Source organism: Aquarana catesbeiana, unplaced genomic scaffold (assembly GCF_042186555.1).
Source record: "Aquarana catesbeiana isolate 2022-GZ unplaced genomic scaffold, ASM4218655v1 unanchor212, whole genome shotgun sequence".
Lineage (NCBI taxonomy): Eukaryota > Metazoa > Chordata > Amphibia > Anura > Ranidae > Aquarana > Aquarana catesbeiana.
In genome coordinates this window covers 1-72089 of record NW_027362638.1, presented here as the reverse complement: position 1 = coordinate 72089, position 72089 = coordinate 1, and the positions used below count along the sequence as shown (strand labels likewise).

General features: G+C 48.2%; 2 protein-coding genes across 2 annotated transcripts; one reads left to right on the top strand and one right to left on the bottom strand.

Annotated features, from left to right (window-relative positions):
• Window positions 1-3677: 3677 nt before the first annotated feature.
• Window positions 3678-4867, top strand: MAF1 (MAF1 homolog, negative regulator of RNA polymerase III; the record flags this gene model as incomplete). The annotated part of the gene is given in 3 exon segments (XM_073611146.1): window positions 3678-3797; window positions 3918-4013; window positions 4216-4867. Coding segments are annotated over 3 exon segments (238 nt in total), but the record flags the coding sequence as incomplete, so codon positions are not given.
• Window positions 4868-47588: 42721 nt separating this feature from the next.
• GRINA (glutamate ionotropic receptor NMDA type subunit associated protein 1) lies at window positions 47589-72085 on the bottom strand (the record flags this gene model as incomplete). The annotated part of the gene is given in 5 exon segments (XM_073611147.1): window positions 47589-49698; window positions 54311-54454; window positions 64765-64896; window positions 64981-65181; window positions 72026-72085. Coding segments are annotated over 5 exon segments (687 nt in total), but the record flags the coding sequence as incomplete, so codon positions are not given.
• Between the last annotated feature and the right edge of the window lie 4 nt (window positions 72086-72089).

The window sequence follows — 72089 nt, the reverse complement described above, 5'->3', positions numbered from 1 at the left end:
GCCACAGCGCCCTCTGCAGGTGGCCTTGCATACGAGTCTCCACCAGCACAACTACATCAGCATCTGATTTTTGAGGAAGGAAAATACAGCAATGCGTTTTAGTTTATCACCCAGACCACGAACATTCCATGTCAGGAACTTTAGCCTGGCCATAAGTATAACATGGAGTGATGGTAGGGCTGGATAGGCTCACACATTTCAAGTTTACATTGGCATTGTGGTACACCCGTATGGATACATCTACAAAGATCTACAAAGCGATAGAGCATTTAGAATATTGGGGAAGAAAGTCGCGCTAATAAAGTGTGGTGAAAAACGGCACAGTGAATGCCACAATTAAATATTGATTCAGACCAAAACAAACAAAGTAATACTGAATATACCAATGGACCGAACATGCAAACACATAAATGATGTTTAGAAAAATGTCCATACAATCAATGCACAGAAAAGTGAAAAGGAGTGCAAAATAAATATTAATAAAAATAGTCCATAAATTGAAAAACAACATATATTGAAATAAAAAAATCCCAAGGTGATAAGTGATGAAAATTCTCGTTGAGGTGAATAAAGTGCATAGATGGGACCTCCACCTTCAAAAATACTGCCGCTTACCAGAGGGCGTAGGTCCCTTATTAAAGGGGACCACGCTGTGCAGATGGCTGTAACCCCAGCCCGGGATCTCACAGGCAGGCACTAGATGACACCGCTTCCAAAAGAATCCTCTCCATGGATCACAGCAGATAGTTGTATTTACCGTAAAAAACACAAGAAGCTCCACATAGCATAAAACCTTTTACCATTTATTAAAATTAAAGAAGGCCAAATGAACACTTACAAATCAGCAGATTGATATCAGCAAAAAGACATAGGAAAGCCGGCCGGCTTCAGATCAGCCCGTAGCTTCCGGGACTAGACGTATAGCGGTGACGTCAGGACGTGGCTCCTCCTCCCTACGTCGTTTCGTCAATAGCGGACGTGGTCACGGGATCAGAGCATTTAGCCTTGGCATATCAGTGGTCATATTTGTGCAACAAACCTATACTATAAACACCAAAAACGTGAAAATTGGTAGTAGCAAAACCCTAACCCTCCCAGCTCTGCACACACCCCAACTTGTGCGAGCATATATCCCAAAGTGCCCAACTTGTAGGAGTATTGTATCAAACACCAGTTTATTGACCACCCCAATGGGGACACCAGCTGGGGTAGCTGACTTAAAGACATGGGTACTATAGTCACTTGAGGGGGTATTTCCCCTGACAATCCTGCAGGGGTGAAAATCTTCTGGAACTTGCTGTCTGCAGTGAGACCCGGGTACTCACCGGTCGTGCATGGCAGAAAAGCTGGAAAACAACCGCGGGGCATCTCTGAGCCCTCCGGCGGCAATAAGGCAAAGTAAAGTCCCGTAGTGTGTAATGGCAGTGTTCATGCCTGGGCCGTTGTAAATTCAATATTGTGAGGGGAGGGCGCACTAACATGGGAACAGAAACGAGTCTCAAACAAAAAGGAACAACCTAAATATGAGTGCGATACCCTCCTAACAAATGTCAAGGGCCCAGGCAATGATCAGCATGAGGTGACAAGTCAATGGAGAAAACTTCCACATAGTACTCACGGCTTATGTAGGTTTAAGTTAGTCTAACCAGTCACTGGCAGCCCTTGGTTCCTCAAAGAAGTGGACCCTGTCTTCTCCGACAACCCGGAGGCAAGCGGGATACAGCATAGCATACTTAAGGTGGTGGATTCGCAGGCGCCGCTTGACGTCAGTGAATTGGCTGCGTTATCGCTGTACTTCTGTGGAAAAATCGGGGAAGGCCATAATCTGATGGTTATGCAGGGGTATGTTGCCTTTCTCTCTTGACAGGCGGAGAATGGCGTCACGATCCTTATAATTAAGGAATTTGGCGATAAAGACTTGTGGGGGTGCACCCTGGGGTGGTTTCTTCGTAGGCATCCGATGCGCACGTTCCACAACGAACGATTGAGAAAAGGCCTCTCGTCCATATGTGGTAATCAGCAACTCTTCCAAAAAGGTAGCCGGATTGTTGCCCTCCGCACTTTCCGGGAGACCTATGAATCGCAAGTTGTTCCTCATGTGATTTTCCAGGTCATCTTGTTTCTGTTGTAGCTGTGCAATGAGGCGATTAGCCTGGTCAGATGATTCCTGTAGTGGAGGGATGGAATCCCCTACTCGACCCAGGCGCTGCTCCGATTCTCCCACTCTGTCTCTCAACTGCTGCATGTCTTGCCGGAGTAAAGAAATATCAATTTTTACCTCTCTCCTGGTGGAGAGGGATATTTGATGTGCAGCAATAGCCTCCAGAATCTTCCTCTTGTCGGCTGTGCGCGTCGCAGACGAGGAGGAGGGGGAGCCGCCATCTTGGGCTGGTGTTTGTCCATCCTGATGGTGGAATTGCGCTAGATTGCTTGCTGCCTCAGCCATTCTGTGGGGTGGCGACATGATGCCGTTGTGTACCGGGACTCTGGTAATGAAATCCCGGTCAGACGGCTCGGTTTGCTGGGGTCAGGATGAAATGTTAGAGATACCGTCGGCGGAGCTCAGCTCAAGCACGTTATACCGCATGCAGCTCCAGGCCACACCCCGGCTTTGTTAGAATTTAACTGGAATTCTTATTTAAGGCCTTTGTATAGAATGCAGTTCCCATTTCCCCCCCACCCCCCGCCACCCGTATCCCGATCTGGTTCTCTTCAGAGGCCACCATTTGAAACTATTTGGGACATTTTATGAATAAATAAGTTTGCACTTGAGTACAATAACACTCTACTGTGATTTATAAAAAATATATACAATGTTTGTTATTCTACTATGTGTATCATTTGTGCCCCATACCTATTGGTTCTATTGGTAGAACATTGTATGGAATTATTTTTATTATGGAGATGGAGTGATGCAATGTCATTTTTAGTGGATAGGAATCATGATATGTATTGGGTGGGGAAGAAGGAGGGGTACAGTAGGCCACACAGGGTGGGGGGGGGGGCACTGTAGCATACATGGTATAGGGGGGGGCACTGTAGCATACATGGTATAGGGGGGGGCACTGTAGCATACATGGTATAGGGGGGGGGCACTGTAGCATACATGGTATAGGGAGGGTACAGTAGGCCACAGAGGGTATGGGGCTGGTACAGTAGGCCACAGAGGGTATGGGGGTACAGTAGCATACACGTTATGCAGGGGGTACAGTAGGCCACAGAGGGTATGGGGGTACAGTAGCATACACGTTATGCAGGGGGTACAGTAGGCCACAGAGGGTATGGGGGGTACAGTAGGCCACACAGGGTATGGGGGGGGTACAGTAGCATACACGGTATGCAGGGGGTACAGTAGGCCACAGAGGTTATTGGGGGGTACAGTAGCATACACTGTATTCAGGGGGTACAGTAGGCCACACAGGGTATGGGGGGGTATAGTAGGCCACACGGTATGGCAGGGGGGACAGGCCATACAGGGTATGGGGGGGGTACGGTAGACCACACAGGGTATGGGGGGGGGTACGGTAGACCACACAGGGTATGGGGGGGTACAGTAGATCACACAGGGTATGGGGGGGAGGGTACAGTAGATCACACAGGGTATGGGGGGGAGGGTACAGTAGACCAGACAGGTTATGGGAAGTGTCTTTCACATGGTTGGGTCTTTGTCATTGCAGTTATAATCCGGATCTGGACTCTGATCCATTCGGTGAGGATGGAAGTTTGTGGTCCTTTAACTATTTCTTCTATAACAAGAAGCTGAAAAGAATTGTTTTCTTTACCTGCCGCTCCATCAGGTGAAATTGCTGGATTTCCTCTTTTATACTCCTAGACATATCTGGGTGGTCTCAGGCTGATCGATAATAATTTTACTTCTCTTCTCTTTCCCACCGGATTTCCTTGGCTCGCCCTTCCAGTGGATACTCCTATAAGCGGGCTGACTTTGGTTCGGAGTTGGATATGGATCTGGAGGAGGACCTGGAGGATGAGTGCAGCCACCTTAGAGGAGACAGGTAAGGCGTCATCTTTATTTTTTTATGAGAATTCTAAAGTCTCCTGCTAGGCTTGGCCGTTCCTCCCCTGCACCCTTCCAGACTCCCCCTTTCTGAGGCGATGTGCCCCATTGTATGGAGAATAGAGGACAGATGTTTTATATCTGAGAACTGAATACAATTCTCTATTAATATGTAGATTTTGTTCTTTTCTTTGTTTCAGGCAGTCCATGATGTGCACCTAACATGATTGCAAGCTCTGCTCCGCCATGATGCTCAGGCCCTTCTTGTCATGTGATTTGTTTCCCATTCCCGCTGCTCTGTCCCTGTATACTTCCTTTGCTGTTCTGTGTGCTCCTCCCATGTGCCTTTCTGCCCCCCCCCACCCCCCGCACGGTCTCCTCCAATGATTTTGGAGATTGGTGTGTGTGTAGGCACTGCGGAGACACCAGCCGCTTGTATATAGATAGTGTGATAGGAGCGCAGTACCGGGCCATATAGATCTGTGTGTGTTGTCTGGCCTCCAAACACGTCCAATACCGGCTTGTGCGCTGATGTACAATTTGTGTGTTTTCTGTATATATTGGATGAGTGTGTGAGCTGTGTACTTATCACAGCACATTTCATGTGGGTAAAGCCCGGGAGGGTTACTATGTGTTCAGAGAGATGGATAAACCTTATAGAGGGCAGAACGCTGAGCTCCGATGGAAGCTGGCTGGAAACACAAGGGCTCCATCCCTTCTCCGCCCTGGATACATCCTATGTAAAGTTTCTTTTGCAACTTTATACTATGTTGGTTGCAGAATGTTTGTTTTTAGAATTTTTTTATGCAGATTGTAATTTTCTTCAGAAATATTAAAGAATCTTTAAAGAGAGTTTTGTCTTTTTATTCCTCACTATCCCGTTCCTGGCACTGGAGGCCAATGGAGAGAGGGCTTCCCTTGAGGCTAAGCTCCAGACTCCCCTGAAGGTGGGACTCAAAGAAGCACGGGTTGCCTGCTGGAATGGCTTGAAGGGATGTTCTGACTGGAGATGTCAGGTATTCAGGTGAGACACCAGGAGTGTCTGCAGACAGTTGGTGCCTGTGGGAGAACTAGGAAGAGAAGCCTGTTCAAAGCCAGGGTCAGGTACTGGGTGTGGACAGAAGGAAGCGTGGTCAGGAGGGTAGCCGAGGTCATACACATAGGAGCGGGATCAGACAGTCCGTTTAACAAGCCAAGGTCACATCCGGAGGCAGGCAGAAGTCCCTAACCCTAAAGTCCAAGGGCAAGCCGAGTCATTAATAGGTATTCACAGATGCAAGGTATCGCGGGATCAAACACACTGGAGAGTCAAAGATCAACCAGTCAGTCACAGAGAAACTGGTTCCCTTTTTATAAAGGCCATTTGGCACCAGTCTGGAGGCCCTGGAGAGGTTCTTTAAGGAAGAATTTCATTAAATGGGTCCAACTGTTATACACGAACCCCACCACCGGGTTGCGTATCAATGGTGATCTCTCTGACCCTTTCAGTCTTTACAGAGGCACGAGGCAGGGGTGCCCTTCGTCACCCCCTGTTTGCCCTAGCCCTGGAACCCCTGGTGGAGACGGTAAGAGCGTCACCATTGATAACCGGCTTCGTGAGAGGCCCTGCAGTTGATAAAATATCATTGTATGCAGATGACACTCTCCTATATCTGGGAGATACCTCCACTTCACTACTAAACCTAATGTCTCTAATCACACAATTTGGCACCTTTTCTGGCTTCTTCATAAACTGGAGCAAGTCGGCCCTCCTACCCTTGGATGAACTTACAGCTCCGCTGCCATAGTGTGCCCGATCCCTTCAAGTTGTCTCCTCATTCAAGTATTTGGGAGTGCAGGTTACTCCTGATACTTCCAAATATCTAACCCTGAATTTAATTCCTATGGCCACTAAGATACAAACCAAATGCAGTGCCTGGTGCAAGCTACCCATTTCTGTCACCGGTAGGGCAAATCTTATAGAAATGGTATGGGCTCCTCAGCTACTACACATACTACATAATTCCACGCAATGGATCCCACGTAGGTGGTTCACACGTGTTGACACTATATTTAGAAGCCTCCTTTGGAAGAAAGGTTGCTAGAATCAAATTATCCACATTGCAGTACAGTAAAGACCAAGGGGGGTTGGCAGTCCCTAACATGCAACTCTATTTCCTGGCCTCACAACTGCAGCATCTGGGTGGCAGGGGAGAAGTTGATACTACAGACCCTATCCGTAACATACTACTCCATGTCACATCGGGCCTTCCCGCAGCTTCACATCTTGAGGCAGATCTCCCCCAATACCCCAAATCGATGCCTACCATAAACTTACTGACCAAACTATGGGGTCTCATTAAACATAGCCTGGGTATGAGGGGCTTCACAATGTACACCCCGCTGTGGCATAATCCTTGTTACCTGGAACTGCAGAAACTGGAGGGGTTCCAATCCTGGGAGGCTAAGGTCACATGCTTGTTGGGTGCGGTGAACTAGGAATTTTTTATCCCCCCAGCTAATATAGTAGTCTCAAGTTTACTAGCAGATAGCTTGTCTATGGTTATCACCACATAGCCCAACAAGGAAACCGTGATTCGAACAAGTTAATAATACTCTAATTAAAGAAAAACTGATGTATCAACACAGAAATGTGATTAATAAGTTCTATAAAATCTGTCAGCCCTGGCTGGACACTCCGGGTTTGGCACCCTCTCAGCTAGTTCTCGATAGACTACTCCAAATGTTTACTTCTAGCTCCCTAAAAGTATTAGCCAACTGTCTGTACCATGTTACAATAATACAAAGCCTTGAGCCAGCTCAAGCAATTAGGGTTCATTCCTAATACCTCCTTTCCTAGGGGTTAACCAGCGCTTTGGACCGCTGTGACCCAACCAGGTCCTGGTTGTGAGGAGAGGCATCAGCTAGTTTCACCTTCCCGATAGAAGGTCGTTCAATCAGTGTGTCATGTACATTGTTACCAACCTACTAAATAAATATACGGAACTAAAAGCATTGAGGGCACATACCTGATATAAGTATATTGTTAGAAATGTCATGACTAAGTTCCATGCTTTAGAACAACAACTGAATATAATACTGTTGCTAATGTATACCCTGAAGTTACTATGATGTATCTGTTTACACTCTACATCTGTTTTTGTGACACAATAAAAACTTTTCTGAAAAAAAAAAAAAACATGGTCACTGAAGACCAATTGGTGGATAGGAATGTATACAAATCTGTAAAGGAAACACGAAGATAGCAGCACACAATCAAATGTGGTCTTTTAACTGACGCGTTTCAATTACATTCTTTCCTCAGGGTTGTTCTTCAAGAACTCACAACTCTGCATCTATAGTATTCTTTGAAAGTATACAGTATGAGTACATGGAATACATATGAAGCCATAAACATATATAATTTTTTTTTAAATCTATAATGGGTGCACTTACATGTGCTGAAATGGTGTCACAGATAAAACATTCCAAGGTGAAAACAAAAGGAAGGATTGTGCTTTTATAAAACGATCCTGATCGCCCCACTGAGGTAACTACCTCTAGATGGAACCTATGTCGGGAAGTCAAAGATGGCGGTCTCTCCTCCCCCCACACAGAGAAGACCACCCAGGACCAGGCTGACAGGAGCACTGAGGCCAGCAAAATGGAGGGTCAGCCTAGATATGAGAAAGATAACGATAGATGATATCTATGTAATGTTGCATATATATGTCCCATTATTGGGGTATACAGAGATCTATACAAAAATATGTGCCATGAATGTACCTGATTGAAGTATTAGGTCAGAATAGAAACTTTAGCAATCACAAAAGCCATATGGATGAGCAATATCTATGTAATGAATACAAATTAATTGGAGTTAACTCAACCTTGATAAATCAATTGGTCAAAATATATAGAGCGTTAAAGTGGATACATCAACATGGAGCAACAAATAGAAGTTATAAAGATGAATTATTTACCTTCAAAGGCAATGAGAGAGGCACAAAGCGCCCTGACATGCAGCTACAATGGAGTGGATGTCGTACTGGGACTGCTGTGTGCTTATAAGTGTTCACTAATTGCTAAACCAACACAGTCGACCAGTGTCAGCTGTACTGACCAGCAAGTCTGCCCTCCTAACGGCCTCCTGAGCCGCGAGTGCACCGCCACGCCCCATCTGCGCATGCACGATGTTAGCGCAGTGGAGAGGAGAGCTGTGCGCGCCGCCCACCGACACACAAGGCTTCACCAGTGGATTGCGCATGTCCGCCGGAGTAGCAAGATGGAGGGCAAACGACCAGAAGGTTAATGTGCTCCAAATAGGCGCTACGGGCGGATTACCCAAGCGGCTTTGCATGCCGGGTGACTGTAAGCCCATCCTAAACGTCAACTCAAAAGTGGGGAAGAGAGGAATGGTGGAAGGCCCCACATGAAATGACAGCCCAGAGTGATGTGGGGATGTGTAAAACCAAATACCTTCACTCTGTGTAGTATGTCTGGTGAACCGAACAAGCTTGTTGCCCCCTAGGGGACATATTGTAGAACTACAACAGAGAATAAAGAATGTTAACAGCTAATGCATAGAGATCAATGAAATAGAGCATTATTTAAACAAAGGTATACACTGCCTGTTAACAGGTAACAGAGCAAAAATGAAGATACTAATGATGTCAGATAAATGAGCAATAGCATTACTTTAGAAGAAAAGGGGACATGCATCGAAGGCTAAACACAAAATGACACTTGTAGACTCTATAACTTTCACACAAACCAAATAATATACACTGATTTGGGTTATTTTTACCAAAGGTATATAGCAGTATCAATTGTGGCCAAAATGTATCAAGAAAAACTAATTTTATAACAAAGGAAGAAAAATGCATTTGTTTACAAAATTTCTGGTCTTTTTTCATTTATAGCGCAAAAAATAAAAACCCAGAGGTAATTAAATACCAATAAAAGAAAGCTCAATTTTTGTGAAAAAAGGACAATTTCATATGGGTACATAGTTACATAGTAGGTGAGGTTGAAAAAGACACAAGTCCATCAAGTCCAACCCATGTGTGTGATTATGTGTCATATTACATTATATATCTCTGTATGTTGTGTGATTATATGTCATATTACATTATATATCTCTGTATGTTGTGTGATTATATGTCATATTACATTATATATCTCTGTATGTTGTGTGATTATATGTCATATTACATTATATATCCTGTATGTTGTGTGATTATATGTCATATTACATTATATATCTCTGTATGTTGTGTGATTATATGTCATATTACATTATATATCTCTGTATGTTGTGTGATTATATGTCATATTACATTATATATCTCTGTATGTTGTGTGATTATATGTCATATTACATTATATATCTCTGTATGTTGTGTGATTATATGTCATATTACATTATATATCTCTGTATGTTGTGTGATTATATGTCATATTACATTATATATCCTGTATGTTGTGTGATTATATGTCATATTACATTATATATCTCTGTATGTTGTGTGATTATATGTCATATTACATTATATATCTCTGTATGTTGTGTGATTATATGTCATATTACATTATATATCTCTGTATGTTGTGTGATTATATGTCATATTACATTATATATCCCTGTATGTTGTGTGATTATATGTCATATTACATTATATATCCCTGTATGTTGTGTGATTATATGTCATATTACATTATATATCTCTGTATGTTGTGTGATTATATGTCATATTACATTATATATCTCTGTATGTTGTGTGATTATATGTCATATTACATTATATATCTCTGTATGTTGTGTGATTATATGTCATATTACATTATATATCTCTGTATGTTGTGTGATTATATGTCATATTACATTATATATCCCTGTATGTTGTGTGATTATATGTCATATTACATTATATATCTCTGTATGTTGTGTGATTATATGTCATATTACATTATATATCTCTGTATGTTGTGTGATTATATGTCATATTACATTATATATCTCTGTATGTTGTGTGATTATATGTCATATTACATTATATATCCTGTATGTTGTGTGATTATATGTCATATTACATTATATATCCTGTATGTTGTGTGATTATATGTCATATTACATTATATATCTCTGTATGTTGTGTGATTATATGTCATATTACATTATATATCCCTGTATGTTGTGTGATTATATGTCATATTACATTATATATCTCTGTACGTTGTGTGATTATATGTCATATTACATTATATATCTCTGTACGTTGTGTGATTATATGTCATATTACATTATATATCTCTGTATGTTGTGTGATTATATGTCATATTACATTATATATCTCTGTATGTTGTGTGATTATATGTCAGTATTACATTATATATCTGTGTATGTTGTGTGATTATATGTCATATTACATTATATATCTGTGTATGTTGTGTGATTATATGTCATATTACATTATATATCTCTGTATGTTGTGTGATTATATGTCATATTACATTATATATCCCTGTATATTGTGTGATTATATGTCATATTACATTATATATCCTGTATGTTGTGTGATTATATGTCATATTACATTATATATCTCTGTATGTTGTGTGATTATATGTCAGTATTACATTATATATCTGTGTATGTTGTGTGATTATATGTCATATTACATTATATATCTGTGTATGTTGTGTGATTATATGTCATATTACATTATATATCCCTGTATGTTGTGTGATTATATGTCATATTACATTATATATCCTGTATGTTGTGTGATTATATGTCATATTACATTATATATCTCTGTATGTTGTGTGATTATATGTCATATTACATTATATATCTCTGTACGTTGTGTGATTATATGTCATATTACATTATATATCTCTGTACGTTGTGTGATTATATGTCATATTACATTATATATCTCTGTACGTTGTGTGATTATATGTCATATTACATTATATATCTCTGTATGTTGTGTGATTATATGTCATATTACATTATATATCTCTGTATGTTGTGTGATTATATGTCATATTACATTATATATCTCTGTATGTTGTGTGATTATATGTCATATTACATTATATATCTCTGTATGTTGTGTGATTATATGTCATATTACATTATATATCCTGTATGTTGTGTGATTATATGTCATATTACATTATATATCTCTGTATGTTGTGTGATTATATGTCATATTACATTATATATCTCTGTATGTTGTGTGATTATATGTCATATTACATTATATATCCCTGTATGTTGTGTGATTATATGTCATATTACATTATATATCCTGTATGTTGTGTGATTATATGTCATATTACATTGTATATCCTGTATGTTGTGTGATTATATGTCATATTACATTATATATCTCTGTATGTTGTGTGATTATATGTCATATTACATTATATATCTCTGTATGTTGTGTGATTATATGTCATATTACATTATATATCTCTGTATGTTGTGTGATTATATGTCATATTACATTATATATCTCTGTATGTTGTGTGATTATATGTCATATTACATTATATATCTCTGTATGTTGTGTGATTATATGTCATATTACATTATATATCCCTGTATGTTGTGTGATTATATGTCATATTACATTATATATCTCTGTATGTTGTGTGATTATATGTCATATTACATTGTATATCCTGTATGTTGTGTGATTATATGTCATATTACATTATATATCTCTGTATGTTGTGTGATTATATGTCATATTACATTGTATATCCTGTATGTTGTGTGATTATATGTCATATTACATTATATATCTCTGTATGTTGTGTGATTATATGTCATATTACATTATATATCTCTGTATGTTGTGTGATTATATGTCATATTACATTATATATCTCTGTATGTTGTGTGATTATATGTCATATTACATTATATATCTCTGTATGTTGTGTGATTATATGTCATATTACATTATATATCCCTGTATGTTGTGTGATTATATGTCATATTACATTATATATCTCTGTATGTTGTGTGATTATATGTCATATTACATTGTATATCCTGTATGTTGTGTGATTATATGTCATATTACATTATATATCTCTGTATGTTGTGTGATTATATGTCATATTACATTATATATCTCTGTATGTTGTGTGATTATATGTCATATTACATTATATATCTCTGTATGTTGTGTGATTATATGTCATATTACATTATATATCTCTGTATGTTGTGTGATTATATGTCATATTACATTATATATCCCTGTATGTTGTGTGATTATATGTCATATTACATTATATATCTCTGTATGTTGTGTGATTATATGTCATATTACATTGTATATCCTGTATGTTGTGTGATTATATGTCATATTACATTATATATCTCTGTATGTTGTGTGATTATATGTCATATTACATTATATATCTCTGTATGTTGTGTGATTATATGTCATATTACATTATATATCTCTGTATGTTGTGTGATTATATGTCATATTACATTATATATCTCTGTATGTTGTGTGATTATATGTCATATTACATTATATATCCCTGTATGTTGTGTGATTATATGTCATATTACATTATATATCTCTGTATGTTGTGTGATTATATGTCATATTACATTATATATCTCTGTATGTTGTGTGATTATATGTCATATTACATTATATATCTCTGTATGTTGTGTGATTATATGTCATATTACATTATATATCTCTGTATGTTGTGTGATTATATGTCATATTACATTATATATCTCTGTATGTTGTGTGATTATATGTCATATTACATTATATATCTCTGTATGTTGTGTGATTATATGTCATATTACATTATATATCTCTGTATGTTGTGTGATTATATGTCATATTACATTATATATCCCTGTATGTTGTGTGATTATATGTCATATTACATTATATATCTCTGTATGTTGTGTGATTATATGTCATATTACATTGTATATCCTGTATGTTGTGTGATTATATGTCATATTACATTATATATCTCTGTATGTTGTGTGATTATATGTCATATTACATTATATATCTCTGTATGTTGTGTGATTATATGTCATATTACATTATATATCTCTGTATGTTGTGTGATTATATGTCATATTACATTATATATCTCTGTATGTTGTGTGATTATATGTCATATTACATTATATATCTCTGTATGTTGTGTGATTATATGTCATATTACATTATATATCTCTGTATGTTGTGTGATTATATGTCATATTACATTATATATCTCTGTATGTTGTGTGATTATATGTCATATTACATTATATATCCCTGTATGTTGTGTGATTATATGTCATATTACATTATATATCTCTGTATGTTGTGTGATTATATGTCATATTACATTGTATATCCTGTATGTTGTGTGATTATATGTCATATTACATTATATATCTCTGTATGTTGTGTGATTATATGTCATATTACATTGTATATCCTGTATGTTGTGTGATTATATGTCATATTACATTATATATCTCTGTATGTTGTGTGATTATATGTCATATTACATTATATATCTCTGTATGTTGTGTGATTATATGTCATATTACATTATATATCCCTGTATGTTGTGTGATTATATGTCATATTACATTATATATCCTGTATGTTGTGTGATTATATGTCATATTACATTGTATATCCTGTATGTTGTGTGATTATATGTCATATTACATTATATATCTCTGTATGTTGTGTGATTATATGTCATATTACATTATATATCTCTGTATGTTGTGTGATTATATGTCATATTACATTATATATCTCTGTATGTTGTGTGATTATATGTCATATTACATTATATATCTCTGTATGTTGTGTGATTATATGTCATATTACATTATATATCTCTGTATGTTGTGTGATTATATGTCATATTACATTATATATCCCTGTATGTTGTGTGATTATATGTCATATTACATTATATATCTCTGTATGTTGTGTGATTATATGTCATATTACATTGTATATCCTGTATGTTGTGTGATTATATGTCATATTACATTATATATCTCTGTATGTTGTGTGATTATATGTCATATTACATTGTATATCCTGTATGTTGTGTGATTATATGTCATATTACATTATATATCTCTGTATGTTGTGTGATTATATGTCATATTACATTATATATCTCTGTATGTTGTGTGATTATATGTCATATTACATTATATATCTCTGTATGTTGTGTGATTATATGTCATATTACATTATATATCTCTGTATGTTGTGTGATTATATGTCATATTACATTATATATCCCTGTATGTTGTGTGATTATATGTCATATTACATTATATATCTCTGTATGTTGTGTGATTATATGTCATATTACATTGTATATCCTGTATGTTGTGTGATTATATGTCATATTACATTATATATCTCTGTATGTTGTGTGATTATATGTCATATTACATTATATATCTCTGTATGTTGTGTGATTATATGTCATATTACATTATATATCTCTGTATGTTGTGTGATTATATGTCATATTACATTATATATCTCTGTATGTTGTGTGATTATATGTCATATTACATTATATATCCCTGTATGTTGTGTGATTATATGTCATATTACATTATATATCTCTGTATGTTGTGTGATTATATGTCATATTACATTGTATATCCTGTATGTTGTGTGATTATATGTCATATTACATTATATATCTCTGTATGTTGTGTGATTATATGTCATATTACATTATATATCTCTGTATGTTGTGTGATTATATGTCATATTACATTATATATCTCTGTATGTTGTGTGATTATATGTCATATTACATTATATATCTCTGTATGTTGTGTGATTATATGTCATATTACATTATATATCCCTGTATGTTGTGTGATTATATGTCATATTACATTATATATCTCTGTATGTTGTGTGATTATATGTCATATTACATTATATATCTCTGTATGTTGTGTGATTATATGTCATATTACATTATATATCTCTGTATGTTGTGTGATTATATGTCATATTACATTATATATCTCTGTATGTTGTGTGATTATATGTCATATTACATTATATATCTCTGTATGTTGTGTGATTATATGTCATATTACATTATATATCTCTGTATGTTGTGTGATTATATGTCATATTACATTATATATCTCTGTATGTTGTGTGATTATATGTCATATTACATTATATATCCCTGTATGTTGTGTGATTATATGTCATATTACATTATATATCTCTGTATGTTGTGTGATTATATGTCATATTACATTGTATATCCTGTATGTTGTGTGATTATATGTCATATTACATTATATATCTCTGTATGTTGTGTGATTATATGTCATATTACATTATATATCTCTGTATGTTGTGTGATTATATGTCATATTACATTATATATCTCTGTATGTTGTGTGATTATATGTCATATTACATTATATATCTCTGTATGTTGTGTGATTATATGTCATATTACATTATATATCTCTGTATGTTGTGTGATTATATGTCATATTACATTATATATCTCTGTATGTTGTGTGATTATATGTCATATTACATTATATATCTCTGTATGTTGTGTGATTATATGTCATATTACATTATATATCCCTGTATGTTGTGTGATTATATGTCATATTACATTATATATCTCTGTATGTTGTGTGATTATATGTCATATTACATTATATATCTCTGTATGTTGTGTGATTATATGTCATATTACATTATATATCTCTGTATGTTGTGTGATTATATGTCATATTACATTATATATCCTGTATGTTGTGTGATTATATGTCATATTACATTATATATCTCTGTATGTTGTGTGATTATATGTCAGTATTACATTATATATCCCTGTATGTTGTGTGATTATATGTCATATTACATTATATATCCTGTATGTTGTGTGATTATATGTCATATTACATTATATATCTCTGTATGTTGTGTGATTATGTGTCAGTATTACATTGTATATCTCTGTACGTTGCGGTCATTCAGGTGATTATCTAATAGTTTCTTGAAGCTATCAATGCTCCCCGCTGAGACCACCGCCTGTGGAAGGGAATTCCACATCCTTGCCGCTCTTACAGTAAAGAACCCTCTACGTAGTTTAAGGTTAAACCTCTTTTCTTCTAATTGTAATGAGTGGCCACGAGTCTTATTAAACTCTCTTCTGCGAAAGTTTTATCCCTATTGTGGGGTCACCAGTCCGGTATTTATATATTGTGGGGTCACCAGTCCAGTATTTATATATTGTGGGGTCACCAGTCCGGTATTTCTATATTGTGGGGTCACCAGTCTGGTATTTATATATTGTGGGGTCACCAGTCCGTATTTATATATTGTGGGGTCACCAGTCCGTATTTATATATTGTGGGGTCACCAGTCCGGTATTTCTCTATTGTGGGGTCACCAGTCCGGTATTTCTCTATTGTGGGGTCACCAGTCTGGTATTTATATATTGTGGGGTCACCAGTCCGTATTTATATATTGTGGGGTCACCAGTCTGGTATTTGTATATTGTGGGGTCACCAGTCCGGTATTTATATATTGTGGGGTCACCAGTCCGGTATTTGTATATTGTGGGGTCACCAGTCTGATATTTATATATTGTGGGGTCACCAGTCTGGTATTTATATATTGTGGGACACCAGTCCGGTATTTATATATTGTGGGGTCACCAGTCCGGTATTTGTATATTGTGGGGTCACCAGTCTGGTATTTATATATTGTGGGGTCACCAGTCTGGTATTTATATATTGTGGGACACCAGTCCGGTATTTATATATTGTGGGGTCACCAGTCCGGTATTTGTATATTGTGGGGTCACCAGTCTGGTATTTATATATTGTGGGGTCACCAGTCTGGTATTTCTCTATTGTGGGGTCACCAGTCTGGTATTTATATATTGTGGGGTCACCAGTCCGTATTTATATATTGTGGGGTCACCAGTCTGGTATTTGTATATTGTGGGGTCACCAGTCCGGTATTTATATATTGTGGGGTCACCAGTCCGGTATTTGTATATTGTGGGGTCACCAGTCTGGTATTTATATATTGTGGGACAGCAGTCCGGTATTTATATATTGTGGGGTCACCAGTCCGGTATTTATATATTGTGGGGTCACCAGTCCGGTATTTGTATATTGTGGGGTCACCAGTCTGGTATTTATATATTGTGGGGTCACCAGTCTGGTATTTATATATTGTGGGACACAAGTCTGGTATTTCTCTATTGTGGGGACACCAGTCCGGTATTTCTCTATTGTGGGGTCACCAGTCCGGTATTTCTCTATTGTGGGGTCACCAGTCCGGTATTTCTCTATTGTGGGGTCACCAGTCTGGTATTTATATATTGTGGGGTCACCAGTCCGTATTTATATATTGTGGGGTCACCAGTCTGGTATTTGTATATTGTGGGGTCACCAGTCCGGTATTTATATATTGTGGGGTCACCAGTCCGGTATTTGTATATTGTGTGGTCACCAGTCCGGTATTTGTATATTGTGTGGTCACCAGTCTGGTATTTATATATTGTGGGGTCACCAGTCTGGTATTTATATATTGTGGGACACAAGTCTGGTATTTCTCTATTGTGGGGTCACCAGTCCGGTATTTATATATTGTGGGGTCACCAGTCCGGTATTTGTATATTGTGGGGTCACCAGTCCGGTATTTATATATTGTGGGGTCACCAGTCCGGTATTTGTATATTGTGGGGTCACCAGTCTGGTATTTATATATTGTGGGGTCACCAGTCTGGTATTTATATATTGTGGGACACCAGTCTGGTATTTATATATTGTGGGGTCACCAGTCCGGTATTTATATATTGTGGGGTCACCAGTCCGGTATTTATATATTGTGGGGTCACCAGTCCGGTATTTATACAATGAAATCATATCCCCTCTCAAGCGTCTCTTCTCCAGAGAGAATAAGTTCAGAGCTCACAACCTTTCCTCATAACTAAGATCCTCCAGACCCTTTATTAGCTTTGTTGCCCTTCTTTGTACTCGCTCCATTTCCAGTACGTCCCTCCTGAGGACTGGTGCCCAGAACTGGACAGCATACTCCAGGTGCGGCCGGACCAGAGTCTTGTAGAGCGGGAGAATTATCGTTTTATCTCTGGAGTTGATCCCCCTTTTTAATGCCAATATTCTGTTTGCTTTATTAGCAGCAGCTTGGCATTGTATGTCATTGCTGAGCCTATCATCTACTAGGACCCCCAGGTCCTTCTCCATCCTAGATTCCCTCAGAAGTTCTCCCCCCAGTCTATAGATTGCATTCATATTTTTGCCACCCAAATACATCATTTTACATTTTTCTACATTGAACCTCATTTGCCATGTAGTCGCCCCTCCCCCATTAATTTGTTCAGGTCTTTTTGCAAGGTTTCCACATCCTGCGGAGAAGTTATTGCCCTGCTTAGCTTAGTATCGTCCACAAATACAGAGATTGAACTGTTTATCCCATCCTCCAGATCGTTTATGAACAAATTACATAGGATTGGTCCCAGCACAGAACCCTGGAGGACCCCACTACCCACCCCTGACCATTCCGAGTACTCCCCATTTATCACCACCCTCTGAACACGCCCTTGTAGCCAGTTTTCAATCCATGTACTCACCCTATGGTCCATGCCAACGCACCTTATTTTGTACAGTAAACGTTTATGGGGAACTGTGTCAAATGCTTTTGTAGAATCCAGATACACCACGTCTACGGGCCTTCCTTTATCTAGATGGCAGCTCACCTCCTCATAGAAGGTTAATAGATTGGTTTGGCAAGAACTATTCTTCATGAATCCATGCTGATTACTGCTAATGATACCGTTCTCATTACTAAAATCTTGTATATAGTCCCTTATCATCCCCTCCAAGAGTTTACATACTATTGATGTTAGGCTAACTGGTCTGTAATTCCCAGGGATGTATTTTGGGCCCTTTTTAAATATTGGTGCTACATTGGCTTTTCTCCAATCAGCTGGTACCATTCCAGTCAGTAGACTGTCAGTAAAAATTAGGAACAATGGTCTGGCAATCACCTGACTGAGTTCCCTAAGTACCCTCGGGTGCAAGCCATCTGGTCTCGGTGATTTATTAATGTTACGTTTCCTAATTCTAATTCTGTCCTCTGTTAACCATGGAGGTGCTTCCTGTGTTGTGTCATGAGGATAAACACTGCAGTTTTGGTTACTGAAGCCCCCCGATTCACTCGTGAAGACTGAGGAGAAGAATAAATTCAATACCTTCGCCATCTCCCCATCCTTTGTAACCAGATGTCCTTCCTCATTCTTTATGGGGCCAATATGGTCTGTCCTCCCTTTTTTACTGTTTACATACTTAAAGAATTTCTTGGGATTTTTTTTGCTCTCCTCCGCTATGTGTCTTTCATGTTCTATCTTAGCCGTCCTAATTGCACCCTTTTTTTTTAACAGAAAAGTTTTTATTTATAACAAAAACAAAAATAATACAAAAGGAAACAAAACACGGTACATCATAAGTACATCATAACAATGTATCCTATCCAAAAATAATAGATCACAATTGAATAAGTCGAATGAAAGTTGATGATACTACACAATTCTAATCCGGAGTATGAGACGGAGCATGGTATTCCTGCCTTGCATTTGTGATGATATAAGAAGCTAACAATGTAATTGGTAGGGGGGAATGGGAAGAGGAAAGGGGACTACATTGGACCCAGTTATACTATTGTGTCATCTTAGGCATATACTTGACCATGACAGATCAGTTAAGCTCGTTAGTTGGGAGCACATTAGAAGAAAAGCTCAGCAATCACATGGGGCTTTAAGAGGAAAAGAGGACTTCACATATAGGTCCCGGTGGTACCTAACGCATCTATACGGGCATAACATTGCAATCCAGGGAATTTAGGCAAGCAAGGACTATCCCCATTACTTAGTTCTTATCTACATTTCAAGGACTGGATAGTCAACCCATGTACCTAGTAGTACCATTAGTTATTGAGCTATCTTCATTGGCCACCTCAAACCGAAAGTGATCTAGTAGTCACCCATGGTTTCCACACCTTGTCAAACTTTTGGGGGCACTTGCGGCCCATGTATGTTAGTTCTAATTGCACCCTTACATTTCTTGTTGCATTCTTTATAAAGTCTGAATGCCGAGGATGATCCCTCAACCTTGTATTTTTTGAAGGCCTTCTCCTTTGCTTTTATATACATTTTTACATTGGAGTTAAGCCATCCAGGACTTTTGTCCGCTCTTTTAAATTTATTACCCAATGGGATGCATGGGCTAATGCCCTTATTTAATATGCTCTTAAAGCAAACCCATCTCTCCTCCGTATTCTTTGTTCCTAATATTTTATCCCAATTTATGCCTTTTAGCAAGGTTTGTAGTTTAGGGAAGTTGGCTCTTTTGAAATTCAGTGTCTTTTTATTTCCTTTATGTTTCCTATTTGTGTGATTTATACTGAAACTAATTGACCTGCGATGGCTGTTACCTAAATTGCTCCGTATTTCCACATCTGTTATCAGGTCTGTATTGTTGGTAATCAGTAGATCCAGTAATGTTTTATTTCTAGTTGGTGCGTCTACCATCTGATCCATAAAATTGTCCTGCAAGACATTAAGGAACTGGCGAGCCTTAAATGAATGCGCGGTTCCCTCCACCCAGTCTATGTCTGGATAATTAAAATCCCCCATTATGATAACACTTCCCATCCTTGCTGCTAATCCAATTTGTGATAGGAGATCCGTCTCCACTTCCTCCCTCAGGTTAGGGGGCCTATAGCATACTCCCAGTATTATTTTCCCCTTAGCTTCATCCCTTTGGAGCTCTACCCATAAGGATTCCACCTCCTCTCTAGCTCCCTCAGTGATGTCATCTTTCACATTCGCTTGTACATTATTCTTGATATATAGGCATACCCCTCCCCCTTTTCTACCCTCTCTATCCTTGCGGTATACCCTTGAATGTTTGCCAGCCAATCATGAGAGCTGTTGAACCAGGTCTCTGAAATTCCCACAAAATGCAAATCCTCCTTGTACAACAGTATCTCTAGTTCACCCATCTTGTCCGCCAGGCTCCTGGCATTGGTGAACATGCCACATAGTTTAGACCGGTCGCATATTGTCCTCATATTGGGTGTTCCGAGATTGCAACTAGGACTTGCTACTATACTCACCTTGTGTTTATGTGCTTTGGTTAACCTACCACTAATGCCCCCAATACTACCCTCTGGAATATCTTCCGCGCTGGCTATCACTGTCTCTGGACCCTCCCCCCCATCGCCTAGTTTAAAAACCCCTCTAACTTTCTGGCCATCTTCATTCCCAGCAGATCTGCACCCTCCTCATTTAGGTGCAGTCCGTCCCTTCTATAGTACCGGTTACCGACTGAGAAGTCGGCCCAGTCCTCCAGGAAGATGCGGATTGTCACTTGCCAGTGATTGTGTCCCTGGTGTCCCAGTGTGAGGGCGGGCAGTGAGAGATGATGCCCGCGGCTGCACAGTGAGCGCAGAACTGCAGTAATGCAGGGTGGGCGGTGACAGATGATGTCATCTCTCTGCTCGCCCGCCCACTTGCACACTGGATTGTCCTGCCTATCCGCAAAATAAATAAAAGCTGATCATTGTTAGCACCCCGTCAGTAGTAAATGGTTTGTCTCATCCCTGTAACTGATACATTTTGCAAAGAGCTTGTTCTTTTTTAAAAACAAAAGACTTACTGGCTGGATAACCAGATGAAAATAGAAGAAAGTGTAAAAAAGTAAAATGAATGCACCCGTCACATCAAATAATTGGTATGGTGTAATACAATAAATGTTTTATTTTGGGCTTATTACCGCTTTAAGGTAGGCTGTGTGCTGAGATTCTTGTACTGAGGTTTCTGCATGTCTGTTATGCCACGTACACACGACCAGACTTTACGGCATACTTTACCCGCCGGACTTTTTGACGGACTTTCCGAATGAACGGACTTGCCTACACATAATCAACCAAAGTCCGACGGATTTGTGCGTGATGACGTACGACCGGACTAAAACAAGGAAGTTCATAGCCAGTAGCCAATAGCTGCCCTAGCATTGGTTTTTGTCCGTCGGACTAGCATACAGACGAGCGGACTTTTCGATCAGACTCGAGTCCGTCGGATAGATTTGAAACATGTTTTAAATCTAAGTCTGTCAAACTTTTGACAAAACAAAGTCCGCTGGAGCCCACACACGATCGAATTGTCTGACGGACTCCGGTACGCCGGACCAAGTCTGCCGGAAAGTCCGCTCGTGTGTACGCGGCATTAGACTCACTTGTGACTTGTGGGTACAAGGACTGCCAAATATTACCATGTACACAGTCTTAAGCCCCTCCCACTGTCCCACTGTTAGCATGATTTAGCCACGCCCACATTTTGCTGTTCATGGTGCCCACGGCTGACCCTGCCAAAATGTTGTAACTAAATAATAATTGATATAACTGTTACCATGGAAACAGGAGTACACCAATATAGCACACACCTCCGCCAATCCAACCGAATTTCCCCCAGCACTTCATTCATCCAGAGAGAAGCAGTTATTGGATTCCAGAACAGATGAGAAAATCCAGCAGAGTATTTGTTAAATGAATTGAGCGATTAAAAGTCCACCGAGTCCCATTCATTACTCCGTCCTTCTCTGTCATAAGAAGCATAGAGAGACTCTATACAGTGCTGTGCAAAAGTTTTAGGCAGGTGTGATGCTGTGAATGAAGTATTAATAGTTTATTTTTATTGAAAAAGAATTAGAATTAAAAAGGAAAAATAAATGAAGAGAAATCCAATCAATATTTGGGGTCCCCCCTTCGCCTTCGTCTAGGTAGACTTGTACACAATTGGTGAAGGAACTCGGCAGGTAGGTGGTTCTAAGGCAGGTAGGTGGTTCTATGGCAGGTAGGTGGTTCTAGCTACATCTTGGAGAACTAGGCACAGATCTTCTGTGGATGTCAGCTGCCCCCAATCCTTCATCCCAGACAGACTCCATGATGGTGAGATCAGAGATCAGGGCTCTGTGAGGGCCAAACCATCACCTCCAGGATGCTTTGTTCTTCTTTACATTGAAGATAGCTCTTAATGATATTGGCTGTATGTTTGGTTATCCTGAGTAAATTTGGAGCCAATCACACACCTCCCTGATGATATGACATGATGGAGAAGTATCTATTTCTCAGCATTGAGGACACCCTCGATCCTGACCAAATCTCCAACTACAATTGCACAAATGCAGTCCCAGTGTTGCCAACCCCCCGAAGTGACATTTACTGGCGAGACACCAAAATTTACAAACGGCACCAATTTTTTTTACTGTCAAAAATCATGACATTTACTGACAGAGCCACTTTTTTTTACTGGCGCTGCAAAAAGTACTTAAAATGGCCATTTTCAGTGCAAATATCAATATTTAAAATATAAACATATCGTTAGTTCTATCAGCAATGTGTTTAACCACCTCAATACTGGGCACTTTCACCCCCTTCCTTCCCAGACCAATTTTCAGTGCTCTCTCACTTTGAATGACAATTACTCAGTCATGCTACACTGTACCCAAATGAAATTTTTTATCATTTTGTTCACACAAATAGAGCTTTCTTTTGGTGGTATTTATTCACCACTTCATTTTTTATTTTTTGTGATATAAGCGAAAAAATTGCGAATATTTTGAAAAAACCCAACATTTTCTACTTTCTCTTTTAAAAGAAACCAAAAAAATTAAATTTTGTCAAAAATTTAGGCAAAAATGTATTCTACCACATGTCTTTGGTAAACAAAATCCTGATAATTGTATGATCATTGGTTTGTGTGAAAGTTATAGAGTCTGCAAGCCATGCTACGCATTATTGAAAATGTATCAATCCTAATGCACTGATCTCATTTCTTGAGGCCCTAAAATGTCAGGACAGTACAATAACCCCCCAAAAGACCCCTTTTTGGAAAGAAGACAGTCTGAGGTATTTAGTAAGAGGCATAGTGAATTTTTTGAAGTTGAAATTTTTTCCCCACAATGCTTTGGAAAATTAAGAAATATAGATTTTTTTTTTTCTTCACTAAATTGTCATATTCACAAGTTATTTCTCACACACAGTGCAGGCATAATTGCAATGACACCCCAAAATACATTCTGCTATTCGTCCTGAGTATGGCGATACCCCATGTGTGAGACTTTTCCACAGCCTGGCCACATACAGAGGCCCAACATCCAAATAGCACCATCAGGCGTTCTAAAGGCATAAATTACACATTTCATTTCCTGAGTACCTATCACATTTTTGAAGGCCCTGGAGCATCAGGATAATGGAATTACCCACAAAATGACCCCATTTTGGAAAGAAAACAACCCAATGTATATTCTATGAGGCATACTGAGTCTTTTGAACATGTCATTTCTTTCCACAAGTTTTTGCAAAATGTGGAAAGAAAATGAAAACCTATTTTTTTCTCACAAAGTTGTCAATTTAGAAGATCTTTCTTACACATAGTATGTACATAGCCAAAATGACACCCCAAAATACATTCTGCTATTCGTCCTGAGTATGGCGATACCCCATGTGTGAGACTTTTCCACAGCCTGGCCACATACAGAGGCCCAACATGCAAGTAGCACCTCCAGGCTTCTAACACATAGCATGTACACACTAAGAATTACACCCCAAAATACATTCTGCTGAGCAAAAGGTAAAAAAAAAAGCTCACCTGTGGTTTTAGCAGGCAGGAATACTGTTCCAGAGCAGCCAAAGCATTTGTCCAGACAGCCAAAGGAAATGTCCAGGAATTGTCCAGGCAGCAGACAGATATGGAAAAGTATGAACATAGTTCAGTACAGTCCAAGGTTTAGCAGACAGTTCAGGTTAACAGGCATAGGCATGGCCAGTCCAGGTGGCAGGCAAAGGCATGGCAAGGTCATGTGACAGGCAAAGGCATGGCAAGGTCATGTGGCAGGCAAAGGCATGGCAAGGTCATGTGGCAGGCAGAGGCATGGCAAGGTCATGTGGCAGGCAGAGGCATGGCAAGGTCATGTGGCAGGCAAAGGCATGGCAAGGTCATGTGGCAGGCAAAGGCATGACCAGTTCAGGTGGCAGGCAGAGGCATGGCAAGGTCATGTGGCAGGCAGAGGCATGGCAAGGTCATGTGGCAGGCAGAGGCATGGCAAGGTCATGTGGCAGGCAGAGGCATGACAAAGTCATGTGGCAGGCAAAGGCATGGCAAGGTCATGTGGCAGGCAAAGGCATGGCAAGGTCATGTGGCAGGCAAAGGCATGACCAGTTCAGGTGGCAGCAGGCAGCACTTTGTACATTGGGCCTTGGTCAGGTAAGACCTGAGGACAGGGGTAGAGGCTTTTTCCCACCCAAATCTCTACGAACCCTCCGAGTCTCCAGACCCTAATCCGAGAAAACTAAAAACCCGGAGAAAAATGTTTTCTCCACTCAGAAAACCTTTTCTGGAGCCCCTCACATATGTGAGCCCCTGTGCTGTACAGTGGCAGGGCAAATGATCAGTTCAGGAGGCAGGCAAAAAGCATGGTCATTTAACAGTCCGGGTCAATTCACGTTGAAGGCAGAAAGATGTTTGGCAGAGGCATAGTCGTTAACAGTCCGGGTCATTCACAGAAATGGCAGATAGTGGAAAAAAATCATCTTCACTGTACTAATAGTGTAGTGAAGTATGATAGCTCCGATAGCACGTTCCAATACAGAGGCCTGGCTGGGAGGGACATTGGGGACAGTAGTATCGGGTGTCACGGCGAATTCCTCTACTTGCACATACACGACATTTTTTGGGGGGTTTGCGACCTGTTTGGGTAAGAGGGAGGATTTCGGGAAAGTGCCTTTCATGGAGTCTGGCTAATGAATCGGAGTGAATTAGTTGAGGGGCTTGGCCTTGGGGATAGAGAAGGGCTGTGACAACGTCTTCTTGGAATTTTAGATAGGATAGGGAACTTTGGGTGCACTTAGAAAAAATGATATATGAATTAAATAGGGCAAGTTGCATCAAATAAATGGTGACTTTCTTGTACCAAAATAGTGATCTCCTGGTGGCCAAGTAGGGCTGCATCATCTGGTCGTTCATATCCACCCCCCCCATGTATAGGTTGTACTCATGCACACATTTTGGCGTCTGTATGGGGCCTCCTCTTCTCTGAAGTTCCACCAAGGTGTCGTCATGTATTGTTGAAAGGATGTAGACATCTCTTTTTTTATCTCTCCACTTCACCGCTAGTACTTCTTCAGTCCGCATACTGGCCATTTCACCCTGCTTCAATTTCTTGGCGACCAATCTTTGTGGGAAGCCTTTGCGGTTGGTCCGTGCCATCCCACAGGCCACAGTGTTCTTTAGGTACAAATGGTGGAAAAGTGGGAGACTAGTGTAGAAATTGTCTACATAAAGGTGGTTTATAAAATCATATGTGTAACCCGTGGCCCTGTCACACACCTTATAAAATTTTACCCCACGTGTGGCTCTTTTACTGGGGAGGTATTGTTTTATTCCCAGTCTTCCGGTGAAGTGCACCAGGGATTCATCTACACATATATTTCTATCAGGGGTAAACATCTCCTTGAAGCTGGCGCAAAAAAAATTGATTAGGGGCCGAATTTTGAATAACTTATCGTAACTGGGATGATTTCGAGGGAGGCATTGGGCATTGTTATTGAAGTGTAAAAACCTCATGATCATCTCATAACGGGTTCTGGGCATCAATGACGAATAGACCGGCATGTGGTGGATAGGTTGGGTAGACCAGTAGGAATGGAGTTCATTTTTTTTTTTTTGTCAGCCCCATGTTGAGGGTTATGCCAAGGAAAATTTTAAATTCTTCTACAGTGAGGGGTTTCCAAACAAAAGGACGGGCATATGAGGAACTTGGATTGTTGGCTATATGTTGGCTGGCGTATAGATTACATTGCTCCACAATGTAGGTTAGGAGATCATTGGTAAAAAATAAATGAAAATAATAAAGTGGGGTTACATTTTCCGTCTGCATCTGAGGGCCTGGCTGGGCTGTAAAAAGGGGTATTACAGGTTCTACTGATGTATCGGGTAGCCATGTTGGATACAGTAGAACATCTGGGAGGCTAGTATGGGCACTGCCTCGTTGATGGGATCCGTTGCTAGCATCTGGCCTATCTTCTAGGAAGGTTGCAGAACTGCTGGTGGATGCCTGCTGGTGGATGCCCTGGAGTGCTGGGCTGCTGGTGGATGCCTGCCTATCCCGGAGTGCTGCGCTGCTGGTGGATGCCCTGGAGTGCTGCGCTACTGGTGGATGCCTGCATATCATCCTGAAGTGCTGGGCTGCTGGTGGATGCCTGCTGGTGGATGCCCTGGAGTGCTGCGCTGCTGGTGAATGCCTCCTCCTGCTCATTTCTCCTGATTCTCCTTGTTAGGATTCTATCTTCCTCTGTTTCCAACTCGGAGCCACTGCTTTCCACTGGCTCATAGTCGCTATCCGAGTCTGACGGAGAGAATTCCCCGCTACTCTCGTCCGACATACTCTGGAGTATTTGGAGAGCCTCCTCTGCGCTGTAAGACCTTTTTGTCATGTTGGCAGGCAGATGTGTCAGATGGCAGGCGGTAGATGTGCCTGATCGTGGGCAGATGGCGGGTGGCAGATGTGCCTGATGATGGTGGGCGGCTGATGTGTCAGCTGTTGACGGGCTGATGTGTTAGCTGTTGACGGTGTCAGATGGCAGGCAGCAGATGTGGCTGATGACTGGCGGGCAGATGTGGCTGATGACTGGCGGACAGATGTGGCTGATGACTGGCGGACAGATGTGGCTGATGACTGGCGGACAGATGTGGCTGATGACTGGCGGACAGATGTGGCTGATGACTGGCGGACAGATGTGCCCACTGTTGGCGGACAGATGTGCCAGTTGTTGACGGGCAGATGTTCACTGACAGGTGTTTTCACTGTTTTGGGGACACTAGCTGGGTGATCAGTGGGTAAACAGTAGACAAACAGCTATATAACTCACTGATCTCCCGGCTGCAGCACAGATCTCTCTTCCTCTCCTCACTGACAGGCTCTGTGTGAGGAGAGGAAGAGATGAGAGCAGTTACAACGCTCTCTATTTACATTACATGACGACTGTGATTGGACACAGTCGTCATGTGATCAGGAGGGCCAATCACAGGGCCCTCCTGTGTTGTGCTGTCTCTGGGGGGCACAGGCAGATCGGGATCGCGCCGCTGCGCGGGCACGTGGCGGCGCGATCTCCTGTCAACTGCCACCCCCTCCCCCTTGTTTACTATACGATGGCTGTGATTACACACAGCCATCGTGTGGATCAGGAGGGCAAATCACATTGCCCTCCTGCCGCTCCGAGATGCGGCGTGTCCGAGTGACACGCGCGCATCGGGATCGCGTGGCTGCGCGGGAGCGCGCCCGCGTGATCCCTCTCCTTCTGAAGGACATTGGGGAACGTCCAGTCAGAAGGAGGGAGCTCCCACCCGGCCGTATATGTGCAGTGGCCGGGTGGGAAGTGGTTAACCACTTCATTACTGGTCCATAGTAATATGACGCCCGCAGGAGGGATCTTCCATCCTGGGCTTCCCGGCCATCTAGGGGGCGCGCTCGCCCGCCGCGTTGCTCGGAACCCGGTGTGTGCCCAGCGGCCGCGATGTCCGTCGGCACCCGCGATTGCCCAGTAACACAGTAGGACCGTGGATCTGTGTTTGTAAGCCAGTACAGAGGAACACCAATCGGTCTCCTCCCCTTGTGAGTCCCCTCCCCCTACAGTTAGAATCACTCCCTAGGAAACATAATTAACCCCTTGATCACCCCCTAGTGTTAACCCCTTCCCTGCCTGTCACATTTACACAGTAATCAGTGCAATTTTATAGCACTGATCTCTGAATAAATGTGAATGGTCCCAAAAATGTGTCAAAAGTGTCCGTTGTGTCCGCCATATCACAGTCACGAAAAAAAACGCAGATCGCCGCCATAACTAGTAAAAAACAAAATAAATAAAAATGCCATAAATCCCCTTTTTTGTAGACGCTATAACTTTTGTGCAAACCAATCAATATACGCTTATTGCAATTTTTTTTTTACCAAAAATATGTAGAAGAATACGTATCGGCCTAAACTGAGGACATTTTTTTTTTTAAATTGGGATATTTATTATAGCAAAAAGTAAAAAATATTGTGTTTTTTTCAAAATTGTCGCTCTTCTTTTGTTTATAGCGCAAAAAATAAAAACCGCAGAGAGGATCAAATACCACCAAAAGAAAGCTCTATTTGTGGGAAAAAAAAGGACATCAATTTTGTTTGGGTGCAACGTCGCACGACCGCGCAATTGTCATTCAAATTGCGACAGCGCTGAAAACGAAAAATTGGTCTGGGCCGGAAGAGGGTGAAAATGACAGGTATTGAAGCGGTTACCTTAAACAAAAGTCAAAAAACATATTTCTCTATTTACATGAAGGTCAGATTACTATAACCCGGCCAGCACAGAGTTCCCCTTTACATCCGAGTGTGCAGTGCAAGGGAGAACTCTGCAGACCCTGATGTAAAGGACAATGCCACAGATCATGATCTAAGGGGGAACTCTGATGTAAGGGGGGGGGGGGGCTCTGCGTTCCCCTTTACATCAGAGTTCCCACTTAGATCAGGGTCCGCAGAGTTCTTCCTTGCTCTGTAAGGGGAAATCCTGCAGACTCTGATGTAAAGGGGAACGTCGGGAACTCTAATGGGGAGGGGGGAGACTCTGGTGACCAGAGACCACCTCCCGTAGAGTGAATACACTAAGGTAAGGGAGGGGGGTTACTGATATAAGGGGGAAACTTTATATCAGTGCCCCCTGACATTATTGTATTCACTCCCCCCTCAGACTGGCCTGACTTCGCTGTCACTGACCTCCTCTCCGGTGCACCGTGCAGGGCTCAGTCAGATGGCTCTAGGTTGGTGGCTCTGGTTTTATCCTCGAGTCACTTCTCTACAGTCTGACTCCTCTCATGATCCCCAATCTGGCAGCGCTCCCACTCTTGACTCCTCTCCAGGCCCCCCTCAGGAAGTGCGCCACGATGATGACATTGTCATAACGGGCGGGGCTCGCCTCGTGGTAGCAAACATCAGGCGCACCGTCCGCACGCACAGCCTTTGTCAGACCCACACCCCTGGCGGCCGAGCACCGCCCGCCTGCACCGGCCAAATGCAGGGTCAGCTCAGGATTGGATCGTCTCAGGGATCTTTGTGCGCAAGCACAGTTCTGACCCAAGCCGATCGCAGCCATTTTTACTGACACTATTTTCCTGCTACTGGCATTTACGGGCAGGAGAAAAGTGCCCTGTTTTTATGGGCTGCCCATAAAAATACAGGCGGTTGGCAACACTGGTCCCAGACCTGCAAGGAACCTCCACCATGCTTCACAGTTGGCTGCAGACACTCATTATTAAAGGAGAAGTCCATCCTGAGCTAATTTGGCTGGGCTTCTCCTAAGGGTCACAGGAGCGCTATTCGTTTTGCACTCCTGTAACCCATTTTCAGCAGAGAGTGGTCTGAAGTCCGCTCTCTGTTTATGTCACGGATATCAGTCCAGACACCGCGTCACCCTGACAATGGAAGTCTGGATCCACCAGGTGCCTGTCTCAGCCTCTCCCCCCCCCCACAGCTCAGCGCTCCAATGAGTGTTGAGGAGCAGAGAGGCAAGCTGCTGATTGACGGGCAGCAGCTCTCCGCTCTGGGAGCTGAGAGAACCGAGCCATAGGCGGTGTTCGATCGCTCGGTTCTCAGTGCAGAGACACCGGGGGACAGATACAGCATCCACCTAAGTATGATGGGTAAATTAAAAAAAACAAAACTTAATTCTCTTTTAAGGGCTCCCCAGCCCTTCCCCCAACAAACTTCCTCCTGCTACAGCCAAATATTTCACATTTTGACTCCTCAGGCCAGAGCACCTGCTGCCATTTTCCTGCACCCCAGTTCCTATGCTTTCCTGCATAGGACGTGGAAACAAGGCTAAACTACTCACATATGCAGGAAAACATTGGAACTGGGGTACAGAAAAATGGCAGCAGGTGCTCTGGACTGATCTATATTATTCACCTTGGCAGCTTCCATGTATGCAATAATGTATATTCTAGACCGGTCTCTTCATACTAACATCTCATCAATCAAAATCTTAACTTGATATCCAGATTCTTCCCATTGACATAAATGTAGCACAATCTGATAGTTTTGGTTTACCAGCACCTTTGCACCGTCTCCCAAGCTAGCCCTATAACTGCTGCATCCCACTTACAGTACATAGTCCAGCCCCCCCCCCCCCGTCTCCCACTTCTGTTCTCACCCACTTTACCAGTCTGTCCCACCTCTGTCCTCATCCCATCACTTGTGTCCCACCTCTGTCCTCATCCCATCACTTGTGTCCCACCTCTGTCCTCATCCCATCACTTGTGTCCCACCTCTGTCCTCATCCCATCACTTGTGTCCCACCTCTGTCCTCATCCCATCACTTGTGTCCCACCTCTGTCCTCATCCCATCACTTGTGTCCCACTTCTGTCCTCATCCCATCACTTGAGTCCCACTTCTGTCCTCATCCCATCACTTGTGTCCCACCTCTGTCCTCATCCCATCACTTTTGTCCCACCTCTGTCCTCATCCCATCACTTGTGTCCCACCTCTGTCCTCATCCCATCACTTGTGTCCCACCTCTGTCCTCATCCCATCACTTGTGTCCCACCTCTGTCCTCATCCCATCAGTTGTGTCCCACCTGTCCTTATCCCATCACTTGTGTCCCACCTGTCCTCATCCCATCACTTGTGTCCCACTTCTGTCCTCATCCCATCACTTGTGTCCCACCTCTGTCCTCATCCCATCACTTGTGTCCCACCTCTGTCCTCATCCCATCACTTGTGTCCCACCTCTGTCCTCATCCCATCACTTGTGTCCCACCTCTGTCCTCATCCCATCACTTGTGTCCCACCTCTGTCCTCATCCCATCACTTGAGTCCCACTTCTGTCCTCATCCCATCACTTGTGTCCCACCTCTGTCCTCATCCCATCACTTTTGTCCCACCTCTGTCCTCATCCCATCACTTGTGTCCCACCTCTGTCCTCATCCCATCACTTGTGTCCCACCTCTGTCCTCATCCCATCACTTGTGTCCCACCTCTGTCCTCATCCCATCACTTGTGTCCCACCTCTGTCCTCATCCCATCACTTGTGTCCCACTTCTGTCCTCATCCCATCACTTGTGTCCCACTTCTGTCCTCATCCCATCACTTGTGTCCCACCTCTGTCCTCATCCCATCACTTTTGTCCCACCTCTGTCCTCATCCCATCACTTGTGTCCCACCTCTGTCCTCATCCCATCACTTGTGTCCCACCTCTGTCCTCATCCCATCACTTGTGTCCCACCTCTGTCCTCATCCCATCACTTGCGTCCCACGTCTGTCCTCATCCCATCACTTGTGTCCCACTTCTGTCCTCATCCCATCACTTGTGTCCCACCTCTGTCCTCATCCCATCACTTGTGTCCCACCTCTGTCCTCATCCCATCACTTGTGTCCCACTTCTGTCCTCATCCCATCACTTGTGTCCCACCTCTGTCCTCATCCCATCACTTGTGTCCCACCTCTGTCCTCATCCCATCACTTGTGTCCCACCTCTGTCCTCATACCATCACTTGTGTCCCACCTGTCCTCGTCCCATCATTTGTGTCCCACCTGTCCTCTTCCCATCACTTGTGTCCCACCTCTGTCCTCATCCCATCACTTGTGTCCCACTTCTGTCCTCATCCCATCACTTGTGTCCCACCTGTCCTCATCCCATCATTGTGTCCCACCTCTGTCCTCATCCCATCACTTGTATCCTACCTCTGTCCTCATCCCATCACTTGTGTCCCACCTCTGTCCTCATCCCATCACTTGTGTCCCACCTCTGTCCTCATACCATCACTTGTGTCCCACCTGTCCTCGTCCCATCATTTGTGTCCCACCTGTCCTCTTCCCATCACTTGTGTCCCACCTCTGTCCTCATCCCATCACTTGTGTCCCACTTCTGTCCTCATCCCATCACTTGTGTCCCACCTGTCCTCATCCCATCATTGTGTCCCACCTCTGTCCTCATCCCATCACTTGTATCCTACCTCTGTCCTCATCCCATCACTTGTGTCCCACCTCTGTCCTCATCCCATCACTCGTGTCCCATCTCTGTCCTCAACCCATCACTTGTGTCCCACCTCTGTCCTCATCCCATCACTTGTGTCCCACCTCTGTCCTCATCCCATCACTTGTGTCCCACCTCTGTCCTCATCCCATCACTTGTGTCCCACTTCTGTCCTCATCCCATCACTTGTGTCCCACCTGTCCTCATCCCATCACTTGTGTCCCACCTCTGTCCTCATCCCATCACTTGTGTCCCACCTCTGTCCTCATCCCATCAGTTGTGTCCCACCTGTCCTTATCCCATCACTTGTGTCCCACCTGTCCTCATCCCATCACTTGTGTCCCACCTCTGTCCTCATCCCATCACTTGTGCCCCACTTCTGTCCTCATCCCATCACTTGTGTCCCATCTCTGTCCTCACCCCATCACTTGTGTCCCACCTCTGTCCTCATCCCATCACTTGTGTCCCACCTCTGTCCTCATCCCATCACTTGTGTCCCACCTCTGTCCTCATCCTATCACTTGTGTCCCACCTCTGTCTTCATCCCATCACTTGTGTCCCATCTGTCCTCATCCCATCATTTGTGTCCCACCTCTGTCCTCATCCCATCACTTGTGTCCCACCTCTGTCCTCATCCCATCACTTGTGTCCCACCTCTGTCCTCATCCCATCACTCGTGTCCCACCTCTGTCCTCATACCATCACTTGTGTCCCACCTGTCCTCGTCCCATCATTTGTGTCCCACCTCTGTCCTCATAACATCACTTGTGTCCCACCTCTGTCCTCATCCCTTCATTTGTGTCCCACTTCTGTCCTCATCCCATCACTTGTGTCCCACCTCTGTCCTCATCCCATCACTCGTGTCCCACTTCTGTCCTCATCCCATCACTTGTGTCCCACCTGTCCTCTTCCCATCACTTGTGTCCCACCTCTGTCCTCATCCCATCACTTGTGTCCCACTTCTGTCCTCATCCCATCACTTGTGTCCCACCTGTCCTCATCCCATCATTGTGTCCCACCTCTGTCCTCATCCCATCACTTGTGTCCCACTTCTGTCCTCATCCCATCACTTGTGTCCCATCTCTGTCCTCATCCCATCACTCGTGTCCCACCTCTGTCCTCATCCCATCACTTGTGTCCCACTTCTGTCCTCATTCCATCACTTGTGTCCCACCTGTCCTCATCCCATCATTGTGTCCCACCTCTGTCCTCATCCCATCACTTGTGTCCCACTTCTGTCCTCATCCCATCACTTGTGCCCCATCTCTGTCCTCATCCCATCACTTGTGTCCCACCTCTGTCCTCATCCCATCACTTGTGTCCCACCTCTGTCCTCATCTCATCACTTGTGTCCCACCTCTGTCCTCATCCCATCACTCGTGTCCCACTTCTGTCCTCATCCCATCACTCGTGTCCCACCTCTGTCCTCATCTCATCACTTGTGTCCCACCTCTGTCCTCATCCCATCACTTGTGTCCCACTTCTGTCCTCATCCCATCATTTGTGTCCCACCTCTGTCCTCATTCCATCACTTGTGTCCCACTTCTGTCCTCATCCCATCACTTGTGTCCCACCTCTGTCCTCATCCCATCACTCGTGTCCCTCTTCTGTCCTCACCCTATCACTTGTGTCCCACCTCTGTCCTCATCCCATCACTTGTGTCCCACCTCTGTCCTCATCTCATCACTTGTGTTCCACCTCTGTCCTCATCCCATCTTTTGTGTCCCACTTCTGTCCTCATCTCATCACTCGTGTCCCACTTCTATCCTCATCCCATCACTCGTGTCCCACTTCTGTCCTCATCTCATCACTTGTGTCCCACTTCTCTAATCCTATCACTTGAGTCCCTCCTCTGTCCTCCCCCTATCACACGTGTCCCACCTCTGTCCTCATCCCATCACTTATGTCCCACTTCTGTCCTCATCCCATCACTTGTGTCCCACCTCTGTCCTCATCCCATCACTCGTGTCCCACTTCTGTCCTCATCCCATCACTTGTGTCCCACCTGTCCTCATCCCATCATTGTGTCCCACCTCTGTCCTCATCCCATCACTTGTGTCCCACTTCTGTCCTCATCCCATCACTTGTGCCCCATCTCTGTCCTCATCCCATCACTTGTGTCCCACCTCTGTCCTCATCCCATCACTTGTGTCCCACCTCTGTCCTCATCTCATCACTTGTGTCCCACCTCTGTCCTCATCTCATCACTCGTGTCCCACTTCTGTCCTCATCCCATCACTCGTGTCCCACCTCTGTCCTCATCTCATCACTTGTGTCCCACCTCTGTCCTCATCCCATCACTTGTGTCCCACTTCTGTCCTCATCCCATCATTTGTGTCCCACCTCTGTCCTCATTCCTTCACTTGTGTCCCACTTCTGTCCTCATCCCATCACTTGTGTCCCACTTCTGTCCTCATCCCATCACTTGTGTCCCACCTCTGTCCTCATCCCATCACTTTTGTCCCACCTCTGTCCTCATCCCATCACTTGTGTCCCACCTCTGTCCTCATCCCATCACTTGTGTCCCACCTCTGTCCTCATCCCATCACTTGCGTCCCACGTCTGTCCTCATCCCATCACTTGTGTCCCACTTCTGTCCTCATCCCATCACTTGTGTCCCACCTCTGTCCTCATCCCATCACTTGTGTCCCACCTCTGTCCTCATCCCATCACTTGTGTCCCACTTCTGTCCTCATCCCATCACTTGTGTCCCACCTCTGTCCTCATCCCATCACTTGTGTCCCACCTCTGTCCTCATCCCATCACTTGTGTCCCACCTCTGTCCTCATACCATCACTTGTGTCCCACCTGTCCTCGTCCCATCATTTGTGTCCCACCTGTCCTCTTCCCATCACTTGTGTCCCACCTCTGTCCTCATCCCATCACTTGTGTCCCACTTCTGTCCTCATCCCATCACTTGTGTCCCACCTGTCCTCATCCCATCATTGTGTCCCACCTCTGTCCTCATCCCATCACTTGTATCCTACCTCTGTCCTCATCCCATCACTTGTGTCCCACCTCTGTCCTCATCCCATCACTCGTGTCCCATCTCTGTCCTCAACCCATCACTTGTGTCCCACCTCTGTCCTCATCCCATCACTTGTGTCCCACCTCTGTCCTCATCCCATCACTTGTGTCCCACCTCTGTCCTCATCCCATCACTTGTGTCCCACTTCTGTCCTCATCCCATCACTTGTGTCCCACCTGTCCTCATCCCATCACTTGTGTCCCACCTCTGTCCTCATCCCATCACTTGTGTCCCACCTCTGTCCTCATCCCATCACTTGTGTCCCACCTCTGTCCTCATACCATCACTTGTGTCCCACCTGTCCTCATCCCATCACTTGTGTCCCACCTCTGTCCTCATCCCATCACTTGTGCCCCACTTCTGTCCTCATCCCATCACTTGTGTCCCATCTCTGTCCTCACCCCATCACTTGTGTCCCACCTCTGTCCTCATCCCATCACTTGTGTCCCACCTCTGTCCTCATCCCATCACTTGTGTCCCACCTCTGTCCTCATCCTATCACTTGTGTCCCACCTCTGTCTTCATCCCATCACTTGTGTCCCATCTGTCCTCATCCCATCATTTGTGTCCCACCTCTGTCCTCATCCCATCACTTGTGTCCCACCTCTGTCCTCATCCCATCACTTGTGTCCCACCTCTGTCCTCATCCCATCACTCGTGTCCCACCTCTGTCCTCATACCATCACTTGTATCCCACCTGTCCTCGTCCCATCATTTGTGTCCCACCTCTGTCCTCATAACATCACTTGTGTCCCACCTCTGTCCTCATCCCTTCATTTGTGTCCCACTTCTGTCCTCATCCCATCACTTGTGTCCCACCTCTGTCCTCATCCCATCACTCGTGTCCCACTTCTGTCCTCATCCCATCACTTGTGTCCCACCTGTCCTCTTCCCATCACTTGTGTCCCACCTCTGTCCTCATCCCATCACTTGTGTCCCACTTCTGTCCTCATCCCATCACTTGTGTCCCACCTGTCCTCATCCCATCATTGTGTCCCACCTCTGTCCTCATCCCATCACTTGTGTCCCACTTCTGTCCTCATCCCATCACTTGTGTCCCATCTCTGTCCTCATCCCATCACTCGTGTCCCACCTCTGTCCTCATCCCATCACTTGTGTCCCACTTCTGTCCTCATTCCATCACTTGTGTCCCACCTGTCCTCATCCCATCATTGTGTCCCACCTCTGTCCTCATCCCATCACTTGTGTCCCACTTCTGTCCTCATCCCATCACTTGTGCCCCATCTCTGTCCTCATCCCATCACTTGTGTCCCACCTCTGTCCTCATCCCATCACTTGTGTCCCACCTCTGTCCTCATCTCATCACTTGTGTCCCACCTCTGTCCTCATCCCATCACTCGTGTCCCACTTCTGTCCTCATCCCATCACTCGTGTCCCACCTCTGTCCTCATCTCATCACTTGTGTCCCACCTCTGTCCTCATCCCATCACTTGTGTCCCACTTCTGTCCTCATCCCATCATTTGTGTCCCACCTCTGTCCTCATTCCATCACTTGTGTCCCACTTCTGTCCTCATCCCATCACTTGTGTCCCACCTCTGTCCTCATCCCATCACTCGTGTCCCTCTTCTGTCCTCACCCTATCACTTGTGTCCCACCTCTGTCCTCATCCCATCACTTGTGTCCCACCTCTGTCCTCATCTCATCACTTGTGTTCCACCTCTGTCCTCATCCCATCTTTTGTGTCCCACTTCTGTCCTCATCTCATCACTCGTGTCCCACTTCTATCCTCATCCCATCACTCGTGTCCCACTTCTGTCCTCATCTCATCACTTGTGTCCCACTTCTCTAATCCTATCACTTGAGTCCCTCCTCTGTCCTCCCCCTATCACACGTGTCCCACCTCTGTCCTCATCCCATCACTTATGTCCCACTTCTGTCCTCATCCCATCACTTGTGTCCCACCTCTGTCCTCATCCCATCACTCGTGTCCCACTTCTGTCCTCATCCCATCACTTGTGTCCCACCTGTCCTCATCCCATCATTGTGTCCCACCTCTGTCCTCATCCCATCACTTGTGTCCCACTTCTGTCCTCATCCCATCATTTGTGCCCCATCTCTGTCCTCATCCCATCACTTGTGTCCCACCTCTGTCCTCATCCCATCACTTGTGTCCCACCTCTGTCCTCATCTCATCACTTGTGTCCCACCTCTGTCCTCATCTCATCACTCGTGTCCCACTTCTGTCCTCATCCCATCACTCGTGTCCCACCTCTGTCCTCATCTCATCACTTGTGTCCCACCTCTGTCCTCATCCCATCACTTGTGTCCCACTTCTGTCCTCATCCCATCATTTGTGTCCCACCTCTGTCCTCATTCCATCACTTGTGTCCCACTTCTGTCCTCATCCCATCACTTGTGTCCCACCTCTGTCCTCATCCCATCACTCGTGTCCCTCTTCTGTCCTCACCCTATCACTTGTGTCCCACCTCTGTCCTCATCCCATCACTTGTGTCCCACCTCTGTCCTCATCTCATCACTTGTGTTCCACCTCTGTCCTCATCCCATCTTTTGTGTCCCACTTCTGTCCTCATCTCATCACTCGTGTCCCACTTCTATCCTCATCCCATCACTCGTGTCCCACTTCTGTCCTCATCTCATCACTTGTGTCCCACTTCTCTAATCCTATCACTTGAGTCCCTCCTCTGTCCTCCCCCTATCACACGTGTCCCACCTCTGTCCTCATCCCATCACTTATGTCCCACTTCTGTCCTCATCCCATCACTTGTGTCCCACCTCTGTCCTCATCCCATCACTCGTGTCCCACTTCTGTCCTCATCCCATCACTCATGTCCCACCTCTGTCCTACTCCCATCACTTGTGTCCCACTTCTGTAATCCCATCATTTATGTCTCACTTCTGTCCTCATCCCATCATTTGTGTCCCACCTCTGTCCTCATTCCATCACTTGTGTCCCACTTCTGTCCTCATCCCATCACTTGTGTCCCACCTCTGTCCTCATCCCATCACTCGTGTCCCTCTTCTGTCCTCACCCTATCACTTGTGTCCCACCTCTGTCCTCATCCCATCACTTGTGTCCCACCTCTGTCCTCATCTCATCACTTGTGTCCCACCTCTGTCCTCATCCCATCACTTGTGTCCCACCTCTGTCCTCATCCCATCACTTGTGTCCCACCTGTCCTCATCCCATCACTTGTGTCCCACCTCTGTCCTCATCCCATCACTTGTGTCCCACCTCTGTCCTCATCCCATCAGTTGTGTCCCACCTGTCCTTATCCCATCACTTGTGTCCCACCTGTCCTCATCCCATCACTTGTGTCCCACCTCTGTCCTCATCCCATCACTTGTGCCCCACTTCTGTCTTCATCCCATCACTTGTGTCCCATCTCTGTCCTCACCCCATCACTTGTGTCCCACCTCTGTCCTCATCCCATCACTTGTGTCCCATCTGTCCTCACCCCATCACTTGTGTCCCACCTCTGTCCTCATCCCATCACTTGTGTCCCATCTGTCCTCATCCCATCACTTGTGTCCCACCTCTGTCTTCATCCCATCACTTGTGTCCCATCTGTCCTCATCCCATCATTTGTGTCCCACCTCTGTCCTCATCCCATCACTTGTGTCCCACCTCTGTCCTCATCCCATCACTCGTGTCCCACCTCTGTCCTCATACCATCACTTGTGTCCCACCTGTCCTCGTCCCATCATTTGTGTCCCACCTCTGTCCTCATAACATCACTTGTGTCCCACCTCTGTCCTCATCCCATCATTTGTGTCCCACTTCTGTCCTCATCCCATCACTTGTGTCCCACCTCTGTCCTCATCCCATCACTCGTGTCCCACTTCTGTCCTCATCCCATCACTTGTGTCCCACCTGTCCTCTTCCCATCACTTGTGTCCCACCTCTGTCCTCATCCCATCACTTGTGTCCCACTTCTGTCCTCATCCCATCACTTGTGTCCCACCTGTCCTCATCCCATCATTGTGTCCCACCTCTGTCCTCATCCCATCACTTGTGTCCCACTTCTGTCCTCATCCCATCACTTGTGTCCCATCTCTGTCCTCATCCCATCACTCGTGTCCCACCTCTGTCCTCATCCCATCACTTGTGTCCCACTTCTGTCCCCATCCCATCACTTGTGTCCCACCTGTCCTCATCCCATCATTGTGTCCCACCTCTGTCCTCATCCCATCACTTGTGTCCCACTTCTGTCCTCATCCCATCACTTGTGTCCCATCTCTGTCCTCATCCCATCACTTGTGTCCCACCTCTGTCCTCATCCCATCACTTGTGTCCCACCTCTGTCCTCATCTCATCACTTGTGTCCCACCTCTGTCCTCATCCCATCACTCGTGTCCCACTTCTGTCCTCATCCCATCACTCGTGTCCCACCTCTGTCCTCATCTCATCACTTGTGTCCCACCTCTGTCCTCATCCCATCACTTGTGTCCCACTTCTGTCCTCATCCCATCATTTGTGTCCCACCTCGGTCCTCATTCCATCACTTGTGTCCCACTTCTGTCCTCATCCCATCACTTGTGTCCCACCTCTGTCCTCATCCCATCACTCGTGTCCCTCTTCTGTCCTCACCCTATCACTTGTGTCCCACCTCTGTCCTCATCCCATCACTTGTGTCCCACCTCTGTCCTCATCTCATCACTTGTGTTCCACCTCTGTCCTCATCCCATCTTTTGTGTCCCACTTCTGTCCTCATCTCATCACTCGTGTCCCACTTCTATCCTCATCCCATCACTCGTGTCCCACTTCTGTCCTCATCTCATCACTTGTGTCCCACTTCTCTAATCCTATCACTTGAGTCCCTCCTCTGTCCTCCCCCTATCACACGTGTCCCACCTCTGTCCTCATCCCATCACTTATGTCCCACTTCTGTCCTCATCCCATCACTTGTGTCCCACCTCTGTCCTCATCCCATCACTCGTGTCCTACTTCTGTCCTCATCCCATCACTCATGTCCCACCTCTGTCCTACTCCCATCACTTGTGTCCCACTTCTGTAATCCCATCATTTGTGTCCCACTTCTGTCCTCATCCCATCACTTGTGTCCCACCTCTGTCCTCATCCCATCACTCGTGTCCCTCTTCTGTCCTCACCCTATCACTTGTGTCCCACCTCTGTCCTCATCTCATCACTTGTGTCCCACCTCTGTCCTCATCTCATCACTTGTGTCCCACCTCTGTCCTCATCCCATCATTTGTGTCCCACTTCTGTCCTCATCTCATCACTCGTGTCCCACTTCTATCCTCATCCCATCACTCGTGTCCCACTTCTGTCCTCATCTCATCACTTGTGTCCCACTTCTCTAATCCCATCACTTGAGTCCCACCTCTGTCCTCACCCTATCACACGTGTCCCACCTCTGTCCTCATCCCATCACTTATGTCCCACTTCTGTCCTCATCCCATCACTTGTGTCCCACCTCTGTCCTCATCCCATCACTCGTGTCCCTCTTCTGTCCTCACCCTATCACTTGTGTCCCACCTCTGTCCTCATCCCATCACTTGTGTCCCACCTCTGTCCTCATCTCATCACTTGTGTCCCACCTCTGTCCTCATCCCATCACTTGTGTCCCACCTCTGTCCTCATCCCATCACTTGTGTCCCACCTGTCCTCATCCCATCACTTGTGTCCCACCTCTGTCCTCATCCCATCACTTGTGTCCCACCTCTGTCCTCATCCCATCAGTTGTGTCCCACCTGTCCTTATCCCATCACTTGTGTCCCACCTGTCCTCATCCCATCACTTGTGTCCCACCTCTGTCCTCATCCCATCACTTGTGCCCCACTTCTGTCTTCATCCCATCACTTGTGTCCCATCTCTGTCCTCACCCCATCACTTGTGTCCCACCTCTGTCCTCATCCCATCACTTGTGTCCCATCTGTCCTCACCCCATCACTTGTGTCCCACCTCTGTCCTCATCCCATCACTTGTGTCCCATCTGTCCTCATCCCATCACTTGTGTCCCACCTCTGTCTTCATCCCATCACTTGTGTCCCATCTGTCCTCATCCCATCATTTGTGTCCCACCTCTGTCCTCATCCCATCACTTGTGTCCCACCTCTGTCCTCATCCCATCACTCGTGTCCCACCTCTGTCCTCATACCATCACTTGTGTCCCACCTGTCCTCGTCCCATCATTTGTGTCCCACCTCTGTCCTCATAACATCACTTGTGTCCCACCTCTGTCCTCATCCCATCATTTGTGTCCCACTTCTGTCCTCATCCCATCACTTGTGTCCCACCTCTGTCCTCATCCCATCACTCGTGTCCCACTTCTGTCCTCATCCCATCACTTGTGTCCCACCTGTCCTCTTCCCATCACTTGTGTCCCACCTCTGTCCTCATCCCATCACTTGTGTCCCACTTCTGTCCTCATCCCATCACTTGTGTCCCACCTGTCCTCATCCCATCATTGTGTCCCACCTCTGTCCTCATCCCATCACTTGTGTCCCACTTCTGTCCTCATCCCATCACTTGTGTCCCATCTCTGTCCTCATCCCATCACTCGTGTCCCACCTCTGTCCTCATCCCATCACTTGTGTCCCACTTCTGTCCCCATCCCATCACTTGTGTCCCACCTGTCCTCATCCCATCATTGTGTCCCACCTCTGTCCTCATCCCATCACTTGTGTCCCACCTCTGTCCTCATCTCATCACTTGTGTCCCACCTCTGTCCTCATCCCATCACTCGTGTCCCACTTCTGTCCTCATCCCATCACTCGTGTCCCACCTCTGTCCTCATCTCATCACTTGTGTCCCACCTCTGTCCTCATCCCATCACTTGTGTCCCACTTCTGTCCTCATCCCATCATTTGTGTCCCACCTCTGTCCTCATTCCATCACTTGTGTCCCACTTCTGTCCTCATCCCATCACTTGTGTCCCACCTCTGTCCTCATCCCATCACTCGTGTCCCTCTTCTGTCCTCACCCTATCACTTGTGTCCCACCTCTGTCCTCATCCCATCACTTGTGTCCCACCTCTGTCCTCATCTCATCACTTGTGTTCCACCTCTGTCCTCATCCCATCTTTTGTGTCCCACTTCTGTCCTCATCTCATCACTCGTGTCCCACTTCTATCCTCATCCCATCACTCGTGTCCCACTTCTGTCCTCATCTCATCACTTGTGTCCCACTTCTCTAATCCTATCACTTGAGTCCCTCCTCTGTCCTCCCCCTATCACACGTGTCCCACCTCTGTCCTCATCCCATCACTTATGTCCCACTTCTGTCCTCATCCCATCACTTGTGTCCCACCTCTGTCCTCATCCCATCACTCGTGTCCTACTTCTGTCCTCATCCCATCACTCATGTCCCACCTCTGTCCTACTCCCATCACTTGTGTCCCACTTCTGTAATCCCATCATTTGTGTCCCACTTCTGTCCTCATCCCATCACTTGTGTCCCACCTCTGTCCTCATCCCATCACTCGTGTCCCTCTTCTGTCCTCACCCTATCACTTGTGTCCCACCTCTGTCCTCATCTCATCACTTGTGTCCCACCTCTGTCCTCATCTCATCACTTGTGTCCCACCTCTGTCCTCATCCCATCATTTGTGTCCCACTTCTGTCCTCATCTCATCACTCGTGTCCCACTTCTATCCTCATCCCATCACTCGTGTCCCACTTCTGTCCTCATCTCATCACTTGTGTCCCACTTCTCTAATCCCATCACTTGAGTCCCACCTCTGTCCTCACCCTATCACACGTGTCCCACCTCTGTCCTCATCCCATCACTTATGTCCCACTTCTGTCCTCATCCCATCACTTGTGTCCCACCTCTGTCCTCATCCCATCACTTGTGTCCCACCTCTGTCCTCATCCCATCACTTGTGTCCCACCTCTGTCCTCATCCCATCACTTGTGTCCCACCTCTGTCCTCATCCCATCACTTGTGTCCCACCTCTGTCCTCATCCCATCACTTGTGTCCCACCTCTGTCCTCATCCCATCACTCGTGTCCCACTTCTGTCCTCATCCCATCACTCATGTCCCACCTCTGTCCTACTCCCATCACTTGTGTCCCACTTCTGTAATCCCATCATTTGTGTCTCACTTCTGTCCTCAACCCATCATTTGTGTCTCACCTTTGTCCTCATCCCATCACTTGTGTCCCACCTCTGTCCTCATCCCATCACTTGTGTCCCACCTCTGTCCTCATCCCATCACTCGTGTCCCACTTCTGTCCTCATCCCATCACTCATGTCCCACCTCTGTCCTACTCCCTTCACTTGTGTCCCACTTCTGTAATCCCATCATTTGTGTCTCACTTCTGTCCTCAACCCATCATTTGTGTCTCACCTTTGTCCTCATCCCATCACTTGTGTCCCACCTCTGCCCTCATCCCATCACTCGTGTCCCACCTCTGTCCTCATCCCATCACTTGTGTCCCGCATCTGTCCTCATCTCATCACCTGTGTCCCATCTCTGCTTTCACCCCATCATCCAGATGTTCCATCTCCATTCTATCTGCACCTAGATCCTTGTCCTGTGATTTCCACCCCCATTCTTGCCCTGCCGCTGGTGAGTCCCACTTCCATTTTCACAGTCACTCGTATCCCATCTCTAGCCTAGTCCCAGCATCCATCTCTTCCTTCTAAAACGTCAATTCATACAGTGATACATATACAAATATGTTATTAAAGTTTTAGTGCTGAATAAAATGTATCAAATGAATTCACTGAAGTTTGAGATTTATTGATATGAATATGGGACTCTATGAATGAATGGATTTTCTTTGGAGCATTTTAATCTGTTTGAGCACTATATCATATATTTTATATTAATTAATACATTTTATTCAGCACTAACACTTGAATAACTTTTAATATTTATCACCTTATGAAGTGATGTATTTGTATATTTTTATTTATTGTTTGAGCACTTGCACTTTATTTTTATTTGGGCTTTTTCATAAGGTTGGTGTCGCCTTTTTGTGGAAGCTGCTTTTTTCTCTGAAAGTGCTCGCTTGTATATTACTACATGTCCTACTTCTGTTCTTTCCCCATCATCAATCTGTCTCACCACCACCACCTTGCCATCACCATCCTCCCACCACCACCACCACCCTGCCACCTGTGTCTTCCATGTCTGCTTTTACTGTCACCCATGCTTCCATCTCTATCCTAGCCACATCTCTGTTCTCAGCCTGTCACATCTGTGCCCCATCCCCGTCCTAGTCCCATAGCCCATGTCTTACTTCTGTCCCCCCCCCCCCCCCCCCAATCATCATCAATCTGTCTCACCACCACCCTGCAACCTGTCTCCCATCTCTGCTCTCTCCATCGCCAATCCTAACCCCCCCCCCCATGTCCCCTCTCCATCCTTGCTCCACCACCTGTCTCTCACAGCCCCCCTCCCCCCATCACTCATGTTCCACCCCTATATTTGCCATCTTCTACTTGTCCAATTTCCATCCTCACTAGGTCTCCAATTTTCACCCCTTACACATAAGTGTCACACCCCTGCCCTAACTCCTGTGTTCCACCCCTGCCCTCGCCCATCTCCTCTGTCCCACCCCGGCCCTCGCTACATCTCCTGTGTTCCACCCCGGCCCTCACTTCATCTCCTGTGACCCACCCTTGCCCCATCTCCTGTGACGCACCCCTGCCCCTTCTCCTGTGTTCCACCTCTGCCCTCGCCCCATCTACTGTGTCCCAACCCGGTCCTCACCCCATCTCCTGTGTTCCAACCCTGCCTTCGCCCCATCTCCTGTGTTCCACCCTGGCCCTTGCCCCATCTCCTGTCTGCCACTCCGGCCCTCGCCCCATCTCCTGTCTGCCACTCCGGCCCTCGCCCCATCTCCTGTCTGCCGCCCCATCCCGTGTCTCACCCTGGCCCTATCTCCCGTGTCCCACCCTGGCCCTTGCCCCATCCCGGCCCTCGACCCATCCCCTGTGTCCCACCCTGGCCCTCGTCCCATCTCCTGTGACACACCCGGCCCTCGTCCCATCTCCTGTAACCCACCCGGCCCTCGTCCCATCTCCTGTGACCCACCCCTGCCCATCCATGCCCTCGCCCCATCCCTGCCCATCCATGCCCTCGCCCCATCTCCTGTGTTCCACCCCTGCCCTCGCCCCATCTCCTGTGTCCCACCCCGTGCCTCACTCCTGCCCTCGCCCCATCTCCTGTCTCACTCCTGCCCTCACCCCTTTTCCTGTGACCCACCCCTGCCCTCGCCCAATCTTCTGTGTTCCACCCCTGCCCATCTCCTATGTCCCACCCCATCCTGTGTCTCACTCCTGCCCTGGCCCCATCTCCTGTGTTCCACCCTGGCCCTCGCCCCATCTCCTGTGTCCCACCCCAGCCTATCTCCTGTGACCCACCCCTGCCCTCGCCCATCCATGCCCTTGCCCCATCTCCTGTGTTCCACCCCTGCCCTCGCCCCATCTCCTGTGTCCCACCGCGGCCCTCGCCCCATCTCCTGTGTCCCACCGCGGCCCTCGCACCATCTCCTGTGTCCCACCTCGGCCCTCGCCCCATCTCCTGTGCTCCACCCCGGCTCAATCTCCTGTGCTCCACCCCTTCCCCTGTGTTTCACTCCTGCCCTTGCCCAATCTCCTGTGTCCCACCCCTGTCCTTGGCTGATGACAATGGCTGAGCGTTGATTTTGTTGCAGGTGTGAGATGGGAAGGTGTGGAACACAAGGCTGTATACTGTAGCTGATGCTTTGTATGGCACGCCCACCAGGAACACCTTCTAGTGTAGGAAATGGCTCATTTGTGCCAGCTTGGTCCAAAGGAACATTTTAAAGTGACAATAAAGCCAGACATCAGAAAGATTCCACTACAAAGTTTGTGAAAATGTTTGCAATGTACAATTGCAAAATCTCTCTACAAAAGGGGAGGCACTCTTTAGGTCAGAGGTAAGGAAAAGCATTAACCGCATGCAGGAAGTGATGTCATCCAGCAACTTCCTGGAGCCGAGAACTCTGCGGCTTTTCTTCCAGGACTGCTGAGCTCTGGCTGGAGAACAAAGATTTTATTGTTGTCTACATCTGCAATCAGAATGTCAATGACCTGCCCCCCCCCCCCCCCCCCCACTATGCCATGTGATCCAGAAATGGGCATCCCAGTAGGACATGACAAAAGAAAGTCATTTGCCACACCAGGAGAACCTCAAATATCATCTGTGGGACCCCAATCATTCCCTGCAAGACTTACCAGAGGTTCTGGGGACCCCAAACTTCCCCCGTGGGACCATTGAGGGTCCCTACAAGACTCGCTGGAGGTTCCAATAACACTTCAAACCGGGACTAGCCCCCTGGGCCGGCGTCCCCCCCCCCCCGGTGCCCTCTCACCTTTACACACTTTGATTGGAGAACACATTCATTCAATTATTGTACACAAGTTTTCCCCACCAGGAATTACACAGCAGTCATTAAAGGGGAAAAGATTTTATTCAAAGTCATCATAACCATCATGCAGTGAGCAGTAGAGCCACAAGGGGCAGCAGATCACATTTTATGGCAGAAATCCATCTCATTGGGTCTGGAGGCTCTGGAAGCAAGTATTTAAATACCAGCACACTGAAGAGTCCATCGGATTGTAGTATTTGTGGCCCTTCCCAGCACTGTTCTTCTAGGAATGGCGGCTGGTTTTCAATGACTGGTTCATGCTGGGAGTGCAGTATTGTAGTGCCAGTCCTGAAATGTCCGCCATATGCAGGCGACGTAGAACCATGAAGTCCAACACATTGTGAGATACTGTACATGGCGGTCCAGGGGGGGTGGACCTGCGACTTTTCCATGCAATATGGATGTAACAGAAGTGGAGGAGGCGCCCCCTACTGCTGAGTATATGGGGGTCCCCCAATTCTAAGAAGGTCAGAAAGCAATGCTCCGCCCATTCCTACACAAAACGTGGAATTCACATTACGGGAAAATTAACCTACTACAGGTATACAGAGCAATATATACACACAGGAGGTACTACTATGGAGGATCAATATACACAAAAGTCCTAAAAGAACAACAAAACAGGGAATGTGATCGTCCAATCAGGACAATGAAGTGTTGTGATGTCTGAAGGATATCCAGTAAAGTGCAGCTAGTGACTGAGGACCATAAGAAGGGGGGCGGGGGGAGTATTCAGAGACAGGAATTGTATTATGGGTAATATTTGGGGACTGACGTGTTTGGGGACTGGCGTGTCACGGTGGTATTATGGGTAATATTTGGGGACTGGCGTGTCACGGTGGCATTATGGGTAATATTTGGGGACTGACGTGTCACGGTGGTATTATGGGTAATATTTGGGGACTGACGTGTCACGGTGGCATTATGGGTAATATTTGGGGACTGACGCGTTATGGTATTATGGGTAATATTTGGGGACTGACGTGTCACGGTGGTATTATGGGTAATATTTGGGGACTGACGTGTCACGGTGGTATTATGGGTAATATTTGGGGACTGATGTGTCACGGTGGCATTATGGGTAATATTTGGGGACTGACGCGTTATGGTATTATGGGTAATATTTGGGGACTGACGCGTCACGGTGGTATTATGGGTAATATTTGGGGACTGATCTGTCACGGTGGCATTATGGGTAATATTTGGGGACTGACGCGTTATGGTATTATGGGTAATATTTGGGGACTGACGCGTCACGGTGGCATTATGGGTAATATTTGGGGACTGGCGTGTCACGGTGGCATTATGGGTAATATTTGGGGACTGGCGTGTCACGGTGGCATTATGGGTAATATTTGGGGACTGGCGTGTCACGGTGGCATTATGGGTAATATTTGGGGACTGGCGTGTCACGGTGGCATTATGGGTAATATTTGGGGACTGGCGTGTCACGGTGGCATTATGGGTAATATTTGGGGACTGACGCGTCACGGTGGCATTATGGGTAATATTTGGGGACTGGCGTGTCACGGTGGCATTATGGGTAATATTTGGGGACTGACGTGTCACGGTGGCATTATGGGTAATATTTGGGGACTGACGCGTCACGGTGGCATTATGGGTAATATTTGGGGACTGGCGTGTCACGGTGGCATTATGGGTAATATTTGGGGACTGGCGTGTCACGGTGGCATTATGGGTAATATTTGAGTAATTATCTGTCACATTCCATGGTATTATGTAGAGTACACGGGTACGGATTTGTGGCAATCCATGCTGGTGTTTCAGGTCGGCAGCGGTTCTACATTTCAGTGAACGGATGTCCACATTGGGTCAGGCTGCGAGAGAAGCTGTCATCGGCGAAGAAGCAGTAACATTCACAAACAAAGCAAGGAAGCATCATATACATTTCCTGGTAATAGGGGAACCTCGGGGCCGGACAGAGGGGCCCAACACTGGATGTGAAGAGTGAAGTCTCAACACTCACTCCTTGGCTTTTCCGATGATGGCCAGAATGTAGAGGAAGATATTAATGATATCTGTGTAGAGATTGAGGGCAGCAAAGACATATTCCTCTGGGCTAAGTGCTAACTGCTTATTGCCCAGAATCATCTGTGTGTCCACCGCCAGGAACTAGAGGGAGAGAAGAGAGAAAGACATTAATCAAGAGAACCCCCAATTGTAGAGCCACCAAACCACCCGCCAGGCACAACTTAAGACGTCACTCTCACAAGTCCCCACACTTGTCCCCTCTGTACCTGTTTGGTTCATGGATGATAACACAAGATCGGTCTTGTTTCCAGGACACAATGGTGAAGGCTGGAGGTGGTACAGAAGGGAGGAGGACACAATGGTGTGGGCTGGAGGTGGTACAGAAGGGAGGAGGACACAATGGTGAAGGCTGGAGGTGGTACAGAAGGGAGGAGGACACAATGGTGAAGGCTGGAGGTGGTACAGAAGGGTAGGAGGACACAATGGTGTGGGCTGGAGGTGGTACAGAAGGGTAGGAGGACACAATGGTGTGGGCTGGAGGTGGTACAGAAGGGAGGAGGACACAATGGTGTGGGCTGGAGGTGGTACAGAAGGGTAGGAGGAAACAATGGTGTGGGCTGGAGGTGGTACAGAAGGGAGGAGGACACAATGGTGAGGGCTGGAGGTGGTACAGAAGGGAGGAGGACACAATGGTGTGGGCTGGAGGTGGTACAGAAGGGTAGGAGGACACAATGGTGTGGGCTGGAGGTGGTACAGAAGGGAGGAGGACACAATGGTGAGGGCTGGAGGTGGTACAGAAGGGAGGAGGACACAATGGTGAGGGCTGGAGGTGGTACAGAAGGGAGGAGGACACAATGGTGAGGGCTGGAGGTGGTACAGAAAGTAGGAGGACACAATGGTGAGGGCTGGAGGTGGTACAGAAGGGAGGAGGACACAATGGTGTGGGCTGGAGGTGGTACAGAGGGTAGGAGGGCACAATGGTGTTGGCTGGGGGTGGTACAGGAAGGGAGGAGGACACAATGGTGTGGGCTGGAGGTGGTACAGAGGGTAGGAGGACACAATGGTGTGGGCTGGAGGTTGTACAGAGGGTAGGAGGACACAATGGCGTGGGCTGGAGGTGGTACAAAAGGGAGGAGGACACAATGGCGTGGGCTGGAGGTGGTACAGAAGGGAGGAGGACACAATGGTGTGGGCTGGAGGTGGCAGAGAGGGTAGGAGGACACAATGGTGTGGGCTGGAGGTGGCACAGAGGGTAGGTGGACACAATTGTGTGGGCTGGAGGTGGCACAGAGGGTAGGAGGACACAATGGTGTGGGCTGGAGGTGGTACAGAGGGTAGGAGGACACAATGGTGTGGGCTGGAGGTGGTACAGAGGGTAGGAGGACACAATGGTGTGGGCTGGAGGTGGTACAGAGGGTAGGAGGACACAATGGTGTGGGCTGGAGGTGGTACAGAGGGTAGGAGGACACAATGGTGTGGGCTGGAGGTGGTACAGAGGGTAAGACACAATGGTGAGGGCTGGAGGTGGCACAGAAGGTAGGAGGACACAATGGTGAGGGCTGGAGGTGGTACAGAAGGGAGGAGGACACAATGGTGAGGGCTGGAGGTGGTACAGAAAGTAGGAGGACACAATGGTGTGGGCTGGAGGTGGTACAGAGGGTAAGACACAATGGTGAGGGCTGGAGGTGGCACAGAAGGTAGGAGGACACAATGGTGTTGGCTGGGGGTGGTACAGGAAGGGAGGAGGACACAATGGTGTGGGCTGGAGGTGGTACAGAGGGTAGGAGGACACAATGGTGTGGGCTGGAGGTGGTACAGAGGGTAGGAGGACACAATGGTGTGGGCTGGAGGTGGTACAGAGGGTAGGAGGACACAATGGTGTGGGCTGGAGGTGGTACAGAGGGTAGGAGGACACAATGGTGTGGGCTGGAGGTGGTACAGAGGGTAAGACACAATGGTGAGGGCTGGAGGTGGCACAGAAGGTAGGAGGACACAATGGTGAGGGCTGGAGGTGGTACAGAAGGGAGGAGGACACAATGGTGAGGGCTTGTTTTGCCACCTCTAGAGTTTGTGAGAAGTAGAAGAGGGTGGGGCTCCAATGGAGACAGTAGAATTACACATGCTGCATGTAAAGTTTCTAGACAACTTTGAAGCTGTGGGCGACATCACCAGTATTCTGCTAGTGGGAGGAGTTTTGGCAGATCTGCCCTGTTTTCCATTCCTATAGAGGTCTGGGTCTTCTCAGGACCCCCGTATGCTGGGCTAGGACTCACTGAGATCTACTGATGTGTATGTCATGTCCGGCACCCGAGGAGTTACATGGATCAGAAAAGATTAGACCTAATCCCAGACAGACGGACGGTGAGGCTTCTTATCATTGTGACCTCCAAGTGTCATTTCAATCCTACAGAAGAACGCCGTCCCCCATAGTAATGCAGCTTCTCACCAACACAAAGAGCTCCATTCACAAACCCGGATCGAGCGGTAAAGTCGCTCGTAGCGTTTTTCTAAAAACCAATCGCCATTCACTAAAGAAAAATACTAAAAGAACGTTTGTGCTATTTTTTGAATTGATGCGATATCTAGTAGTGACAACTTGCAGTATTTTAACGCCGACACCCGCAGCGTCCTCAACTACAAACTCATCCGCGGTCAGGGGGATTCCCCGCCGACACCCGCCGCGTCCTCAACTACAAACTCATCCGCGGTCAGGGGGATTCCCCGCCGACACCCGCCGTGTCCTCAACTACAAACTCATCCGCGGTCAGGGGGATTCCCCGCCGACACCCGCCGCGTCCTCAACTACAAACTCATCCGTGGTCAGGGGGATTCCCTGCCGACACCCGCCACGTCCTCAACTACAAACTCATCCGCGGTCAGGGGGATTCCCCGCCGACACCCGCAGCGTCCTCAACTACAAACTCATCCGTGGTCAGGGGGATTCCCCGCCGACACCCGCCACGTCCTCAACTACAAACTCATCCGCGGTCAGGGGGATTCCCCGCCGAGTCCTCAACTACAAACTCATCCGCGGTCAGGGGGATTCCCCGCCGACACCCGCCGCGTCCTCAACTACAAACTCATCCGCGGTCTGGGGGATTCCCCGCCGACACCCGCCGCGTCCTCAACTACAAACTCATCCGCGGTCAGGGGGATTCCCCGCCGACACCCGCCGCGTCCTCAACTACAAACTCATCCGCGGTCAGGGGGATTCCCCGCCGACACCCGCCGCGTCCTCAACTACAAACTCATCCGCGGTCAGGGGGATTCCCCGCCGACACCCGCCGCGTCCTCAACTACAAACTCATCCGCGGTCAGGGGGATTCCCCGCCGACACCCGCCACGTCCTCAACTACAAACTCATCCGTGGTCTGGGGGGGGGGGGGGGTTTAGGGGGGAAGGGGTGGGATTTTTTTTTATTATTGACTTTTTTCACTAATATGAACGTTCCTTGTGATCCTCTTTATGGAGGTTCTAGAAGAGCCCAAATCCTCCTCTGCATTGAAAAGCGTTCAGAACACCAAGATCTGCGATTCTCAACACTTAGCGGATGTGACTGTACACTATCCCCCCCCCCTATGGGTAGAAGCGGATGTGACTGTACACTATCCCCCCCCCTATGGGTAGAAGCGGATGTGACTGTACACTATCCCCCCCCCTATGGGTAGAAGCGGATGTGACTGTACACTATCCCCCCCTATGGGTAGAAGCGGATGTGACTGTACACTATCCCCCCCCCTATGGGTAGAAGCGGATGTGACTGTACACTATCCCCCCTATGGGTAGAAGCGGATGTGACTGTACACTATCCCCCCCCTATGGGTAGAAGCGGATGTGACTGTACACTATCCCCCCCCCTATGGGTAGAAGCGGATGTGACTGTACACTATCCCCCCCTATGGGTAGAAGCGGATGTGACTGTACACTATCCCCCCCCCTATGGGTAGAAGCGGATGTGACTGTACACTATCCCCCCCTATGGGTAGAAGCGGATGTGACTGTACATTATCCCCCCCCCCATGGTAGAAGCGGATGTGACTGTACACTATCCCCCCCCCTATGGGTAGAAGCGGATGTGACTGTACACTATCCCCCCCCTATGGGTAGAAGCGGAATGTGACTGTACACTATCCCCCCCATGGGTAGAAGCGGATGTGACTGTACACTATCCCCCCCTCCTATGGGTAGAAGCGGATGTGACTGTACACTATCCCCCCCCCCCTATGGGTAGAAGCGGATGTGACTGTACACTATCCCCCCTCCTATGGGTAGAAGCGGATGTGACTGTACACTATCCCCCCCCCTATGGGTAGAAGCGGATGTGACTGTACACTATCCCCCCCCCCCCCCATGGGTAGAAGCGGATGTGACTGTACACTATCCCCCCCCCTATGGGTAGAAGCGGATGTGACTGTACACTATCCCCCCCTCCTATGGGTAGAAGCGGATGTGACTGTACACTATCCCCCCCCTATGGGTAGAAGCGGATGTGACTGTACACTATCCCCCCCCCTATGGGTAGAAGCGGATGTGACTGTACACTATCCCCCCCCCTATGGGTAGAAGCGGATGTGACTGTACACTATCCCCCCTCCTATGGGTAGAAGCGGATGTGACTGTACACTATCCCCCCCTCCTATGGGTAGAAGCGGATGTGACTGTACACTATCCCCCCCCTATGGGTAGAAGCGGATGTGATGCCCATTACGGGTGGGATGTACATCGCCATAGTCTATGTCGGAGATATACTTACACATGTGAAGAGGAGGGCTCCCAGCGCGGCGTAGACGATCTGCAGGATCTTGTTACGGATGAAGATGCAGAGGATGGAGAAGATGATGAGGACCACCAGGCTGACCATCAGGACCCCCATACAGGATGTGAAATCGTACTTCGTCTGAGGAAAGAAAAGAGACAATGAGTGACCCCCAGGAAATCACTAATGGAGGCCGACCGCCACAGCGGGGGGCAGAATGGGAGGCCGACCGCCACAGCGGGGGGCAGAATGGAGAGGCCGACCGCCACAGCGGGGGGGCAGAATGGGAGGCCGACCGCCACAGCGGGGGGCAGAATGGGAGGCCGACCGCCACAGCGGAGGGGCAGAATGGGAGGCCGACCGCCACAGCGGGGGAGCAGAATGGGAGGCCGACCGCCACAGCGGGGAGCAGAATGGAGGCCGACCGCCACAGCGGGGGGGGGGGCAGAATGGGAGGCCGACCGCCACAGCGGGGGGGGGGGGGGGCAGAATGGGAGGCCGACCGCCACAGCGTGGGGGGGGGGGGGGGGGAGGGTGGCAGAATGGGAGGACCGACCGACACAGCGGGGGGGGGCAGAATGGGAGGCCGACCGCCACAGCGGGGGGGGCAGAATGGGAGGCCGACCGCCACAGCGGGGGGGGCAGAATGGGAGGCCGACCGCCACAGCGGGGGGGGGCAGAATGGGAGGCCGACCGCCACAGCGGGGGGGGCAGAATGGGAGGCCGACCGCCACAGCGGGGGGCAGAATGGGAGGCCGACCGCTCACAGCGGGGGGGCAGAATGGGAGGCCGACCGCCACAGCGGGGGGGCAGAATGGGAGGCCGACCGCCACAGCGGGGGGGCAGAATGGGAGGCCGACCGCCACAGCGGGGGGGCAGAATGGGAGGCCGACCGCCACAGCGGGGGGGGGGGGGGGGCAGAATGGGAGGCCGACCGCCACAGCGGGGGGGCAGAATGGGAGGCCGAACGGGAGGGCCGACCGCCACAGCGGGGGGGCAGAATGGGAGGCCGACCGCCACACCGGGGGGGCAGAATGGGAGGCCGACCGCCACACCGGGGGGGCAGAATAAGAAGGCCGACCGCCACACCCGGGGGGGCAGAATAAGAAGGCCGACCGCCACACCGGGGGGGCAGAATGGGAGGCCGACCGCCACACCGGGGGGGGGGGCAGAATGGGAGGCCGACCGCCACACCGGGGGGGGGGCGGGGGGGGCAGAATGGGAGGCCGACCGCCACACCGGGGGGGGGGCAGAATGGGAGGCCGACCGCCACACCGGAGGGGGTGGGGGGCAGAATGGGAGGCCGACCGCCACACCGGGGGGAGGCCAGAATGGGAGGCCGACCGCCACACCGGGGGGGGGGGGGGGCAGAATGGGAGGCTAAACTTCGGGTATACTTCATACCCCCCGGGGCTAAGGACACACCAAAGGCTGGGGGGGAGGGGGGAACCGGTTCTGAATATTGGGTACACCTCAGACCCCGATCCTCTACTCCCCACTAATGCCAAGGACAGAGGAGGCTGGATCCTGGGACTACCCTTTACCTATGGGGGTTGGGGGGGAGAAATGTGGGTGTACCTCTTATCGTCGATCCTCCACCCCAAGGTTAAGGACACAGTGAAGACTGGATATTAGGTGTACCCCGTACCCCTGATCCTCTATCCCTTTCCCCTACCCCCACCAGTGTTATCAGCTTTGGGCTCTCATTAATACACGTCCCTTACAGGTGATTTCTAAGGGCCCCTCTCACCACAATCTGCCCGTTTTCTGCCCACTTTTGCATTCACAGCGACGTGCATTTGATGCACATTTTTTACATGCATTTCCTTTGAGGTCACTTCTGTTCTCTTTGGGCTTTTATGTGCGTTGTGTGTTTTTGTGCATTTGCAGAAGGGAAAAAAAAAAAATTCAGCTTGCGGCACTGCAATAGTGCGGACTATGCCCATTGGATAACCTGCAGTCGGAAATGCATCCGGTGTGAATGAAATGTGCTTTTATTTAACCCCTTCCTAGCCCCAAGTGCCATTTCCTTCTTTGGTTTATTCATTGGCTTGTCCTGATGGTTCTGTGGGACTGGTAAGTGCCGATCTATGCCATCCCTTCATTGCAACTGTTGCCCTGGTTGCTGCAGAGGATCTAGGTCACCCGGTCATTGGCATAGTGCCGGATTGGCCATGGAGAGAGTGTGGCATGCAGCCTCTTTCCATCACTGAGCCGATGCCCCCTGTCGTCTTAGATCTCGTCTCAAAGGTCTTGTTCTCCAGCTTTAATTATCTGCTTGTTAAATTCCAACTTCTGAAAGACGGGCGTTTCCGATTCAGTAATTCTGACCACCCAAAAGCATGTAAAGCGACTTGTGAGGGTTCATCACCAGATATGGAAGGCGTGAGGTTATAGCAGTCTTCACATGTGTTCTTTGCTGGGCCATGTGCTTTCCTTCCTACAAATTGGGGTAGAAGAACGCTGGCCATGAAAAGTCAGGAGTCTGTCCCTTTTCAGCTCATTCATGGAGTTGTCCCTGTAGGTGGCGGGGTACTCATGTCGCCAACTAGTCCTTCTCTTCGGAGGTTTGATTCTGTTCATTTTGGTGCTGCAAAGACTTTGAACGGATTTGGGACATTTCCCTGGCACTGGCCAGTAAGGCGGCTTCTTCTGTGGCCATCATGTTAGCCAGGTGGGTTTTGGAGGTAGCAGTCTTGTCCTGTAAGAATCCCCCATACATTTTACATAGGATCAGCATTTGAGGCCTTGGACTTTTTTTTTTTTTACTCAAGGTGGCATCTGACTTTCATCTTCATTAGAAAATCAGGATTTTTGGTTTCTCTGTAAAATCCTTTTCTTGGGGTACATCAAAGGCCATAGAGGGCTTCAGCTGAATAGAATCCACTTATTTAGTACCCTTAGATGACAAATTCATTGTTGGGCTTCACTAATTTCTAGTCTGTTTCCTAACAGTCATGTGACAGTGTTGGGCTTTATTCAGATCGTTTTACGGCCGTGAGAAACGTGAAGAAGATTTACTCTACTATAGACTGTGTGTACAGCCCAACCAATGACGCCATGAAAAGGTCAAAGCTCGTCTTATGCAGGTAGGAAGGTTTATGATGCCTTTAATGGAACCTGCATCCCTTAATACACAATAGAATAGGAAATTGTGTACTCAGTGGAAAAGTCCAGTGAGGAGAACTTTGGTTTTATTTTGTTGTGGTTCCATCTATCCTAATGCTGCGTACACACGACCGGACTTTTCGGCATCAAAGGTCCGAAGGAACGAATCCGGACAATTCGATCGTGTGTGGGCTTCATCGGACCTCTTCTGTCGAAAAATCTGACGGACCTTAGAAATAGAACATGTTTCAAATCTTTCCGACGGACTCAATACCTATCAAAAAAAACGTTTGTCTGTATGCTAGTCCGACGAACCGAAAACAACGCAAGGGTAGCTATTGGCTATTGAACCTCCTTTTCTAGTCCGGTCGTACGTCATCACGTTAGAAAGGATCGGACTTTGCTGTGGTCGTGTGTAGGCAAATCCGTTTAGTCGAAAAGTCCGTCGGAGTTCAGTCTGACGAAAAGTCCGGTCGTGTGTGCGCGGCATAGTACTAAAACTGAGCAGGATTGGTGTAGGAGGGCCAGAATGTGAGGCACAGAGTAATCTCTGGCACTGAATTGATTGAGTTCACACCAGGCAAAATAAAAGTTCTCAGGTCCTCCTGGAAGTGGCTTTTCTTGCTTTCAGCAAGGTAGAAATCACAAAAATCCTTCAATCCCCCAAAACGTGCTTTTTAAAAGCCAGAAACTGCTTAAAAGGGGTGGAGTGGAGGGCCTGGAGTTAAAAGATCTGACCTGTTGTGAAGGGGCCAGAGATAATCTGCTAAAAGTCTGATTATATACAGTATGTGACAAAAGTAAGTACACCCCTCAGTCACATTTGTGTAAATCTTTTCTTCTATCTTTTCATGTGACAACACTGAAGAAATGACACTTGTCTACAATGTAAAGTAGTGAGTGTACAGCTTGTATAACAGTGTAAATTTGCTGTCCCCTCAAAATAACTCAACACACAGCCATTAATGTCTAAACCACTGGCAACAAAACTCAGTACACCCCTAAGTGAAAATCTCCAAATTGGGCCCAAAGTGTCAATATTTTGTGTGGCCGCCATTATTTTCCAGCACTGCCTTAACCCTCTTGGGCATGGAGGTCACCAGAGCTTCACAGGTTGTCACTGGAGTCCTCTTCCCCTCCTCCATGATGACATCACAGAGCTGGTGGATGTTAGAGACCTTGCGCTCCTCCACCTTCCGTTTGAGGATGTCCCACAGATGATCAATAGGGTTTAGGTCTGGAGACATGCTTGGCCAGTCCATCACCTTTACCCTCAGCTTCTTTAGCAAGGCAGTGGTGGTCTTGGAGGTGTGTTTGGGGTGGTTATCATGTTGGAATACTGCCCTGCGGTCCAGTCTCTGAAGGGAGGGGATCATGCTCTGCTTCAGTATGTCACAGTACATGTTGGCATTCATGGTTCCCTCAATGATCTGTAGCCCCCCAGTGCCGGCAGCACTCATGCAGCCCCAGACCATGACACTCCCACCACCATGCTTGACTGTAGACAAGACACACTTGTCTTTGTCCTCCTCACCTGGTTGCCCCCACACACGCTTGTCACCATCTGAACCAAATAAGTTTATCTTGGTCTCATCAGACCACAGGACATGGTTCCAGTAATCCATGTCCTTAGTCTGCGTGTCTTCAGCAAACTGTTTGCGGACTTTCTTGTACATCATCTTTAGAAGAGGCTTCCTTCTGGGATGACAGCCATGCAGACCAATTTGATGCAGTGTGTGGCGTATGGTCTGAGCACTGACAGGCTGACCCCCCACCCCTACAACCTCTGCAGCAATGCTGGCAGCACTCATACGTCTATTTCCCAAAGAAAACCTCTGGATATGATGCTGATCACGTGACCTCAACTTCTTTGGTGGACCATGGCGAGGCCTGTTCTGAGGGGAACCTGTCCTGTTATACCGCTGTATGGTCTTGGCCACCGTGCTGCAGATCAGTTTCAGGGTCTTGGCAATCTTCTTATAGCCTAGGCCATCTTTATGTAGAGCAACAATTCTTTTTTTCAGATCCTCAGAGAGTTCTTTGCCATGAGGTGCCATGTTGTACTTCCAGTGACCAGTATGAGAGAGTGAGAGCGATAACATCAAATTTAACACACCTGCTCCCCCATTCACACCTGAGACCTTGTAACACTAACGAGTCACATGACACCGGGGGAGGGAAAATGGCTAATTGGGCCCAATTTGGAGATTTTCACTTAGGGGTGCACTGACTTTTGTTGCCAGCGGTTTAGACATTAATGGCTGTGTGTTGAGTTATTTTGAGGGGACAGCAAATTTACACTGTTATACAAGCTGTACACTCACTACTTTACATTGTAGACAAGTGTCATTTCTTCAGTGTTGTCACATGAAAAGATAGAAGAAAAGATTTACACAAATGTCACTGAGGGGTGTACTTACTTTTGTCACATACTGTGTGTGTACCTTCGGGTTCTTCTGGCCTGATTTGGGGCAATTAAAACGGCCTCTCCTATTTTGTGGAGCAGACAAGGCAGAATTCACACTGGAGTGAAGGAATAGATGATGGCATCTAAGGCCAGGGCTAGAGGATCACTGGTTCTGGCAACAAGCAGAGGCAGCTTATTGCTGAATCTGAAGACCAGGAGGTCTACATTTGGAATCCTCATCTATAGACTGGGGGGAGAACCTCTGGGGGGATCTAGGATGGAAAAGGACCTGGGGGTCCTAGTAGATGATAGGCTCAGCAATGACATGCAATGCCAAGCTGCTGCTAACAAAGCAAACAGAATATTGGCATTAAAAAGGGGGATCAACTCCAGAGATAAAACGATAATTCTCCCGCTCTACAAGACTCTGGTCCGGCCGCACCTGGAGTATGCTGTCCAGTTCTGGGCACCAGTCCTCAGGAGGGATGTACTGGAAATGGAGCGAGTACAAAGAAGGGCAACAAAGCTAATAAAGGGTCTGGAGGATCTTAGTTATGAGGAAAGGTTGTGAGCTCTGAACTTATTCTCTCTGGAGAAGAGACGCTTGAGAGGGGATATGATTTCAATGTATAAATACTGGACTGGTGACCCCACAATATACAAATACCGGACTGGTGACCCCACAATATACAAATACCGGACTGGTGACCCCACAATATATAAATACCGGACTGGTGACCCCACAATAGGGATTAAACTTTTTCGCGGAAGAGAGTTTAATAAGACTCGTGGCCACTCATTAAAATTTGAAGAAAAGAGGTTTAACCTTAAACTACGTAGAGGGTTCTTTACTGTAAGAGCGGCAAGGATGTGGAATTCCCTTCCACAGGCGGTGGTCTCAGCGGGGAGCATCGATCGTTTCAAGAAACTATTAGATAATCACCTGAGTGACCACAACATACAGGGATATGTAATGTAATACTGACACATAATCACACACATGGGTTGGACTTGATGGACTTGTCTCTTTTCAATCTCACCTACTATGTAAGGACTTTCCAGTTATAGGGAAGGAAGGAGTGTTGCAGTTTGGGTGATATTCCCCCAAGATAAGGAAATTCTTGTTTGTCTGGATGGGTAAGCGTCTTTCTTCCATGATAACAAAATATTTTATTGGAGTACTTGAATGGAATTGGGTGAAAGTTACAGGCTGGAAAGAGTCCACCATTAGGCCCAAAACTCATGGCGAATGGCACTGTGGGATTTCTCTTGGATCTCAGTCCTTGAGCATGAGCTCTTAGAGAAAGAACTTTTATTTTTGAAAAGAAAGACTTCTGCTTCGAACGTGCCTAGGATCAGACCCAAGTATTCTAGGGGAAGGGAAGGATGGAGAGCAGACTTGTTCAAATTTAAACACCCGGCCAAAGGTCTGGAGAAGCTGGAAAGTCTTGGACATTTTCTGACGCTGCAAGGGAGATGAAGCCTTCAGAAGAAGGTTGTCTAGATGGCCTGTGACTTGGAAGCCCTGAGTTTTTGGAAAGGCAAGAAAGGGTGCTAAGACATTTAGGAACACTATGCTGAAAGTCAGTGCAACGAATGGGAAGCGTTTTACTGCCACAGCAAAGTACATAAAACGCTGAGGAGGTGGGTGAAATGGAACATTCAGATGGGTAGCTTTAATGTCCACAGTCGATGGTCTCAGACAGGCAATTCCTGACCTTCCTATACATGACAACGCAAACACATGCCTCCCACAATGTGATAGTAGTTGTCTGATTACAAAGTGACAGCCCCAAATACAACATGGTAAAAGTGATGTCCTTGAGTCTAAGTGCATGCGAAGGATAAGAGTTTTCAAAATATAAAAGAATAGCAAATTTACCAACAAGAAGTTGGAGTGACATAAAAGCTCAGAATAGACAACTGATCAGAAAAATCACAAGGAAACAAGAGGTGAAAAGAAAGAAAAAAAAAAAAAAAAAAATCCCTCTGGCAACAGGTTGAGCCTCCGGGGACTAGAGACGTTATTGGGAAAAACATAGGAGCAGAAGTTCTGAGAGAACCTGAAAGTCTTCATGTAAACGCAGATTTTCTGTTTCGGTTCCCCTTTCCTGTTTAGGGAGGCTGCAAGTTCCTCCATCTGTTGGCAGAAAGCCATTGTCCATCCGAAGGGGGCTCAGTGTTCTTCATCTTTTGTGGCCATGTTCACTAAATGAACTACAAGATTTTTTTATAGCGTTTCCAAGGAAGAGATGTAAGATACCACAGAAATGCCTCAGGCTGACTGTCTATTTGAACATCTATTCATTTAAACATCTTCTAGACGTTTCCCAATATGGACAGATGAGCGGGCAATCTCCAAAAAAGGTGAAGTTAGATCCCCTATTCTTGCTGACAGACAGGAACATTCTGTGTAGTTAGGTGGGCACCCTATACCACAGGGGGAGAATCTTGTATCCAGCTTCCTGGAATCTGCTCACGATGGCATTGCCTGCCAATTTTCTACACCTGGAATGTGTACGGGTGGCAAGGCTGGAATGGGACATTCTGCCCCGGACCTTCTAAGCTGCTTGACTTCTGGCGCCGCCCTGGTGATTGATGTAAGCCACAGTCATGGTGTTGTCTAACTAAACCTGAGTTGGTAGTCTCTAAAGGCAGCTTGTGCCCCTCTGCAGGGCAAGGTGAGCTCAGGAGTTCCAAGATATTGATAGAAGTCAGGACTCCCTGTACCATCGATGTACTGAGCACATCCCTCCCCCCCAGCCTGGCAGGCTAGCATCCATCGTGATCACTGTCCAATTCAACAGGAGAAAGGCCTTCCATGCCTATAGCACCAGATTGTTTATGCACCATGTGAGAGAGTACCTGGCCTCCGCCAACAGGTGCATGGAGCGATCCAGAAAAGAGGACCATTTGTCCCACACAGTCTGAATGCTGTTCTTTAACAGAGTTTAAGGCATCACCTCAAATGAGGCCACCTTTAAACCTAGAACCCTCCTGCAAAGGTGCACCAAGGGAATGCAGACCGTGAAGACAGAGCCTAGGCAGATTTTTGGTGGATAACAATCCAACCAAAGGTTTACAACAGCTTTTCATTGACTGTCATCAACAGCACATTGGCAGAACATGTTCTCCATAAAATCATCCGGTTATCCCCCAATGTGAATGCCCTGAGAACAAAGAAAGGTGGGGATCAGGGCCAAGACCTTCATAAGCACTCCAGGGGCCGTGAACAGGTTTAAAGGGAGCGCTACAAATGAAAGGTTTCTTGTCCAAGGCAAACTGATCAATGAGGACAGAAGCATCTCTGATGTCCAGGGGAAGGAAGAAACGCCCCCTGCTGGGAGAGGCAATGACTGACCTGGTAGACTCCATGTGGAGTTTACAGATTTTAAAGTCTTTGTTCAAATAAATTGGGATGCACATTTCTGTGAAAAAAACTGACTAAAATCCCTGAAACTATTCCACAACTGGGACGGGTACAATAATCACAAACGAAAGAAGCTGCTGGATGCAATCTGGATAACCGATGCTCAATGCGGAGAAGGTTTAAAGTCAAATCTGTGGGGTGGGGGGGTAGAAGAGACGAGCTCCAGTTTGTAGCCTTGGGTGGCGACAGACTGAGCCCAAAAAATCTGGAATGTTCAAAAACCCAGGTGATTAAAGAGGCCAACAGATGTCCTTCCACTCAGAAATGAGGGATCCTGTCATGGGCAGAAGGCTTGGGAGTCGAAGGTCTCCTAGTGTAGACCTGGAGGACTAGGCCCATGGGGACAAGCGGGAACCCTTCCTGTGAGCAGAAAGATTTCCTCCCATTAAGGAAATTTTTTGCAGCTGCTCTCTGCATGCCGGTTCTGCTGACCAGTAGGTTGGCCACAGGAGTCCACGCATCTGGACAGATAAGAGGCCCACCCCAGACATCTGAGTCATGTGTCCACACACACTGCCCATGCGCTTTGCCCCCATGTGATCCATGAATCTGTCCCTCTGAGTAGCAGACTCTGAGCGACATTACAGACCGGTCCAGAGTACAGTCCCTGAAGCCTTTGGTCACACCACTGTGGATGGCCCTGGACTGGTATAGCACCCCGCTGCTAACCCAAAGCACAGTGTGCCAAGGTAGGCGCCTAAATGCAGGAACCAGTGTCCAAAGGCACTTCACAGACTGGTCCCCATGTCTCCTCTGGTGGGGACCGGGTACAGTCCCTGAAGATTATGCCATGGGTCACCAAACCTGCGTAATCATTATAAGCACCGCTGCCTGTGGTCAATGGTTTGTCTGGATCCATGACAAATGATACATTCTGCTGGAGAGTTTGTGCTTTTGAAGAACAGCAGGTGAAATTAAAAGAAAGCCTTAAAAAGAGAATGAATGCAGCCGTCATATCTAAGAATTGGTAATCTGCAATAGAAGAAATGTCTGATTTTGGGTTTAATATGGACTAATACATCCAACTTCCACCAGCAAAGAACTGAGGATTGCTGGGAGTGGAGGGGTTATATGGGGGGTACCTGCCTATAACCGGGCCGTGTGACCAGAAAGGGAATATATGGAGGAAATGAACATGTTGGTCATCTGTACTTGACTTCTATTTATAAATACAAAACAAAGTCAATCAAATCCTAAATGTTACACCCCTGAAACCGATATTCCCCCTCCCCCACTACAACCAATATCCCCCCCAACTGAAACACACCCACCAACCCACTACAACCAATATTCCCTCCCCCCACCTACAACCGATATTCCCCCCCCCATGGAGACCATCAAGGACTGAAACCTTAGCGATAAGCGCTAGCTCAGACAGTCTCATATTGCAAACTCTCCAGCAGATCTATTGGGTTAATGAGACATTATACAGCCCACTACACTGAGGTCAGAGGTTACCCGTTTCGGCACAGAAATATATTGGATATTACCATCCCCCGATCACACCTACCTGCATGAGAAGAGGACCACGGTGAAGCAGACTGCAGCGGTGATCCCAATTGCCATTATTACCGCTTCTGTGTCATAAAAACTGGCGATCATTCCCACCATGTAAGACAGGCTGAGGGTCAGGATGGACTAAGGTGACAGAAGACAGACATGTCAGAATGTACTTTACACCCGGCCATGGAACGCGGCGGACACACAGGACAACGGACATACCAGCGCCACCAGATTCCAGGGGTGTCTGCGGCGGAAGTCACCGCAGCAGCTGAGAGTGATGAGGGAGCAGAAGAAGATGGCATAGGACAGGTAATAGGTCCAGGTGTTCCTCTGCACATAAAGCCGCACTTCCTTCACAAAGGTGAAGACCGCCACAAAGGCAAACGTCACCAGAAGCTGAGCCGTGAGGACCAGGAAGACCTACGGGAGGAAGAACAAGAGAGGGCATCACCCCAAACATCCAATCAGATCTACAGAACATGGTGAGGACCAGGAAGACCTATGGGAGGAAGAACAAGAGAGAGGGCATCACCCCAAACATCCAATCAGATCTACAGAACATGGTGAGGACCAGGAAGACCTATGGGAGGAAGAACAAGAGAGAGGGCATCACTCCAAACATCCAATCAGATCTACAGAACATGGTGAGGACCAGGAAGACCTACGGGAGGAAGAACAAGAGAGAGGGCATCACCCCAAACATCCAATCAGATCTACAGAACAGGGCGAGGACCAGGAAAACCTACGGGAGGAAGAACACTGCAGAACTATACTCCCCCCAACCAATCACATCTACAGAACAAGTTGGAACTAAACGCCCCCAGAATGCGTCGCCCCAACAAACCAACCAATACCCCCCATTGTGCAGCGCCCCAACCAATCAGACCTGTTGAATGAAGAACAGAATATTTCAAAAAGACCGCATCGCCCCAACCAATCACATCTACAGAACATATATGAATGAACTGCGACATAGAAATTATAAATCAGCACAGCAGCCGTTTGAAAACCTCCTCATCATAGAAACAAGAAATTTACCGGCGCTCCGATTCCGATACAGCCAGATTTCGTGCCGAGGCCTCAATATCCACACAAAGGACATCCAGTGTATTCCCACACAAGTCTCCCGGAAAGATCCAAGAAGAGAAGATGCGGGAATGACTCCTATAGAACGCCAATTCCACTCAGCTTTCTCTGCTTCAAACTACCACCCACACCGCCCACCCGACCCCTCCTCACCGCCCACCCGACCCTCCTCACCGCCACCACTCACCCGACCCTCCTCACCGACACCCGACCACCACCACCACCACTCACCCCACCACCACCGCCCCACCCGACCCTCCTCACCGACACCCACCACTCACCCGACCCTCCTCACCGACACCCCCGACCAACACCTGACTCTCCTCAAAACCACCACTCACCGGACCCTCCTCAGCGACACACCTCTCACCGACACCCGACCACCACCACCCACCCAACTCTCTCCACCGACACCTGACTACCACCACCCACCCAACTCTCTCCACCGACACCTGACCCTCACCAAACACCACTCACCCGACCCTCCTCACCGACCACTACCGCCCACCCGACCCCTCCCCACCGACACCCGGCCACCACCACTCACCCGACCCTCCTCACCGACACCTACCGCCCACCCGACCCTCCCCACCGACACCCGACCACCACCACTCACCCGACCCTCCTCACACGACACCCGACCACCACCTGACTCTCCTCAAAACCACCACTCACCTGACCCTCCTCACCGACACACCTCTCACGCCACTACCACCTAACTCTCCTCAACACCTCCACTCACCGGGACCCTCCTCACCGACACACCTCTCACCCCACCACTCACCCGACCCTCCTCACCGACACCCGACCACCACCACACCCGACCCTCACCAACACCACCACCCACCCGACTCTCTTCACCGACACCCCGATCCACCTCTCACCCCACTACCACCACTCACCTAACCCTCCTCTCACCCCACCACCACCCCCCCTCACCACCACCACCACTCACAGACACCCCACCACCACCATTCACCCGACCCTCCTCACCACCACCGCTCACCCGACTCTCCTCACCACCACCGCTCACCCCGACCCCTCCTCACAGGCACCGCTCACCCGACCCTCCTCACAGGCACCGCTCACCCGACCCTCCTCACAGGCACCGCTCACCCGACCCTCCTCACAGCACCGCTCACCCGACCCTCCTCACAGGCACCGCTCACACCGACCCTCCTCACAGGCACCGCTCACCCCGACCCTCCTCACCGACACCCGACCACCACCACCCGACCCTCACCAACACCACCACCCACCCGACTCTCTTCACCGACACCCGATCCACCTCTCACCCCACGTACCACCGCTCACCTAACCCTCCTCTCACCCCACCACCACCCCCCTCACCACCACCACTCACAGACACCCCACCACCACCATTCACCCGACCCTCCTCACCACCACCACTCACCCCGACCCACCTCTCACCCGACCCTCCTCACAGGCACCGCTCACCCCGACCCTCCTCACAGGCACCGCTCACCCGACCCTCCTCACAGGCACCGCTCACCCGACCCTCCTCACAGGCACCGCTCACCCGACCCTCCTCACAGGCACCACTCACCCGACCCCACACTCACCCGACCCTCCTCACAGACACCCGACCACCACTCACCCGACCCACCACTCACCCGACCCTCCTCACCGCTCACCCGACCCTCCTCACAGACACCCGACCACCACTCACCCGACCCACCACTCACCCCGACCCTCCTCACCGACACCCCGACCCACCTCTCACCCCATCACCACCCACCCATCTCACAACACCTAACCCACCACCATCCACCCCGCCCTCCTCACCACCACCAATCACCCCGACCCTCCTCACCGACACAGCTCACCACCGACCAACACCACTCATCTGACCCTCCTCCACCGACATCCAACCCTCCTCTCACCCCACCACCACCGCTCACCAATACTGCTCACCCCCCACCCACTGCTCACAGGCACCCGCTCACCCGAGCCTCCTCACAGGCACCGCTCACCCGACCCTCCTCACAGGCACCGCTCACTCCGAGCCTCCTCACAGGCACCGCTCACCCGACCCTCCTCACAGGCACCGCTCACCCCGACCCTCCTCACAGCACCGCTCACCCGACCCTCCTCACAGGCACCGCTCACCCGACCCTCCTCACAGGCACCGCTCACCCGACCCTCCTCACAGGCACCCGCTCACCCGACCCTCCTCACAGGCACCGCTCACCCGACCCTCCTCACAGGCACCGCCTCACCCGACCCTCCTCACAGACACCCGACCCTCCTCACAGACACCCGACCACCACTCACCCCGACCACCACTCACCCGACCCACCACTCACCCGACCCACCACTCACCCGACCCACCTCTCACCCCATCACCACCCACCCATCTCACAACACCTAACCCACCACCATCCACCCCCGCCCTCCTCACCAAACACCCACCCACCTCTCACCCCACCGACACTCGACCCTCCTCACCACCACCAATCACCCGACCCTCCTCACCGACACAGCTCACCCGACCAACACCACTCATCTGACCCTCCTCACCGACATCCAACCCTCCTCTCACCCCACCACCACCGCTCACCAATACTGCTCACCCCCACCCACTGCTCACAGACACCGCTCACCCGAGCCTCCTCACAGACACCGCTCACCCCGACCCTCCTCACCAATACTGCTCACCCGAGCCTCCTCACAGACACCGCTCACCCGAGCCTCCTCACAGACACCGCTCACCCGAGCCTCCTCACAGACACCGCTCACCCCGACCCTCCTCACAGACACCGCTCACCCCGAGCCTCCTCACAGACACCGCTCACCCGAGCCTCCTCACAGACACCGCTCACCCGAGCCTCCTCACAGACACCGCTCACCCCGAGCCTCCTCACAGGACACCGCTCACCCGAGCCTCCTCACAGACACCGCTCACCCGAGCCTCCTCACAGACACCGCTCACCCGAGCCTCCTCACAGACACCGCTCACCCGAGCCTCCTCACAGGCACCGCTCACCCGACCCTCCTCACAGACACCGCTCACACCGAGCCTCCTCACAGACACCGCTCACCCCGAGCCTCCTCACAGGCACCCGCTCACCCCGACCCTCCTCACCAATACTGCTCACCCGAGCCTCCTCACAGACACCGCTCACCCGAGCCTCCTCACAGACACCGCTCACCCGACCCTCCTCACAGACACCGCTCACACCGACCAACACCACTCATCTGACCCTCCTCACCGACATCCAACCCTCCTCTCACCCCACCACCACCGCTCACCAATACTGCTCACCCCCACCCACTACTCACAGACACCGCTCACCCGAGCCTCCTCAACCAATACTGCTCACCCCCACCCACTGCTCACAGACCAGCACTCACCCCGACACCACTAACTTGACCATTGCTTACCAATACTGCTCACAGACCCTCCTCACCGACACCCCTCCCCCTACAAACCACTCGCCAATACTTAGAGACCACCAACCCTCCTCCCCGGACACTGATCACTCGACCACAACTAAACTGCATAGAACATTTTCCTATAAATAACTTCCATCAACGGTTATCACCTTTCCCTAGTAGCGGGGCCCCAATTTCACTCCCTATACAGTGACCCCCCCCCAGAAGCAGGGCTCTGATCTCTGGTCCCCTATACAGTGACCCCCCCCCCCAGAAGCGGGGCTCTGATCTCTGGTCCCTATACAGTGACCCCCCCCCAGAAGCAGGGCTCTGATCTCTGGTCCCTATACAGTGACCCCCCCCAGAAGCGGGGCTCTGATCTCTGGTCCCTATACAGTGACCCCCCCAGAAGCGGGGCTCTGATCTCTGGTCCCTATACAGTGACCCCCCCCAGAAGCGGGGCTCTGATCTCTGGTCCCTATACAGTGACCCCCCCCCCCCCCAGAAGCGGGGCTCTGATCTCTGGTCCCTATACAGTGACCCCCCAGAAGCGGGGCTCTGATCTCTGGTCCCTATACAGTGACCCCCCCAGAAGCGGGGCTCTGATCTCTGGTCCCTATACAGTGACCCCCCCCCCCCCCCCAGAAGCGGGGCTCTGATCTCTGGTCCCTAATACAGTGACCCCCCCCAGAAGCGGGGCTCTGATCTCTGGTCCCTATACAGTGACCCCTCCCCTCCCCCCGAAGCGGGGCTCTGATCTCTGGTCCCTATACAGTGACCCCCCCCCCCCAGAAGTGGGGCTCTGATCTCTATACAGTGACCCCCCCCCCCAGAAGCAGGGCTCTGATCTCTGGTCCCTATACAGTGACCCCCCCCCCCCCAGAAGCGGGGCTCTGATCTCTGGTCCCTATACAGTGACCCCCCCAGAAGCGGGGCTCTGATCTCTGGTCCCCTATACAGTGACCCCCCCAGAAGCGGGGCTCTGATCTCTGGTCCCTATACAGTGACCCCCCCAGAAGCGGGGCTCTGATCTCTGGTCCCTATACAGTGACCCCCCCCAGAAGCGGGGCTCTGATCTCTGGTCCCTATACAGTGACCCCCCCCCCCCCCCCAGAAGCGGGGCTCTGATCTCTGGTCCCCTATACAGTGACCCCCCCAGAAGCGGGGCTCTGATCTCTGGTCCCTATACAGTGACCCCCCCCCCCCCAGAAGCGGGGCTCTGATCTCTGGTCCCTATACAGTGACCCCCCCCCCCAGAAGCAGGGCTCTGATCTCTGGTCCCTATACAGTGACCCCCCCCCCCCCCCCCCAGAAGCGGGGCTCTGATCTCTCTTCCCTATACAGTGACCCCCCCAGAAGCGAGGCTCTGATCTCTGGTCCCTATACAGTGACCCCCCCCAGAAGCGGGGCTCTGATCTCTGGTCCCTATACAGTGACCCCCCCAGAAGCGAGGCTCTGATCTCTGGTCCCTATACAGTGACCCCCCCCCCAGAAGTGGGGCTCTGATCTCTGGTCCCTATACAGTGACCCCCCCAGAAGCGGGGCTCTGATCTCTGGTCCCTATACAGTGACCCCCCCAGAAGCGGGGCTCTGATCTCTGGTCCCTATACAGTGACCCCCCCCAGAAGCGGGGCTCTGATCTCTGGTCCCTATACAGTGACCCCCCCCAGAAGCGGGGCTCTGATCTCTGGTCCCTATACAGTGACCCCCCCAGAAGCGAGGCTCTGATCTCTGGTCCCTATACAGTGACCCCCCCAGAAGCGAGGCTCTGATCCCTATACAGTGACCCCCCCCAGAAGTGGGGCTCTGATCTCTGGTCCCTATACAGTGACCCCCCCCCCAGAAGTGGGGCTCTGATCTCTGGTCCCTATACAGTGACCCCCCCCAGAAGCGGGGCTCTGATCTCTGGTCCCTATACAGTGACCCCCCCAGAAGCGGGGCTCTGATCTCTGGTCCCTATACAGTGACCCCCCCCCCCCAGAAGCGGGGGATCTGATCTCTGGTCCCTATACAGTGACCCCCCCAGAAGCGGGGCTCTGATCTCTGGTCCCTATACAGTGACCCCCCCCCCCCCCAGAAGCGGGGCTCTGATCTCTGGTCCCTATACAGTGACCCCCCCCCCCCCCAGAAGTGGGGCTCTGATCTCTGGTCCCTATACAGTGACCCCCCCCCCCCCAGAAGTGGGGCTCTGATCTCTGGTCCCTATACAGTGACCCCCCCCCCCCCCAGAAGTGGGGCTCTGATCTCTGGTCCCTATACAGTGACCCCCCCCCCCCCCAGAAGCGGGGCTCTGATCTCTGGTCCCTATACAGTGACCCCCCCCCCCCCCCCCCAGAAGCGGGGCTCTGATCTCTGGTCCCTATACAGTGACCCCCCCCCCCCCCAGAAGCGGGGCTCTGATCTCTGGTCCCTATACAGTGACCCCCCCCCCCCCCAGAAGCGGGGCTCTGATCTCTGGTCCCTATACAGTGACCACCCCCCAGAAGCGGGGCTCTGATTTCTGGTCCCCTCAGTGGGCACAGTTACGGTAGATGTGAAGTCCCATTCGTTGTGGCCGCCATCACACACACACTGCCATCCCTGCAGGGAGACATGAACCCCCAGTGCCGCCATCACTAGACTATCATTGGACACAATGGACTACGCCCCGCCCCCCCCCAAATCAATTATCTTCATTCAGCAACACACATTAGAATGGTTTCCATTTATCTTCACCAATAGCAGAGAATGGAACATACAACCAATCCACAGAAGGTATAAAACATCGTCCAATCACACTCACCTTTCGGATAAAAGCTCTCCGAATACTTTTATCATCCCAGTGGTTGGTGGGGAACTCCTGGTTG